The sequence below is a fragment of the Panicum virgatum genome, chromosome 1N (assembly GCF_016808335.1).
Source record: "Panicum virgatum strain AP13 chromosome 1N, P.virgatum_v5, whole genome shotgun sequence".
NCBI lineage: Eukaryota > Viridiplantae > Streptophyta > Magnoliopsida > Poales > Poaceae > Panicum > Panicum virgatum.
The window spans coordinates 5,842,896-5,912,415 of NC_053145.1; the positions used below are offsets into that span (position 1 = coordinate 5,842,896).

At 49.3% G+C, this 69,520-nt stretch overlaps 6 protein-coding genes and 1 long non-coding RNA gene across 9 annotated transcripts in view; 3 read left to right on the plus strand and 4 right to left on the minus strand.

The window, feature by feature from the left end:
• Nucleotides 1-5,711, plus strand: part of LOC120654825 — a 6,357-nt gene extending 646 nt beyond the window's left edge. Inside the window, exons 2-19 of one of the 2 annotated variants that reach the window (XM_039932487.1) lie at nucleotides 93-155; nucleotides 277-330; nucleotides 509-1,162; nucleotides 1,429-1,602; nucleotides 1,726-2,131; nucleotides 2,243-2,349; nucleotides 2,462-2,569; nucleotides 2,681-2,729; nucleotides 2,848-2,919; nucleotides 3,050-3,324; nucleotides 3,419-3,520; nucleotides 3,652-4,028; nucleotides 4,135-4,312; nucleotides 4,406-4,504; nucleotides 4,672-4,803; nucleotides 4,913-5,019; nucleotides 5,142-5,357; nucleotides 5,468-5,711. In XM_039932487.1, coding sequence (XP_039788421.1) covers nucleotides 93-155; nucleotides 277-330; nucleotides 509-1,162; nucleotides 1,429-1,602; nucleotides 1,726-2,131; nucleotides 2,243-2,349; nucleotides 2,462-2,569; nucleotides 2,681-2,729; nucleotides 2,848-2,919; nucleotides 3,050-3,324; nucleotides 3,419-3,520; nucleotides 3,652-4,028; nucleotides 4,135-4,312; nucleotides 4,406-4,504; nucleotides 4,672-4,803; nucleotides 4,913-5,019; nucleotides 5,142-5,322 — 3,138 coding nt within the window. In that variant the 3' untranslated portion in view covers nucleotides 5,323-5,357; nucleotides 5,468-5,711. The remainder of the gene's footprint in view (nucleotides 1-92; nucleotides 156-276; nucleotides 331-508; nucleotides 1,163-1,428; nucleotides 1,603-1,725; nucleotides 2,132-2,242; nucleotides 2,350-2,461; nucleotides 2,570-2,680; nucleotides 2,730-2,847; nucleotides 2,920-3,049; nucleotides 3,325-3,418; nucleotides 3,521-3,651; nucleotides 4,029-4,134; nucleotides 4,313-4,405; nucleotides 4,505-4,671; nucleotides 4,804-4,912; nucleotides 5,020-5,141; nucleotides 5,358-5,467) is intronic. The other variant, XM_039932488.1, reaches the window with a different exon arrangement.
• Nucleotides 5,712-14,521: 8,810 nt separating this feature from the next.
• Nucleotides 14,522-16,399, plus strand: LOC120654826 (zinc finger protein CONSTANS-LIKE 5-like). The gene is made up of 3 exons (XM_039932489.1): nucleotides 14,522-15,274; nucleotides 15,406-15,543; nucleotides 15,650-16,399. Exons 1-3 carry the CDS (start codon nucleotides 14,627-14,629, stop codon nucleotides 16,040-16,042), a joined length of 1,179 nt encoding a protein of 392 aa, XP_039788423.1. The 5' UTR covers nucleotides 14,522-14,626; the 3' UTR covers nucleotides 16,043-16,399.
• A 12,535-nt stretch (nucleotides 16,400-28,934) lies between these two features.
• On the minus strand, nucleotides 28,935-29,984 carry LOC120654827 (protein GLUTAMINE DUMPER 2-like). The gene has a single exon (XM_039932490.1). The coding sequence runs from the start codon at nucleotides 29,691-29,693 to the stop codon at nucleotides 29,127-29,129; it is 567 nt and encodes a 188-aa protein (XP_039788424.1). The 5' UTR covers nucleotides 29,694-29,984; the 3' UTR covers nucleotides 28,935-29,126.
• Nucleotides 29,985-35,476: 5,492 nt separating this feature from the next.
• LOC120654829 (protein transport protein Sec61 subunit gamma) lies at nucleotides 35,477-37,127 on the plus strand. The gene is made up of 3 exons (XM_039932492.1): nucleotides 35,477-35,704; nucleotides 35,795-35,924; nucleotides 36,908-37,127. Exons 1-2 carry the CDS (start codon nucleotides 35,611-35,613, stop codon nucleotides 35,908-35,910), a joined length of 210 nt encoding a protein of 69 aa, XP_039788426.1. The 5' UTR covers nucleotides 35,477-35,610; the 3' UTR covers nucleotides 35,911-35,924; nucleotides 36,908-37,127.
• Nucleotides 37,128-37,617: 490 nt separating this feature from the next.
• LOC120654828 (protein CYPRO4-like) lies at nucleotides 37,618-41,037 on the minus strand. The gene is made up of 2 exons (XM_039932491.1): nucleotides 39,210-41,037; nucleotides 37,618-38,199 (listed from the first exon to the last, which is right to left on the minus strand). Exons 1-2 carry the CDS (start codon nucleotides 40,869-40,871, stop codon nucleotides 37,918-37,920), a joined length of 1,944 nt encoding a protein of 647 aa, XP_039788425.1. The 5' UTR covers nucleotides 40,872-41,037; the 3' UTR covers nucleotides 37,618-37,917.
• Nucleotides 41,038-45,252: 4,215 nt separating this feature from the next.
• LOC120654831 lies at nucleotides 45,253-46,823 on the minus strand. Of its 2 annotated transcripts, none has more exons than XR_005667188.1 (2): nucleotides 46,557-46,823; nucleotides 45,253-45,633 (listed from the first exon to the last, which is right to left on the minus strand). It is a non-coding gene; the product is annotated as an uncharacterized LOC120654831 (long non-coding RNA). The 2 variants fall into 2 exon arrangements; XR_005667187.1 differs by having other exon boundaries at nucleotides 46,036-46,804.
• Nucleotides 46,824-69,423: 22,600 nt separating this feature from the next.
• The window catches only part of LOC120654832 (RING-H2 finger protein ATL56-like), a 4,235-nt gene continuing 4,138 nt past the window's right edge, over nucleotides 69,424-69,520 (minus strand). Inside the window, exon 4 of the transcript XR_005667190.1 lies at nucleotides 69,424-69,520. This exon is cut by the window's right edge and continues 361 nt beyond it. The gene's annotated coding sequence lies outside the window, so the exon portion shown is untranslated.

Genomic DNA, 69,520 nt, shown 5'->3' on the forward strand with positions numbered 1-69,520 from the left:
TATATATTTCTAATTTCCCTTTCATTCCCATTTTTACTTGGTACATGCCTAGTTTCTTATTTTCATGCATTTTTTTAATCTAAATGATTCAGGGATCATCCTCTAGTGATGACCAAGCTTTGCAGCGAAAACTGTACAAGGAAGTTTTAATAGATGTAAGTTTTAAAACTGGACCCCCCCTCGCCCCCTTTTATGTTCTGCATATTGTCCGTCTTTTTTCTATTTGTCTCTTCACTAATGTGCCTGTCAATATTTTTGTTTTTTCACGTTCAACAGTATGAAAGGCTTAAAGAATTGAAAAGGAAACTCAAGTTGTCTGTAACCCTTGAGGTATTTTTTTCATTTTATGTACTCCCTGTTTTTTGCCTTCTCATGTTCTTGTTTTGCTTTATCTATTTTTTAAGCCCCGTTATCATGTTCTTGTTTTGATTACTTCCAATTTTTAAGCCCACTATCATGTCTTTGTTTTGCGTTTTCCTAACTTAAGCCCATTATTATTTTCGTGTAGAACAACAAGTCTAAGCCTGACCACAAACCCAAAGACGCTTTCACCCGATTTTCTGTCACAGCTTTTTCTTCTATTTTGGATTCTCTAAACCCCAGACAGAGAGAAGTCATTGAGAGCTATGGGTTTGGTTCCCTGTTGAATTTTGACAAGTGCTTCGTCCCTAACAAATTTGCAAAGTGGGTAGCTAATGTGGTTGACTACAAGTCGGGAGATATAGTTGTTGATGGCAAAATTATATCATTGACCAAGGAATCTGTTCACTATGTGCTTGGTATCCCTCTTGGCGGCGATCCATTTCCTTCCGACACTGTCTGCGGGAAAGAATTTGTTTTAAACAAGTTCCAAAAGAGTTCTATACCGCCAGTGACTTTCTTTTCTAACAAGCTGGTCAAGGAAGGAGGAACGTTGTCTGATGAGGATCTCTTTGTCTGTTTCATCATTGTTGCTTTAAGTAGTTTTTTGTGTGCAAACTCTTCATCAACCCCAAGCCCTAAGTATTTTGGTATTTTTGGTGATATCAAAAGAGTGAAAGAGTTTGACTGGTGTGGATATGTCTTGGATTGGCTACTTGATGGTGTCAAATTGTTCAAAAAATCTAAACCTTCTAGGGTCAAAGACAATCGCACTCTTGCTGGATGTCTCTACTACCTTGCTGTAAGTTTATTTCTTTAGTAAGTTTATCTTTTTTTATTTTTGTTAATGAGCATATAGTCTAGTGTTTTTGCTTGGGGCACCCTTTTTCTCTCTTAATGCTGCATCATGCTCTCTCTATTTTTTACATGCTATTTCACTACTGTATTACCCAAAATATACAAAACTGTGAATTTTATGCTATCAATACTGCAATTTCATATGACTTCATTTTTTGGCAATGCTTATCCCTCCCAAAAGAACTGTAATTTATACACTCTTTTTTCCAGGTTATGTACTTGGACTTTGTTGACTTTGGCCCTCGCCGTCTACCTAACACATTGCCCCGGATTTGTGTTTGGAAAGGGAACATGTTAAAGACATACTCAGATCTCGACCTGAAGCCCAATGGTTCTTATGGGTTTCGCCCTGTCCTGGATTTCAGTGATACCTGCTACTCTAAGGTTTTCCCCTCTCAATCCTATCGATATCAGTTTTCTTGCTTTATTCTTCTTATTTTTTTGTACTCTTTCTTCTAAATAGTTTTTCTTTTTTCCTTTGTTGCTGATACATCAAAACCTGCCCAGAATCTTCATCTTCATGACACTAGCTCACAGCATGTAGCTCTTAATGTTGAGTTTAGGGACAAACTTGATTCAGTTTCAAGGAACAAGCTGCCCATTGTTTTGAAGAATGATATCTGCAAGGCAATAGAGAATCATTGTTTCAATTCTGGTCTTAGATTGGATCTGGATGTTACTGCTTTGGCCAGCCTACCAGAGCATTTGGTGGTGATGTTCTCTAAGCTGTTGAGACATGCATCTAATATTGATCATAGATCGAAGGAATTAGTTTTGGATGTCATGAAGATAATTGGTGATGCTGATGGCAGCTATGACAGAAATGTTGCTCATGATATATCCACAAATGTGACACCTTCAGCTGCTGATAATAAGGATTCCCCTGCAGGCCATCAAAACATTGATCACCCAGGCAACAATACCTTTTTTCCTACACACATTTCTTTTTGTTCATGTGCCTCAACAGCCCCGATGTTTTTGTGATACATTTTTTTCAAGTGTTCTATTTTCTTTTTTAAAATAGTTCCAGGAGACACACCTGCATTTGATCATTCCGCTGGCAATTCGTTTGGATATTCTCATGATTTTGGCGCCCAGGCAACCCCCCGTAACGTGACTTCTTTGGAAAAGGTTTGCTTCTGTTTTTTCTACATTCAGGTTTCTTTTTATTTTTCTAGATTTTTTGTTTTTGCAACCCAAACCCACCTGGTTATACTTCCTAATATTTTTCTTTCTTTTTTAGATCTCCCCATATAACCACCCATCCAGTGAGAAAGATACAAGGACACATCATTATCATCACACACACAATGACTTGGTTCCATCTTGCTCTAACTACAATTCCTCAGTGGTATGTTATGTTATTACATTTTTTCATATTTTAATTGCAATATTTTTATAGAACTAAAACAATTCTTTTTTGTTCTAATGGTTTTTATTGTGACCTTTTTCATCAAAATAGTTGAATCAGGAACGTGCCAACAGGATTTTGGAAAAGTTGGCCAAAAACAGTATGTGTGTTGTACATGCTTTTTCCATTATTTTTTTGGCTCAAAAATCAATGTTTTTTTTTATCTAGTACTTAATTGTTGGCTCCCCCCTTCTCCTTCTTTTTTCCTCTCCTTGCAGCCCCAATGTCCGCTTCTTCTAAGTTAACTACCAATAAATTTGTATGCCCTCCAAGTGGATACCCCCCAAATCGTGAGCCATCTTTTTTCTCTCCATCATTATATGATTCATGTGAAATAATTTTATATATGTTTTCCTTTTATTACTAATGTTTTTTTGCTGCATGCTTTTTACATATGTATTTTTGTCAAACGTGTTTCAGATCCTTTTATTATGAGTATGAAGGCTAAAACGGGCAGCAATGCAAACCCATCCACCCAGCCTCAACCAGATGCCCCTCACTCTATTAGGAAGCCCTTCGGTGACATTACCAATGTTGATGCTATTGCTGCTGAGCATACACCCAAGTCACCCCCCAGCAGCCGCAGCCGCGATAATCCTACAGATGTCATTATGCTTCAAGACGATGTAGAGTTTGTACCCGATTCATATTCACCTGAGCCGTGCCCTGTCAATCGTAGATCTATTGTTCAGAAGGTTCATCTTCACAAACCGTTTGTTTCATTCACCTTCTTCAGTTTTACTATTTTTAATTTCACTGACACATTCTTTTACCTTTATATGTTTCTAGAAATCTCCACCCAGAGTTACACCAAAGTTGCCCAAGAAGCGTGAAGCCCCAATCTCCAGCCGTAATGTGACCTTTTCAGCAGCAAAAGTACTGGACCTAAGTGTATGCACACCTTTTTGTTTTTGTTGCTGATTTGATTTTATATAAACATCAGTAGCCTTTGTCCTTTTCCTTTTTCCAATAGCCCTTTTTGAACATCACCCTTTTCTTTTCCATGGATCCTTTGTTTGCAGGATTCTCCCGACATTGAAGTTTTGGGCCAAACCAGTTTCTCCCAATCTGCTCTTCAGATGGCAAGACAGTCTGATCTAATTTACAACAAAAGATTTCGCATGTCTGATGCACCTAGTTTGCCCCCACCCAAGCAAGCCGCTACTACTGCTTTCTGTGATCTTGGCTCAGGGAGTTCCTTGTCTATGTTGCCCACCTATCACCAAAGAGATTCTTCCACTGGTGGTAAAATGCCAGTACATGGCCCTAGAAGAGTTGTGAAGCCTGGTTTTCTTTTTAATGGAGATTTCGAAATTGCAAAGCCAAAGATTACTGTTTCCAAATCTGAGATGAAAAATTATCAAGCAATATGTAATTTGGCAACTTCTGAGTATAGCAAGTAAGTTGTATCTCACGGCTCATTAGTATCATGTTCCTTTTAAATACTTCTCTTTATTCAACACATTTCCCCTGGTTATTTTTTAATTTGTTTTTTTATTCTTTAGTGAGGATGTAGTCAGCATTGGTAAAGTTTGTTGCACATTTTGGTCTCTTGGAGAGTCTTTGAAGCCCGGGGGGACAGTTAATCCTTTTGTGATTTCAGCTTTCTGCTATGGCTTGTACATAAAGCCCAATGCGCCACCTGATGTATCAAAGTCACATTATTTCTTTGCTAACACTGGGGTACGCAACAATGATTAAAAATGCATTTTTTATGCAGTTTTATCCACAATTTTATCCAGCGTTTTATATAGAATATATATTTTTCTTACCTAGGAGAATTTGTTAAAGGATATTGATGAAGCTAATCAAGAAGTTTTGGCACGTTCTTTCAAGCGATCATCTAGGAGCAGGCCTCTCAATTATTGCAACAATGTATGTGATTTTTATTGACCAGTGTTTTACACTCTTATTATTCTATTTTTAAATGCTGACCAATACTGTAACTATTATACACACACAACTGTAAAACCGAGTAATGACCACTGTATATTTCTGGGTTTTAATATTGAACCACCCCCTTTTTTGTTGTTTTGGTACAGCTGTTTTTTCCCATTTTCTTCAACGAGCACTGGTTTGTCTTTGTCGTTGACATAAAGGATCGCAAATTTGTTTTCCTGGACTCATTATATCAAAAAGATCATGAGTTTCATGAAATTGTCAGAGACAGACTGGTTAGCTATCTACCTATATTTTCCATTCTTTATTTTGAGGAAACACCATGGTGAATGCTGATTACAGCTGCATAATGTTTTTTTTTCATTTTATCCTTTTATCTTGCAGATCACATCCTTTCAAGTCCATTGGGATAATTATGTGCAGGTTGATATGGGTTTTGGCAAATACGAGCTTTTGTATCCTGATGTCCCTCACCAACCACTGGAAAATAGGCTAGTTACTTTGATGTTTTCAGCCCCCATTTTTTCATAACCTCCTTACTGGTTGTCTTTCAAAAAACTGTATTTTATTTACTGGTACTTTTTTTTATTTTTCCCGTGTGCCCCCCATGCAGTTTTGATTCTGGCATCTACACAATGATGTTCCTTGAGCACTGGAAGTCACCCAGGACAGTGATGCGTAACATATTTGACTCGTCAGATATCAACATCATCAGAGTCAAATTTGCTAATGATCTGCTGTTCCTCCCTGGAAATTCTGGAAACAAAAATCGCGTCATTGAATATAGCAATTGAGGCTTCATCTAACACGATTATTTGGCACATGTCAGGTGTTATTCTGACCACAATCAACCCCCTGTTGTATGCTTTTTCTTACCTTTTTTCCTTTTCTCACACGTGACAAAAATTGCTAATGTTTTTCTTCTTTTTTTGTCTGCAGGCTCCCATTGAAAATATCAAGTTCAAGTTCTGCATATACATAAACCAGAAAGAATGTGTTTTTTTTTCTATGCAAGAGGATATGACATAGTAGTCTACGTATAGTGCTTCTTTATCCGTAGGAAATGATATTGTAATAGTCTGTGCAAGGTTAATACTCTCCCGTGCTATAGAATACTCATGTAATACCAAACAGAACTTATGTCACTTTTTTACATCGTATCTAGTATCTTTGACAAGAATAATGCCTTCATCTTTTCTCTTATTCCCTCCAAGGCCTTTTCAATCTTTCTTCTTTCTCAGCTGGTCACTCTCTTTTTGCAATGAGCTTTTTCTTTCTGCCGCCTAGTGATGTATCTTGCTGTGTTCTTTTTACCTTCTTTTTTGGGTTCCCACTTTGACCTGTAAAAGACAAATTTATAGGCAACATCAGTTTTGTTTTTCTATATATGAGGCGTTATATTATCTTTCTTCCTTATTTTTCCACCTTCTGCCCCATCCGACGCCCTCTCTCTCATGTTCTTCTTGCTTTTATCATCCAAACCTGTCCAACATAATCAGGTTATGATGTATTTAAATGTATACAAAATAGATTTCCTAGCGTTATGTAACTAAATCTTTTTGCGCAACCCCCTACCTGCTGCATTTTTCTTTTTGTTTTGTTTCTTCTTTTCTTCTTTTGCCATTTTCCGTCTTATCTCTTCTATAAGCGGCTTCAGCCTTGTGGGTAATGCTGGTCTGCCTTTTTGCTTCACCCAATCTGGGTCATGGAGGTCTGCAAGTTCAAGTAAGTTTGCTGAGCTACCTTGCCCCACAGTCCCACTGCCTTGCACACTTGATGATCCCACTTCACCCCCTGTATTTGTTGTAGATAGCAACAAATCAAGCATTGTGTCTAATCTGTCAAATTCTTCTTTCAGGTATTCCATCGTTTCCTCCATCTTTGACCCTTTTGAGGTTAACATTGCAGCTTTTCTTGAAAGTATGTTGTATCTTAACATTTCATGCGTCTTGGGAACAATCTCTGGCATTGGTAAGTTCATTTTCCTGTCCTTCTTCCTCCAGCGGTTGATAATATACTTCTCCGGTATCTCACTGATATCTTCCTCAACTATAATTTTCAGTATATGCGAACATAGGATGCCATCCTTATTAAATTTGCCACAAATACAACTGAATTCTTCTTTGCCTTTTGTCAGATCGGTCAGCACAATATATTTCCTCATTCTATATGGTTTATATATTTGGTTATTTTTTGGCCAAACCTCAAAGCATTTGCCTTCCTCTATTTCCTTATACTTCAATCTTTCTGTTTGTTGTAGTTGGTATTGGAATTTTTGAAATATATTCCTGTTATATAACTCAATAGCCTGCTTTTCCACATTGTAACCATACATCAATTCTTTAGGCCGTTTCTCCCTGCTTTGGTTGTCTGCTATATCTTCTTTGATATTTGTCGCATCCACCAGCCTTTGGAATTCCTTTAAGAAACTTATCACACTATAAGTAGGCCCAACATTCTCTTTCACTCTTGCATTTGTCCCCTCACTTCTTGATGTGCTTTGCAGGAAAGGAAAGAAGTCATCCTTGAAGTACACAGGTATGAACCTCTCTCTATTTTCCCACATCTTTGTGAAGTATTTGTTGTTCTCTAGGCCTTTATCTGCAATCATTTTCTGCCAGAGGTGCTCAAATTCATGTATTGTTAAAGAGTAGTTGATTACATCTTCAAACTCTTCTTGCAAACCTTCTTTTGCTGCAAAGCAACGCCCGTTCTTGTTGTAGCACTTGTATTTAATGTGGAAGAAACAATTCTTGTGTCTTGCATCAGGCATCACCTGTTTTATAGCTGCTCGCATAGCTTTATCCTGATCTGTGATTATCGATTTTGGGTGTTTCCCTCCCATTGATTCCAGAAATGTTTCAAAAATCCAGACAAATGTTTCTATCTTCTCATCGGACATGAATGCACACCCAAACATGTAGGTGTGACCATGCCCAGTCACTCCACAAAATGGTGCAAATGGAAGATTATATTTGTTTGTCATATATGTAGTATCAAAACTAACACAATCCCCATACTCTGCATAATATTTCAGTGAAGACCCCTCTCTCCAAAATAAGTTTCTAACCTTCATGTTATCATCAACATCAAATTTGTAGTAGAATGAAGGATCTTCAGATTTTCTATTCCGGAAGTACTCCAAGGCTTTCGTCATGTCATTACCAGTGATCTCTCTGTTAATCTTAGTCCTGAAGTTTGATACATCTTTATTTTTGTATGGCAGCGCAAGTAGCCCTCCCCTTAGATATGATAGTATTGCTATCATTTTCCTGGTTGGTATATTATTGTCATTCAATGTCCTTATCATTGATTTCTCAGCATCTGTCATGTACTTCCTCCCGCCGAATAGTTGATCTCTGTTACCAGGACTAAGTTCATGGTTGTGGTCCAGGTCTAGCCGGATTACTTTCCATATACCTTTAATCTCCTTAACTACCATCACAACTGGGCAATCTGTCCTAACTTGAACATTTGTCTTTCTTTTTGCCCCTTTTTCAGTAGTTGGTTCTTCAACACCCTGCTCCAAATCTTTGATTTGCTGCTTAGGTTCTTTCCCATAGCGGTGGCATTTCATTTCAACTTTGACAATCTCACCATTCCTTTTTTTACTTGTAGTTCTCACAGTGTGTGTTGTCACTACCCCAAACCCAGCAAGGAACCCGTAAAAGCTGAAGAAATGATGTGCATCATTCCTATCCCGGAATTCCATCCCAATCTGCGGTGTGTATTTGCTATCTGTATCTGCATTGTTGCCCTCTGATGCTGCTTGCTGCTCACAGCGAATAAAATCCTCAATTTGACCCTCAGTAAGTTCCTGGCTTCCTATATTGACATCATCATCTGTATGTAATTCTGCGGGTGTTGCAACTTCTGAATATTCCTCTTCAGCAGCGCCTCCAATTGGTTCAATCTGCATTATTATAGCTTCTTCAAATTTTGCACATACATATATACTGGCAGGGCCTCCCCCCTCCCCCCTCAATCAAACTGATATATGTGAATCAATATTTTTTAATACATGTTTTCTATGAGCGGGGTGGAGTGGGGAGAGGGGGGTGGCTTTAGCATTTTTTTTCTGCCCTGCGTACCTGTTGTACCTGCATACCTTGGAATATATCCTCTCTCCAGTTAGTGTGGTCATTGCCTGTTTCATCATCTCCAGACATAACCTGCATTTCCCAAAAGGGGGGAGGGATTATTTGTTATTGTAAAATATTTGGGTCATCTAAAAATATTTTTCATTTTGCGGGATTTAATGTGTCTGACCAATCTTTTTTTGCAACATGCATCATACAGATTATGTATTCTTTTTCATCACATTTCCCATTTTTCAATCTGTTTATTTTTTTACCTTCTTTTGTTGTGCTTCAATATCCACCAGGCAGTTTGCTGAATCTTCAAATATTGCTTCCTCATGTCGCTCAAAGTCATAAGTTTCCGACACAGTACCCTGCAAAAGGTATGTCTTTCTTTTTTAAAAAAAATGTCTGCAAAGATGAATATTTTTTTCATGTCATATATATATTAACCTCTAGGTTTGCGCAATGTTGCTCTGTGTGTGAGCCCACGTTATCTTGACTTTTTTGCCCTCCACTCATTGAACCCATTGAAAAGTTGGTACCAAATTTGGATGGCAATGTTTAGCCGCAAATTCCTGCTCCCAAATTTGGATAACATTAATTAATACCTTTTCTGGACACATACATATAAGCAATAGTTTTTGTGATCTGCAGTATGTAATATTTTTACCTCATAATTATATCCAGCGTTGAGCTTGCCTACCAAACCTGAATCTATCTGTTGTGTCTTCGGTTCGATGTCTTGTTCTTGCGAGTTTTTAATCTGCTCAAACAAAAGCCCTGTGTATGCGCCCTGCAACACAAGTTTTGTGGTTCAATTGGTGCAGTATATACATACATATGTGCATGTGTACGTGCATGTGTATATTTTTTTCATAAGCTCCGTGTGCTGTTAATATCCTTTTTCATTTCTATATTTTTTTCACACTCACCGGGCAGCTGTTAGAAATAATGGTATTGAAGTAATCATTGAATCCAGGCATCCCATCATAATTGATCATCTGTATATCAAAAATTGATTCATCAGTTTTTTTTCGAAAAGACCTCCAGACTTGAGCCTGAATCAATGTGTTTCTATTTTTTGACTATACACCACACAAGTCTATTTTTTGACTATACACCACACAAGTCACCTGTAGAAGTTGATTTGCTGGTAAATTTGACATCTGCAATTGGGTCTGCTGCTCGAGCGATAATTCATATCCCTTTTTCTCTGTCAGGTTTTCCAGTGTTAGCTGATCTTGTCCGCCCTATACAAAAAAGATACTTAAATTATGCTCAGGGATCATAACTTTTTCGTATCTGAATATGGATATACTTATATATCAATCATTATTTTCTTTTCTGGTTTTTACATATGGAATATATTGTATTTACATGACCATCATAGCTGTAAATTCAGATATATCGAACTGTAAAAACACATAACCAGCATATGGATGTTCACTGTGTGATCTGAAGTTGGAAAACACCATCTACAAGTTTTTTTGTACCTCCATATTTTGGATTTTGCAGCTGCATGTACTTTCAGTATGGTTTTTTTCAAAGTTTTGCATTTTCAAAAAGTGGCTGTAGTGGAGTCTCTCTCTTTGGAAAAGATTTTTTGTATGAAACATTCGGTAATCAGAAACGTATGAGCTAATGCATGCATTACAATGAAATATATTGTATTTACAGTTTCATTCCACTTTTTTTACATGACTGACTCCACTGTAATTTGTGCTAAGTCTACTGTAATTTTTGGCCACTGTAATTTTGTGCTAAAGTCTACTGTATTTTCAGCATAATTGAACTGTGAAGTATGCAACTTAAGATGTCTTTTTGTCTAGTCTACAATATGCCCATCCTAGAATGCATGTTTGTACCAGATTTAATAGTCTATGCCCCCCACTACAGAAATTAGCATCTCGAAATATCAATTATGCTGGGGATTTTTCAATGCTGCTATTTTGTTGGCGTGCATATTCAAAGTTTTCTTTGATCTAATCTTGTGCATGTGTGGTACGATATGAAAACTTTTTGTCTGTATACTAATCTTGCAGCGCCCTTCACAGGATGATCACGAAATTTGCAATCTGAAAAGAGCAATCAAGTGTTTCACCTGGAAATTTGTTGATGCACCCCCACACTGTTGATTGTTGGTATGTACTCTTCCCCAGCTATCCTCCACTCGGTTATTCTCCATTGGGTTTTTTTGCGCCCCTGCCCTCGAGGTGTTCTTCCCCCGATCTATTCCATCGGCTTCGAGGTGATCTGGCTTTGAGCTTTCTTGCACGCCAAGTTGGGAAGTCTGCCTAGTGCCTTTTTCCACTTTTTGTGCATCACTTCTCTTTTTTTATGGGCTGCCATTTTTTTGGGCCTGGGTTTTTGTTTTTTATGGGCCTTAAACCCCTGCCTTAGTTCCCACACCTCCCCTATTTCGTGGTTGCCTCCGTTTTGAGGATGGGCGGATGTTTTCACTGTTCATTTGGGCCTCAGCATCTATTCATTTACTGTTTTACACTTGTTTACACCCAATTTTACATGGCAAAGGCTACTGTGATTTTTTCAGTATCAAATTGTAATTTTCTTTTTTGAGGTTAATCTGTAATATATGTTTTATTTTGATACATGCTTTTTTGTTCCATTTTTTTGTAATGGATATATGATGTGTTTTTTAAGAGCCGTTAATCTCTAATCGGGTGGTTTATATATTCAAGTGATTGATTTGGGTCCATCACTCGAATTTTCTGGAAACCAAATTCAGGTGCTGGGGTACAACATATTGCCCGAGTGATGGTGAGTCTTAAATTGCACGAGTTACAGGTAGACAGATCCTTTTTTTTTACTTTAGTAAATTTAACTTCACCGAAACCGTTTGAGAGATGCCCTCCTAAGACCAAGAGCAATGATACATGTCGCTTACCCGCGAAATACTACTTCAGCGTGGATTCCAATTAATATGGCAGCTGCATCCATACCTTTGGAGCAACACATGCAACAAATAAGTAGGGAACGCAACAGTAGATAAGCCAACAAATAAGAGGGCTCTACGCGCGTATGTGACCGCTTGAAGTCGTCGTTTCGGGAGACGTCTGCTCGGCGCTTTCTCTCCGCCAGCGGTGATTCAGCCGGCTTACAACCAGCCATAATACTTGATCTAAACAACCAAATCAGAAGTACATCAAGGAACTGGTCCACATGCACATTGCACTCGAATAGTACGATTCCAACTCGAGCTCATAATTCCCTAAAAAAACAAATGCAGCTCAAAATTAGTAGGAACTACACTAGTATGATTGGCTTTGCGATGCCGATGCGATCAACGCGTAGGTAGGTCCAAAGGGGAAACACGCTCGTTTATCTGCGTCCGGGACACGGAATCTCAAATCATTAAGACAATGCCGTTTAACTAACAAAATCCGAAACGACCGATCCGAACTTTGAATTTAAAATGTTTGTTGGCTACAGAAGCGTCGGAGATCATTTGGCCGCACTGGCTAATGGTGTGCCCCCCCGTGGAGTGGAGATGGAGATGCTCGCCTCGCAGAAGCGGCTACCAACTAGAACAGCAGCTGCAGCCAAGACGCAGCTGGACATGCTCGATTCGGCAAAGCGACACGGCCACATGCCCGCACCGGATCGCCGCGCCGCTGTCGCCGTCAAACCCCGCGGGATATGACGGCATCCCGTTCGTCACCCGCGCCCGGATGACCGTCCTGCCCCTGCCCCTCCCCCAAGTCCCCGTCCCGGCTGCCCTCGGCGGCAGGTCACGCGACGCCGCCCCGCGCCGCGCACGCCGGCCGCGTCGTCGTCAACTACTCAACTTGCGCGCGCGCTCGATCGGCTCCGGCCGCCAGCCCGGCGGCGCCGCGCGGCCTCAGCGCCGGGTGATTCCAGAGATCGGTGTCGCCGCCGGCCGGCCTGGTCGGGCGGCGGGCGTCCCTCGCGCTAGGGACGAGGCAGCCTGTCGGCCACGGCGGCTTGCGCGGCAGCATCGAATCCTTTTCGTCTGTTCGAGGGAGATTTTTTTCCCACGGATGGACAAGTTTTGGGCGGTTTGTCTTTCGTGCGGCACGAAGCGTACGTTAGATCGCCGACCCGGTCGACGTACGGTGCCGGCTACTCAACTACACGCGATCGCGGGGTATTACTATTATGGCTTGACGTGTCTGCAATGCAAAACTGTTTTCGTCTCTTCTCGAAAGTTCATTCGTGGGTTGAATTTTTCATACTACGATATGGGATAAGAAATGGCTAATTAGTAGTAGTAGGTTATTATTCGAAAAAAGTAGTAATATATTTTTTTTCAAGAAGAGGTGCTGGAGCTTTCCCGCGAAAAAAAAAGATGCTGGAGCTCACATACTTGCACACTGATCTTATGAACACGTTACTTCTATAGTCATATTAATATCTTCGAAACATCGTATCACCTTAACTTGAGATGAAGCAACTACATGCATCTCGTTGTAATTTCTACATTAAATCTTGAAAATAAAGATATATGCCCAGCAAATCTACTTGGCTATAATTGTACTACACCACCCGCTTTTGCACATTTGTGGCTTAAATTACATGCAAAACGTTCGAGAGTGAGTCCATCTCCGAACCCATCGTCGTTGACGTCAGCATTTGGCTTTTAAACCCACGGGGTAGATGTATATTCCTTCCATCCTAAAAAAAAATATAAATCTCGTTTTCCGAGAAGTCAAATAATTTTAATTTTGATCGAATTTATACAAAATAGTACTAATATATATATTACAACATAAGTATTTTTAGATTAATCATGTAATATATTTCTATACTACATCAATTGGGAGACACAAATATTAGTAATTTTTTTGTATAAACTTAATCGAAATTAAAAGTGTTTGACTTCTCGAGAAGCGAGATTTACATTCCTTTTGTGACAGGGGGAGTATATACACGCCGGAGCAATTAAGCACGAGGCGCCGTGGACTAGGAAAAGTTGATGCAGCAAGGATGATTTAGACGCGCCGAGGCTATTCCTGACATTTCGCGCGCTGCACCTGCACGTCGCCGCAGCTAGCGCCGCTGGTGGTCTCCGAAGCGAGAAGGCAAGGCCAGCGAGACGGACGTGGATCGGCAGCGACGTGCGCTATCTCGTCACGCGTTAATGACGAGCGCGAGATGTGGTTAATCGGGTGCTAGCGCATTCATTAAGGCCAACTTTTAAAACTAATTACTTTTGACTGCCCGGGCCACGGTGGCAACGTCAAACCGCTCCCGCCATAAAGCTCATTCTTGTCTCTTGCGGAACCCGTGACCGGGAGGCGGTAATACTACTATCTCCCTGCCCGAACTCATCGTGCACTTATTAGAAAGATCACAGCCGCTTATCACTCGAGCAGGTTACTTAGCTTGGGAAATCACTGTGATCTTTCAGCTAGGTTAGCTTGAGCGTTAAGGTTAAGCCAGGCTCTACCGTGCCGGGAAAATAAAGTAGGAAATTTAATTATCATAAGCAAAAAGTCATCGAGCTGGTCTGGCATGTACACGCGGCGATAAGCAGAGCAGGGATGCTCATGATTTAGTAATAGCTTCTCCGTACAGGGATTATCAGAACTTTGCCTGTCAAATGACCTAATCCCCGGCGGCCATGACTAGTGATCACACCCGCTTCTCTTTGTGCTCCGAGATGACCGTGCGCGGGCCCCACGGCTCACATGACCCGGCGTCGGCACGTGGGCCCCCACCTCCCGAAAAATCCACGAGATCAACATTTCCCGCATTTTCGCTTGGCCCGCGGCGGCCCACGTGTCCCCGCAGCCCACGTCACCGCCGCCGCCCCCTGGCCCACCACCACCTCTACCCGAGACCATCCCATCCGCCTAGACAAACGCGCCCGCCCCCACCCGCGAGGAGATCCCCCACCATCCCCTATAAAGCAAGGAATAGTCGCGGCCTGCTCGGAGCTTCGCTAAGCTTGCAGCTAAATCCTACCATAGTGCCATTAGTGGTAAGCAATTAAGCAGCGTCGCGGCCTCTTGGGTGAGAGAGAGGAGGGACTGGGATGGAGGCGGGGCTGGCGGCGGGGTACTGGGGCGTGGGCAGGCTGCGGTGCGGGGCGTGCGGGGGCTCGCCGGCGGCGGTGCACTGCCGGACGTGCCCCGGCGGCGCGTACCTGTGCGCGGGGTGCGACGCGGGGCACGCACGGGCGGGCCACGAGAGGGTCTGGGTCTGCGAGGTGTGCGAGCGCGCGCCGGCCGCGGTCACGTGCCGGGCCGACGCCGCGGCGCTCTGCGCCGCGTGCGACGCCGACATCCACGACGCCAACCCGCTGGCGCGCCGCCACGAGCGCGTGCCCGTGCAGCCCATCGGGGCGGCCGCGCCCGCCGCGGACCCGCTGCTGTTCGGCTTCGGCGCCGCCGCAGCGGAAGAGAAGGATGACGCCGCGGCGGCCGCCGGGATGCTTGCCGGTGGCGCGATCGGCGGCGGCGCTAATAGTAAGGTCGACGGGAAGCTGGACTTCCTGTTCGCGGACGTCATGGACCCGTTCCTCGGCCAGGACTTCGCGAGGTTCCCGCTCGCCGACAGCGTCGTGCCTAACCATGGATCATGCGGCGGCGCGCTGGACATTGACTTCGGCGGCGCCGCCGCCGCAGCAGTCGCCGCCAAGCCGTCCTACAGCTCCTACACGGCGGCGTCGCTCGGCAACAGCGTAAGTACTTAGTTGATTAGTGATTACCTTGCCCCTCTCTGATTGTTTGTTATCATCTCTTCCACCTCGTGGGCACGTCTTCCTAGTAGCAATAGCTAATCGGTCTTGGCTTTGGGCCTTTGGTCGAGCAGGGCTCGTCGTCGGAGGTCGGCCTGGTCCCGGACGCGATCTGCGGCCGCGGCGGGAGCGTGACCGGCGGCGTGATCAAGCTCGACTTCGCGCAGTCCAAGGCGGCCTACCTGCCGTACGCCGCAACTCCTACCCACAGTGTAAGACCATAATGCAAGACGAACATGGAGCACGCGTGCGTGCTAGCTATCGGGTCGATCATCGATGCGCCGCCGATCTTATTAACTTGGGTTTTGGCACGAGCAGGTGTCGTCTTTGGACGCGGGGGCGACGCCGGATCGCAGCGACGGCGGCGTCATGGCCGGCAGGGTCGCCGCGACGGCGCCGGCGGCCGTGGAGAGCCGGGAGGCGCGGCTGATGCGGTACCGCGAGAAGCGCAAGAACCGGCGGTTCGAGAAGACGATCCGCTACGCGTCCCGCAAGGCCTACGCCGAGTCGCGGCCGCGCTTCAAGGGGCGCTTCGCCAAGCGCGCCGACGACAACGACGCCGACGCCGACGCCGACGCCGAGGCGGCCGGCTTCCCGACCGCGGCCGCCGCCGCGCCGCCGCCGAAGCAGCCGCAGGCGCCGCAGCCAGCCGCTTACCACCCCTACGTGCTCGACTTCGCCGCCGGCTACGGCGTCGTGCCCACCTTCTGATCGACGCGCCGCTGGCGTCGTGTGTGATTGCTGCGCCGCGTGCCACGTTTTTGAGCCGGCCGATCGATCGATCCGCGCCGGCGTAACGCACGCATCGGTGTTCGACGCGCGTGCCGTCGTGCTGCATGCGCGCGTGTTTGCTAGAACGGTGAAGCTCTAGTTGGCGATCACCGGTTTTGGGCTGGCCTCGATCGGTTAAATTAGCAGGCTAGGGCGTACTTCCTAGTTCCTACTACGTGTTTGCTGGAAACGGCAAGTTTCCACTTTCCAGTTCTGTAATTTTGGATCAGGGAGATGCTTAGCATCTGACGAAGCTCTTTGAATGATTCGCTATGCTAGTATTTGTTTGGAACGCCATGGATCTCTTTTGCAAGGTTGCAAGGCTAGCCACGGGCAGCTTGTGAGGCTGGCAGGCGGTCCAACTTATCAATCCCTGCCATCAAATTGTTTGTCCCTGACGACGTCTCCGTTCCTGAGAATTTAGATGAAGATCAACAGCCACAGTCTTCATAAGAAGAACTCGTAACTCGTTCACATCGCAGTCATCATCAAGTTAATTTGACTTGTTTCCAGCAGAAAATTGCCATCGGGACGGATTGACATAAACATGGGTATAGTTTGTTAGATATATATTCGAATTTCAGCGTATTTTAATTTCGAATATTACTACTGATCCATGACGTTGAAGAGTGATCTTGTGATGACAAAGCAAGTGCTTGTGTTCATGTTAATTTCACTAAATAACATGAAATCAGAGATGGTTTAGAATTTACCCTAAGGTGGGACTGATGCCAGTGAAACCGGTTGTGCCATTTCCATGAATAGACATTATGTCGGGCAGGGCTATTCAATAGTCGAACCGAGTCGATGCCGTGCAGACGGCTGTTGGGAAGTAGTCAAGACGATTTTGACAACTACGTCCAACAGGAAATAGTCATACAGTTTGAGGTCGAAGTAGTCGTTCATGCCTCCGAGATGTAGACGAAGTAGTTGGATGCGAGAAGTTGTGTGTAGACACTTCCCGAAAACCTGATTGCCCATGATCCCGCACTGGATCTTCAGCGTGCAAGGTTTCGCAGGCTTTGCTGCTTGCTAGAACTGCGCAGCGATAGAGATACTAACAATAGAAAATAAAGGGAGAAAGAAAGAGGTCTTCTAGATACGAGTACCAAAGTGTAAGAGATGTATTTGAATGTGGAGGCTGTCTCCTTATATAGGTGATAGGAGGGAAACTTGGACACAATTCCCATCAAGGCGCACCATTAACTAGCTATCAATTCTCCATTTTACTTCAGTTACAACCAAATCATTACTCTCCTCAATTATCCACGCGGTATTAAGAGCAACTCTAAGAGACTCTCTATATCCATCCTAATTGTTAGAAATAGAGATTTTGATGAAAAAATAGCCTCCAAGAGCTTCTCTAAGTGGTTATCCAAATATAGTCATCATCTATTCCGAATTTCTCTCTAGCCAAAGATTAGATAACGAAAATAGCTCTCTAGAGTGTAAATAAGATACAGAAAAAGTGTTGGAAAGTAAAGATGTATAGAAAGCGATTTTATGCACATGCCTCTCCAAATGATGAATTAAATAGTGAAATTGGAGATGCTGTAACCATCTCATAACTTCCCAGCATTAACTCATGGTCCTTTTAATTTTTAATTTATTATTCGAATAAATAGGCCTAGTCCCAATATTCAAACACAGTTTGCAGATGCAGTAGGTTCCAGCACAACCTAGAGAGAGAAGGTGTTCCAGTGTTCTACAGTTCTCCTGATGCCGAAACGGCAAGAGAAGAAACAGTTTGAGGTGCCGTCCGTGCAATCCAACTGGTCGCGCATTGGCGGAGTGCTCGGCAAGGCCGTAGGCGAGTAGGCCTTGTGATTGGTCGCTGATCTCGTCCCATCGCTTTGCCTTCGCTTCAAGCTTTTTGCTGGCATCTTCCTTCCGGTCTCAGTCGGTCACGCCTACCATCGGTAGCAGTAGCACGTAGCAATTCAGCACGTGTTTCCACTTCCGTTTTCGTAAGGAGGCAAGGCAACAACCTTTAATTGCTGTGCTACTGCTACGTTTCGAGGAGGGCCGCCGGAGGCGATTTTTTCTTTTTTATATTTAAAAAAATCAAAATTTCGAAAATATATGTCCGTTTCGAAAAATTTCGAAAATATATCCCGATCGCCCCCTGGGGGCGACAGGCCCTAAATGTAATTTATTTTACTTCAAATTTGCAACGAGATCCCTGGTCGGGGGCGCGCGGAGACAGGGTCCAGTCGCCCCCCCCCCCCCCCCCCGCGACAGAGGGCCTGTCGCCCCCCCCCCCTCGGGCGACCGGATCTTGACCCCCTGTATAAGCATTCTACCCCCATTCCCTCCTCATTTGAACCCAAAAATTCCACCAAAAATCTAGAAAAAAAGAGAGGGGTGAGGAGAAGGGAAGCGGCGAAGTCCTGCCGGATTGCGCACTTGTGATCTGCAGGTTAGTACATTTAGCTTATGTATTTTTCTATTGGTATTGTAGAGTAATTTAATTTAATTAGTGCTATAGTAGAACCATTTAAGTAGGAGTTTAATGATACTTTAGTTACGTAGTAGTAAATTAGTTTAGAAAATTAGTACTACGCGTTTATTATTACAATTGCAGTACTATTAGAGATGTGTTTATAAATTAATTACGATTTAGAATAGAATTTCGCATATGCAATATAGAATTTGAGTGTCATCACGTAGTTATGAATACTTATATGTTGTAGTTGAAATCCATACTTAGTTTTTACGGATTATTGAATAAGGTAGTGAAGTAAAGAGTATAACTCGATAAGTATTCTGTGATATACAGATATGTCGAGTAAGATGCAGTTTCAAGTATTTTTTGCTGACTACAATGTTTTGTATGGTCCAAATGGAGTAGACCTTTCTGCCTTTAAGTGCACATCTAGCGCCATAGATAAACCTCTGGAGAGGAGTTTTGATTACATATGTAAGTGGCTGCACCGTGGGTTCCGTGTTGATCAGGAGACACATGTGATGACCGTCCAGTCTTTTATTAATTGGGAGGTAGAAAGTGATTTATGGGAATTGATGATGATACACAGCACTGATGACTGGTAGAAGTACATGCAAGCAGCTCTAGAGCCTGGGTGGCCTCTGGCCATTCTTGTTCAAATCCAGGAGAAGACACAAAATAAAATCCAACATTGCAGATCAAGCAACTCCGAGTATTCGAAGAGAGACCAACTATGTTGAGCAAGATGAGTCGGAAGAGATAGAGAACCAAAACATCGGACCACATAGCCTTGCTAATGAGGGAGAGAGGATACATAGCATTGTGGACGAATTAGAGGAAGAAGACCAAACCGCAATGGAGATGGAAGAATGTGAGGGCTCATCTGATGACGAGCAGTACTCATTGCCAAAAGAGTGGAAGGAGCATGGTTTTGGCAATCATGTCGCAGAAGACGTACAAAATCAGGAGTGAGAGTACAGAGGGAATGAGGTAGTGCAAGGTGCAACATATCCAAACATTGAAGCCGTAAAATATGCTGTGAGACTATGGGCAATATCATTGAAACGAGAATTTAGAGTCGTAAAGTCTGACAGTAAAGAATGAGGTGAAGTGTGTGAATGATGGATGTCCATGGCGAGTACATGCATTCAAGGGAAAATGGAAGTCGAACTGGAAATGTTCTATTGTGACATAGCACACTTATTTGCTGTCAGAAGTTCTTCCCTCGCATCGCAATATATCATGCGACTTTGTTGCAAAGCAAATATATGGGTTGATTATGGGCAACCTAAATTATGAGCCAAAAATAATTGTTCGACACATTGAGCAGACTTACCAGTACACCATTAGTTATTTGAAGGCATGGCGGGCTAAACAAAGGGTGTTCGAGATGCGGTTCGGCACATACGAGGCATCATATGATAACCTACCTCGTATGTTATCCCAGGTTACTGCTAGAAATCCTGTAAGCTTTTATGACACATATCTCGTACCAACCGTGACTAGGGGGCAAAGCATTCTGCAACGAGCATTCTTTTGTCTAGGTGCCTGTGGTAGGGTATTTCAGTGTTGTCTTCCGGTGATCTGCATTGATGGCACATTTCTGACTGGAAGGTATAAAGTCAGATACTCACCGCAATCGGGGTAGATTGCAACAACCAAATAGTTCCGCTCGCATTTGCATTTGTTGAGAATGAGAACTTAGACAGTTGGTATTGGTTCCTTGAATGAGTCAAGGTTCACGTTGTTGCTGCACGTCCAGATGTGTGCCTTATTAGTGATAGGCATATAGGTTTGTTACAATCAATACTGAAATTGCAACGTGGAACTGCGACAACGCCTCCATTGTGGTCCGATATCCAAAACAGGTGGTGCATTAGACATATGGGTGCAAACTTCTATGACCACTTCAAGAACAAGGATCTTAAGAACATGTTTAAGAGGTTATGCACCCAAAATCAACAGAGAAAATTCAATGCATTATGGCAGATGCTTGATCAATTGACTGCAGAGCTAGTGAAGGTAAGGGCATCAGGAACAAGCACGAGTCAGGCTGCAGAGGCTAGGGATTCAATTGAGAAGCCATTTTCACACTGGATTCGAGGTGCACCTAAGGAGAAATGGTCATTCCTTTATGATACCAACGAAATACGGTATGGTATTCAGACAACGAACCATGCAGAGTGTTTCAATATGATTATGCGTTCTTGTCGTGCCTTTCCTCTTGTGGGAATTGTTGAGTTCATCATGTATGGGTGCATGAAGTATTTCAGAGAGCGTTACATGGCTGCAAACATAAACATCAGCAACCCCAAATTCAGTTTTGCACAAGAGTGACACAATATATGCAACAGAAGATTGAAAAGACCAAACTGTACCGCGTCATATCAACAGGTACAATGGAGCACAGATTTGAGGTTCTATGCAAGGATAGAACTGGTCGTGGTATCCGTAGAGATAGGGTGGTACATGAGAGTTTGATTACAGTAGATGGCAAAGGCTTATGCTCTTGCATGAAGCCTAAGTTATTGCATTTGCCATGCTCGCATCTCATTGCGGCATGTGCAGAGTCTGGGTTGCAGCCAGGAGTATTTGTTTCACCTTACTTCAGCAAGGAAGCAGCTGTATCCACCTGGGGACATGAGGTATACGGGATTGGAATAGTGGGACCTTTCATTCAGGATAATGAGGATAAGATGTTTATTCCTGATCCAGCCACTAAGAAAGGCAAAGGCCGCCGTCAGACACGTCGTATTCGGAATGGTATGGACGAGTCCGAAGCAAGCAAGGCACAAAAGCGTTGCAGCCAATGTGGAGCATTGGGTCACAACTACAAGAAGTGTCCTCAGAATGAACTTCACGATACTGCTGACGTCGGTCCTTCCGGAAATCCCAGAGATGGAGCACCTCCTACGTTCAAACGACCATCGGCGAGAATTGCTCGTGGAAGGCACTCGGTGTCATGATCCAGCAGTGTGCAGTTTGTACCTATATACTAACCGTGCGTGGAGTTTGTATCGAACATATCTGTAATATGTAGTAATCGTGTATCCAGTTTGTATGGAACATATCTGTAATATATAAATATCGTGCGTGAAGTTTGTATCGAACCTATTTGTAATATGTAGTAATCGTGTGTGGAGTTTGTATCAAACCTATCTGTAATGTATAAATATCGTGCGTCCAGTTTGTATGTAATATATATGTACCTATATGTTCTCATATATTTTTGAATGCAGATATGGAGATGGACTCCTTGTTAGACCCAGTTATCAATTCGAGCCACAGGTCTTTCTTTGCAGCAGTTGAGCACCGAGCCTTAGAGGTGCTACGTCCTCGTCCACCTGGGGAGGCGATCTCTATACACCACGATTGGGTTGACAGGTATGTAATGAAATATTATTGTTTATCACTTATGTATTCATCGATATTCCTTTGTTTCGACAATTTTATTTATTGCAGGTTACATGAGTTCGGTCTACTGACTCTGGGCCGTCTTGTCGAGGGTGGGCCTATTCAGCTCGACCGATCCCTCCTGACGGCGCTCGTTGACAGATGGAGGCTGGAGACACACACGTTCCACCTCCCGTGTGGGGAGATGACTCCTACGCTGCAGGACGTGGCCTAACTCCTCGGCCTCCCTATCATCGGGGAGGCTGTAGGTCTGTGTGTGGTGGCGGCCTCGTGGAAGGATGACCTGGAGGCCCGTTTTGCCCTGGTTGACCGCGTGGAAGAAGCAGGTCCGATCAACCCGCACCCGCGAGCAGCAGGTCCTTCGAAGACCTGGTTCCTACAGTTTACAGTACGTATTCATTGCATATTTAAGTTTAATTGTTACAATTCACATGTTGCATTGTCAGTTCAAACCATTAATCTCAATTGTTTATGCAGCCTACCCTGTTGGCTGCAGATGCTGACGAGTACAGTGTGACCAGATCGCTGGAGGCGTACCTACTTTGGTTGTTTGGTTACATCATGTTCAACAACACTCATGGCAACTCGGTGGATAGGATTCTCCTTCCGTATGCACGGGAGATTGCGGATGGGGACGAGGACGTACCACCCTACAGCTGGGGTGAGGCGGTACTTGCAGCCACTTACCGTGGACTCTGCGACGGCTGCATGAAGACACATGGGAACGCTATCCTCGCGGGGTGCCCACTACTGCTACAACTTTGGTCGTACGAGAGGCTAGCCGTTGGTCGGCCCATCGTCAGCCACGAGCCTTACCACGAGGCCATGTATGGCGACGAGGAGGACGACAGGCCCACTATGGGAACTCTCTGGATCTGGCGTCAGGTACGTTCGCAACAAATCTAATTTTGTTATTCATTGTTACATGATGCATTAGCGCACTTTTAATTTTACTTATTCGGACTGCAGAGGTCCTGGGCGCATGCGCAGGTTAGACGCGCATATCCTGAGTTTGTTTCGGAGCTCGACATGCTGACGCCCGAGGACGTTGTCTGGGAGCCTTACAGCCCTGAGGCTGTGGCTACCCGTGCACCAGCAGGCCTGTCTTCGCACTATTCCGCGAATGCGAGCCTGTGGTTTACTACAGCCGTCCTGGTTTACGATATCGCGGTTGAGGCATATTGCCCCTGGAGAGTCAGGAAACAGTTTGGGCAGCGCCAGGAGTTTCCGGTGCCCACCGCGTTGGAGCGTGTCAGTCGCCAGGACCACAGGTAATTATGAATGAACTTGGCTCATACATTCTGTCGAATCTAACGATTCTTCGTGGTCCACTTTTGTAGGTTGTCAAGGAGTGGATTGCCGTGCTCTGATGATTGGCTCACCAAGATGCAGCCGTGGGTGGACCAATGGGAACATGCAGACGAGCACTTGGTCCATCCAACAGGACCACACACAGACAGCTCCTTTAGGGCTTACCTCACCTGGTACTTACCCCGGACTCGGGCTCGTCTGGTTTATGTTGACACTCACCCACAGCCACACCAGGCGAGGCCTCAGGATGGCTATGCCCGGCACCACGTGGAGGCACTAGCTGGCGCGGTGAGTCTCTTGATCATATTTGCATATATATATTAATATTCATAAGATAATTCATGTGTTTCTAACTGTTCCTTTACTGAATGGATGCAGTTTCGCCTTTGCAACATGATGGAGACGGACTGCTCGACTTACCTGACGAGGGTACGTGCCGGATCCCCAATGACCTAGTTTGAGCAGACAGAGGCATGGTCGAGGCAGCGTGACCAGTTACGTTCAGTACTGCACAACTTGGGAAGCCGTGTGCAGTACGAAGACAGCCAAGGGTCGTCCCAGGCCTTGTCGTCGTTCCCGTGTCCGGCGACCGTGCACGGGCCGACGTCGCAGTACTACACAACTGCAGGTAACATAGATATCTCTTTAAAATTAGATCAAGTGTTGCTACATATTTACTAATATCACAAACAAGATACGATTCAGCTACTGCGTTCGGCCATACTGGAATGTTTAGAGGGGCACCACCAGTTGGCGGACCGTATCCAGGGATGGTACCGGGGCCACAGATACCGGCCTACACAGGTTAGTTTATGTTTTGTATTTTGGTTTCTACATGTCATGACGAAAGACACGAGCGTACGCTAACATCCGCATTTTATGCGTATGATTTTACCCCGATGCGGGTGCCGGACCTTGTTCCTCCTTTCGACCTGGTACAAAACACCCTATCAATACACTCACTAATTTACCACACAACATATATTGGTTTACATTTATATGTTACGCAGGGTTTGTTTCGAGTACGTTCATTCCAGATAACGAGGGCGTCACCTTAGACGAACTCGACAGCTTGACTCCAGACTCACCTGGCGCGCACGGTGACCCCGATGTCTTGGGGTATTCACAGCTAGGAGGAGCACCACTTGGGATCTCTCAGCAGCAGACACTGCAGCCCCTTTTGCGTCCTGAGCGACAGGTGAGGTCTCCGGATCGTCACACCTACTCCGAGGGCCATGTCCGTGCCCAGCAGAGGGCTAAGAGGGTCCGACGCCCTAGGGGTGGTTAGATATATCCGATGTTTGTATCTCTGATATTTATTTGTAATGAGATAGCTGTGGACCGTTTATTTGTACACTTCAATGTTCGTCTCTGATCACTCTCGTATTTTCCATCATATACGATAGATGGTATGTTTATGCTTTGCTGCTCCATTAGGACTAACTACGATTCAAACTCGACATTATATACATGTTAAGTGAATGCAAGTTAGGTACGAGACATACATACAAGCATAATACAACATTACCAATACTAAAAGCGAATACATCTTGAACCAATGATCATCATATGTTATAGATCATGGTATGAAATCATCTAGGTCGTCATCCCAGTTGACAGATGGTGGTGCTGCAGGTGGTGTAGTATGGCTCGACGAACCCCTTGCCTTTTCCTTTCTCTTTTTTCTGGATCTACGTTCATGTACAGGGGGAGGAACATCATGTCTTGTAGGCCATGGTTTGTGGGGCATAAAGTCATCCATGTCGTCATCCCAATTAACACAAGTTGGTGGTTGAGGTGCTGCAGCATGACTTGACGAACCTCTTCCCTTTTCCTTTCTCTCTTTTCTGGATCTAGGTTCATGTACAGGGGGAGGAACATCATGTGTTGGAGGCTATGGTTTGGGGGGGCATGAAGTCATCCATGTCGTCATCCCAGTTAACACAAGTTGGTGCTTGAGGTGCTGCAGCATGACTTGATGAACCTCCGGTCATCTGTTCTTGTGGAGGCCAAGTACTATCACCCGAAGATCTTCTCCACCTCCTTCGCCTAATTTGCGGCATAATTCCACCGAAGATACATACTAATTTACGGAAATTTGGTATCGATTTGTTAATCAACTCCGTGTCCTCGGGGTAATCCTAGCATATAATTAAACAACAATGTTATTGTTTCAAACATATGGATTCCAAATGACGGACGAGATTAGAACTGAATGAGAGTTACCTTAATGTGCATCTCACACACCTCTGGCCGCATCCATATCTTACAAGAACTTTGTAAAAATCCAATGATATTAGGATGATTCGCTAGTTCACATACTCTCATGTATATCTTCCAACGTTCTAGCAGGTGTCCCTTTACATCTTGCATTGTAATACCTCGAAATAATGTGAAATCTTTAAACTCTACTACTTTGGACAACACCATCTCTATCGTACCATCCGCTAACGGATCCAACTTCTTACTGATAACAAGATGGGTCATGATATCAAGTATTATATTAGATTTTTCTTCGGTCCATGAAAATCCTCCACAATTGGAGGTAGCCATTGCCTTATGCTGCAATATCAATAAGGTACTGTCATAATTCTATTCTAATTTATAATTAATTTAAAAACAAGTCTGTAATAGTACTGAAATTATAATACTAAACGAGTGTTCTAAAGCACCAAATCTAATTCAGCTAATTCGCTAATTATATTAAATTGTTATACAATATCAACAAATTCATACGAAAGTTACCGGTAGATCACAAGTGCGGAATTCGGCAGAGCTTCGCCGCTTTTCTTCTCCTCACCCCTCTCTTTTTTTTCTGAATTTTTGGTGCAATTTTTGGGCTCAAATGAGAAGAGAATGGAGGCCAGGGCTTATATAGGGTGGGAGACCCCCTGTCGCCCGTGGGGGGGGCCTGTCGCCCATTGGGGGGCGACAGGGCCCTGTTGCCCGTGGGGGGGGGGGCGACAGGCCCCCCACCCCCGGCCAGGGACCTCTTTGCAAATTCAAAAAAATAAATTATATTGAGGTCCTGTCGCCCGTTGCTTGGGCGACAGGACCCCTGTCGCCCCTGGGCTGGGCGACCGGGGGCCATTTTCGAAATTTTTCAAAACGAACATATATTGTTGAATTTTTTTTAAATATAAAAAAGAAAAAGACGCGCCGCCGGAGGGGGGCTCCCTATATCCCTTCCGGAAGATGGATAAAAGATGTACCTATAAAGCCCATGTTACATGGCCCATCAGAAACTCACAGCGCAGCGCGATCCTCCGCCCCACCGCAGCAGGGTGCTGGTGCCCCGTCCTGTTCGTTGAATCGTGCAAGCATCTGCAAATGTCACCAGGAAGGTGCTGGTGATGGCAGCTGTTTTTTTTCCTTCCTCAAGTTGCATCAACAATTAATATTTTTACTAAACTACAGTCAGCATTTTAAAATACAAAATTCAACATTTCTTCAAAGTTAATGCAACATTTCTTGTAAACTAGTTAAACATTTTATATAAAATATTGAAACTGTATATACAAAATGTTGAGCATGTATTCTCAAATGCTGCAATAGTATATTCTGAATGTTGATTTTTTTAAAAAAAATAAAAATAATTAAAATATATGCATATGTGATCTTATTTTGTTGCATTAATTCTAAATAGTATCATGGTTCAAACGGAATCCAAAAAGCAATTACGGTTTGAGAGAAAAATAAAATTAAAATTTCTAATCTAAACGGAATCTTCGCCTCCACCCATACCCAACGTCAACCCACGTGCACAGTGTTGCTGTCCGCTCCAATCCCATCCGCTTGATTCAGTCCGCACGAATCTCAAACACTAGAAGTTCAATAGCGTTTTCATCTTCTAGAAGATGTATAGGACAGCAGGCCTCCTCCATCTGCGGTTGCCTGATAGACCCGGACCAATGTATTGGTGCGGCCCATGGGCTTCATGGCCTGGAAGCGGCTACCTCCTCCTCTCTGGAATTCGACGAAGCCCATGGAGAAATTGATTCCGACTGGCCCAAGCATTGAAATTAAACGCTGTAAATTCTGAAGAAGTTTTGGTGGAAACACACACAGAGAGAGAGACAGACAGAGAGATGACGAGCATTGTGCACTTCCGAAGGAAAATTGACCTGTCAACCATCAAGAATATATACACTCCGGCGCGAGTTGACAGGCCACGGGGGCATCCAATTCTAATCCATGCTGTCCGTGTACTAAGCTAAGCATGAATGAATGAATTCTTGACGTTTTCAGGTGCCCTTCCACCCAAATCTGGTTCTCTTATTAGGACCCATTTGGAACAATCACAGTTTATTTTATTTTTAAAAAAAATTCTCTCTCATTTTGCTTGAGCCATCTACAGATATTTGCCCGAGTTGACGCGCCACGGGGGCATCTAATCCATGCTGTCGGTCTACTAAGCATGCATGAATGGCTTGACGTTTCAGGTGCCCTCCCACTGAATCGAACAGGGACGCAGTACGACAGTGCGTGGTTGCCGAACATCTGGTTCTCTTAGGGCCCATTTGGAACCAGCACAGTTTATTTTTCAATTTTTGTCTCTAATTTTGCGAGAGCTATCCACCGAAATTTCGATAGTTTTCACGCTGTTTGATTTTTTTTTGGTGAAGCGGAATTCCAATTCTGAACGACCTTTTTACGAGCTGCTCGTTCAGGTTAAAAACCTCTACCAGAACAAACTTTTTCTCCTTTCATGTGACCCGACCCGACATGACGCCTGACGGCCGCCCAATGCACTGTGGCGGCCGACGGGTCGATGACAAACTGCACCTGACGGCTCGCCCCCAAGGCCAGAACGAAGTTGCCGCAGGCCAGTCAGAGCACACTGTCCCTGATCGTGTCGTAGCACAAGTAAGCACAAAAATTTTGACCAATAATTAGAAGTACTAAATAAAATCAATTTACAAAACTAACTCCACAATTCTGCGCTACTTCGCGAGACGAACCTAATGAGGCCTTTGACCGCACGATTAGAGGATGATTACTGTAGCATCACCCATCCGTGAAAAGGTTTTGCAAATAAACTTTGTTTAGTACTTCATGCATGTGAGATTTTTTTCTCGAAAATTGTGTGCGCTACTCGTGCTACCTAAGCTGTCCATGCCCTTTCTCCTTTAGTTGTAAAAATCAAAATTCCAAAACTATCATATTGAAAATGAATTTTACATACATGAAGTATTAAATGTAGATGAAATAAAAAACAAATTACATAGTTTATTTGTAAATTGCGAGACGAATCTAATGAGCCTAATTAGTCTATGATTAGACACTAAATTGCTACAGTAACCGCTACAGTACATATGTGCTAATGATGAATTAATTAGTCTTAATAAATTTTTCCCGTGGTTTACAGACGAATTCTGTAATTAGTTTTATAATTAGTCTATGTTTAATATTTTAAATGTGTAAAGATTCTATTTTAGAAACTTTACCGCTGCATCTAAACGAGGCCATGATGGTGTAGTACACGTCCGTGGCCACCTCTTTGGCTCTGCTTGGAATTCACTGAGAACATTTTGAGCTTCAGTAAGAATATTTTAAGGACATGGGATTCAGTAATTTCGATTGTGAATTTGTGACTGTTCATCTCTAGAGCTTAACTGATTCATGTGAAATTCAACTTTTTTCAAACTTCAAGCTGCCATGTGTGTCAAAGATAGATCATCCATGATCCATCTCACTTGTTAGTTTGTTACACTTCTCGGTTCCTTGTTCCAACTTCCAACACTTTGGAGTTTGAATCATTTGGAGCATCCGGCTGATTTTTACAAAAAAAGTAGACGCAATCGCGGAACAAAAGAATATGCAAGAACAGGAGCTAGCTCCTCTTACGACCTTTCATCTCTCACTGATTACAAAACTACCACTATAATCACTCTGCTCGCTTCGGATCATCAGCTCGTCGCCGGCCGGCCGCGATCTGTCCCCGCACTCCACGCACCGCCCCTCCTCGGAGCCGCCACCGCAGCCCACGCCCAAGGCCAGGTCGTCGGCGTCCAGGGCCCGGACCGAAGACGACGCCGGCGTGGCGAGGAACGTCGGCCTCTCGTCGCCGGCCATGATGACCACCACGTGCTCCCGCCAGCGATCCCCGGCGGGCCCGGCCTCGCCGGCCGCCGCGGCCTTCCCGTCGCCACGCCGGCTCCCCGCGCCGCCATGCCGCGCGGCGCCTTCCGACTCCCCATCGGCGAGGAGGCTGCCGGAGAGCTTCCAGTAGGAGCAGGCCAGGGCTAGCAGCGCCAGCGCGATGAGCCCCAGCATCGCGGCCAGCCCGCCGAAGAGGAACGGCACCGGGGACTGCCACGGCGAGTGCGGCGCCTGCAGCGTCGCGCTCGAGCTCGGCGACGCCGCCGCCGCGGGGACGTAGCCCATGGCCATGGGGTGCTCGCCGCCTGCAGGCCACATGGTCTTGTACTCTTGTTGATCTTCTAGCGCATGCCAGTGGCACGAGGCTCAGTCCTCAGTGTCTCTGTTGCTGCTTGTGTTTTTGCTGTCTGAGAGAGAGAGAGAGAGAGAGAGAGAGAGAGAGAGAGAGAGATGGTGAAGTGTTATTTGGGGTTAGTGAAATGGCAATAGGAGGCAGTGGCTGTACTTGCTTAGTAGGCCTCTACATATAGAGTTTCATTAAGGTACAAATATGGTAATAAGTTGGTAACAAATCAAGGAGAAAAGGATTTAGTCTATTACCGATTTACCGTAAAATTGAAGAATGAAAAATGAAATGGAGAGAGGTAATTAGATTTTGCACTCATATACTTTGTATCGATAAATCGGATTTTTTATCGGGTTATTTGTAAAGCAGAATTATTTGATTCCTTTGCAAAAGTACATTATGATCTGCCCCCGATCCTACGGCAAAGATATTCCAAGCAGGGCACCTTGGATTGCTTCACTGGCTTGTTAGCCTGATAACTTTTTTCAATAGCTGCTTAGTGATCCATCAGCGAGAAAAGCAGCCACTGTTTCACTTTTCTTGGTACTATAGCATATCTGTGGGCATTATCACTTGTTTGCAACTCTCACAAACTGAAGCCATGCATGTTCTTATCCAAGAGCAACTAACATGAATGTTATCTCCATAAGTGGCTCCAGCATTATATGGCTTTTTGCAGACGTGTGCGCACTGTGGCTTGCAATTTGCCCATTTTGTAAGTTGAAAGAATTCCACAAAAGGATTGAATAGATTGACCACTAACAGATCTCTTTTTTTAGCTTACCTACACGCTGCAAACACCTGTAAAAAGCAACGAGTAATTAAACCATGTTATTTTTCTTTGGAATGACAAGCCAGCCGAACAGAGCGATACATCCTCATTATCTAGAATAAATAAAGTACCTCGCTTTATTCTTTTTTTAGTGGTGGGATAACCAAAAGTTTAGATCAAACATCAATTTGAACATGGAAATACGCTGAATCTACGACAACGAATTTAAGTGGCAGCATGCTGATCGTAAAAAATACGGTTTCAAAAATCTTATATAGAAATGGATTAGATGGCTCTGCCTATGCTCATTTCAGGATAAGCAACTGCAGACCTCACCGCAATAATTGAGCACTACAGAGAAATTCAACTTTTGCAGTGGTAGAGTTTCAGTTTATTTTGTAAACGTCCGTACCACTCAAAAGACGAAAACTACATGACAAGTATGAAGGATTCATATGCAACGTTTACAAAAGCTACAGAAAGCTGCCCAATCCTCTTAAAAGAAACTGACCACTGGAAACTATTTTAGTATTTATTCATAAACGGAGAACGCTTTAATAATTGTGTGACTTCCTCTGTTCTACTTCTCCGTTCTCCCTACTCCAGTACTTTGTGTTAAAGGCGGCGACAGAGCTATCATTTTTGGGAGAAAGGCAATAACTTTTCATTTTTAACGTTTTCGAGCTGTGGTATTTGGACACATGCACACAACAACCAGAGTCTGACTCTTGCCAGTAGAAGTCTATTTGCAAAACCTTTTTAGAGATGAGTGTAACTTTTCGAGACGAATCTAATGACAATAATTAATTAATAATTTGCTATAGTGATGCTACAGTACCATCCTCTAATTGTGCGGTCAAATGTCTCATTAGATTGGTCTCGCGAATTTACCAGGGGTCCTGCAGGTGGTTTTGTAATTAGACTTTATCTAATACTCTCAATTAGTTGTCAAAGGTGCAAAAAAATTTCGCGAAATTTTTTTTAGCCCAAGCCAAACCCGGTCAGAAGTGCGTTTGGCTTGGGCACTGTTGATGACGACACTTGAAAATCACATGCACGCAAAAACGATTAGGATGGGAGAAACCCCTTGTTTCCGTGACGACACTTGATCATGTTGCATTTTGTGTGTGGAAAAAAGAGTTACTAAAGTTGAAGAAGAATCTATCTGCATGGATGCCCCAATCCCCATCGATGGGCTCCATACCTTTGCCACCTTTCTCAGAAGGACACGGCTGAATTCAGGACAGCCCGGCGGCCACTTGGTTGCGCGATCGCAATCAACCTTGTCTTTCATGCATGTATAGTTCAGACGGAATTAATTGAGAGCTTAATCTGATCGGTCCCCTTTGATTACCTGGTTTCGGGCCGATCGAGTCTCATGAAGGCAGCTCTTTTGGGTTGGTTGGCACAGCGTACCAGTGCCGCGATCCCCACCGAGCGTGTCACGCTCTGATCGGATCGCCGTTAATATCAGGTTAATCTCCTTCCTCACGTAGTTTTTTTAAGAGTAAAATATATGGACGGTCCTCGAACTTGTTTTGAGGTGTTATCTAGATCTTAAATTCTCAAAATGCATTTTTATATCCCTAAACTAGTCTGGAGGTGTCATTCGGGTCTTTAGACTCTTGAAGATGTATCTTCAGATCCGAAACTTGTCTCGGTGTGTCATTTCGATCCATAAACTCTCATGATGAATTTTCATATCTTTGAAAATTTTCCCTAAAAAAAATTCTAAAAATTGTCATTAGTTAGTTGTATTCAAAATGGACTGATTATTAAACTATTTTTTCAGCCGATTCATTTAGAAATCTTATCACTAAGACAATTTTAATTCTAAATTAGCTGCTTATTAACCATACATTATGGGTTAATATAGATCATTTGATGTCAATAGTGGATTTGTAGTTTTCTCGTTTAATATGGAGATATCAATACTAACCCTGAATATTTCCTACTATCTATTTATATTTTGCACGCGCTTTGCATTGTATAAATTGATTAATATAATTTATTTTCATTCTCAATAAAAATCAAATAAGAAAATTTATTAAATTTAAAGTAGAAAATGAATATTTCTAGTAGCAAAAAAAATATTAAATTAAAAATAGCATCTTGAGAGTTTAGGGACATGCATGACATCGTGAGATAAGTTTGTAGACCTAAAAATGCATTTTGAGATATTAGGGACCTGTGTGACACTTTGGAACAAGTTCAGAGATATGAAAAATGCATTTCTAGAGTTTACGGACCTAGATGATACATCAGAACAAGATTAGGGACCGATGGTGTATTTTACCTTTTTTTAATAACTTCCTCTCATGTACTTTGACCATGGAAATACAAATACTGTCTTGCCTTTCAGGTTAATCTCAGGTTGTTTTAGTGTTTTTTTTGGGGTACCTGAATCAGCGTCTTATCTGTACTAGCATGCAATGTGATGCTGGCAGCTGCTTTTAGTTGCTGACTGTTGTTAGCTTTGCTATTTTGGTGTGTTCTTGTTGTCGTTGTCTTCGTTGCTCGATCCGTTGGGGGTTGTTGTACCGTTCAGTGTGGTACTCTTCTTCCATTTTCTTTTAGCGTACAATCGGCAACTCAGGAAAAGAAAAATGACGCTGATAGGGCGCTTCGATGTTGCTTCATCAGTCGGTTGAGAGTTTGAGACCCTGGTCCAGTAATCATCCAATGATTAACCATTATGCTTATTATGCAGAGCATAGAGAGCTCCGAGCTGCTCAGCAGCAGCTGCGGCGGCTCGATCAGCTCGCCTGGCGCAGTTTCCCACTGGCAAATGAGTGTGCCGGCCACCGGAGCGAGCCGGCAGCAGAGGCCTACCCGCCTGCGCTGCCGCTCTGGGATAAGCTCGGAGCCCGAAAGGCAGAGAGGAGAAGATGCCCAATCCAAAAGGAAGATTTTTTTTTTGGGGGGGGGGGGGGGGGGGGCAGCCGGAAAGGAGCTCATATCCGATGCTCGATTAGCTTTGCTCGCCGACGAGGCGCGCGCTGTAGCGTTGCTGCGACCGGAATGACGCCGAAGAGACGGGACGCTGGAGCACCCAGCCGCTCAGAGATGATCCTGATCGCAGCAACTAGATGGCATTGGAATTTTGCAGGAAACGGAGTGGTTTTCATTTCTGATTAGAAGCAGTCTCCAGTTAATCAGTTACAGTGTGCTGTCAGGGGAAGAACCTTGCACTGCGATGCGTGGAAGCAGCTGGATGAGTGACGAGCAGGTCTCCATGCAAGTCCCAATTGAACGGCAGTTACAGTTACAAGCAGAGTGAACTGGATCTGCAACCACATGCGAATCAGTGCTGACAGGAAGGAGTTCAGCATTTCGGCCTCGGGGCTGTAGGCTATCGTCAGCCTCTGCGCTGCCGTCGACGGATTATGCTCAGCATGCAGGTTGGTCTGGATGCTCATGCTCAACAACAGTGTACATCTGTGGAACTGCTGTGCCCAGGTGCTAACGCACGGCAGGTGGCAGCTGCTGCCGAATTTGGGCATTTGTGCAGTCTCTGAAGAAAGACAGGAGGAATCTAGCTGATATGTTCATGTACTTCCCTATTTGTTGTTACCTCTTTTCGTGCTTCTTGGAAAGCTCTTGGTGAATAAAATAGTTGCAGGATCTGATGCTGCTGCGAGACATCAATCAATCTTAATCACTGTTTGATAAAACACAAGTCTGAAAGCAGTAAAATTCCATCTGCCAGGGTCTTCCCTTGAACCAACATTCAGTGCACACGGGAATTAATTCAGCATCCGAGCTGTAGGCTCTAGGTCAGCCGTCAGCAGTCAGACTGTGTGCTGCCGCTAAGGAGTTGCACATTGTAAAGTTTTTGAAAAAACATATTTTTATATTTGAAGTACTAAATATAGACTAATCACAAAATAAATTATAAAATTCGTCTGTAAATCGCGAGATGAATCTAATGAGCCTAATTAATCCGCATTAGAGGTTGTTTACTATAGCATTACTGTAGCAATTTAGCATCTAATTATAGCCTATTTAGGTTCATTAGATTCGTCTCGCGATTTACAGGCAAACTGTACAATGCGTTTTTTATTTTGTCTAGATTTAAATCTCCATACAAGTGCCGGAATTTTTTTTAGAATTTTGAACTTTGCAACTAAACAAGGATTGCTCGACATGCGTGTTGGCCTGGATGCTCAAGAACAATAGTGCACACCTATGGGAAGTGCAGTGCTCAGGTACTATGCATGAGCAGTTGGGAACCTTTTGCTGAAAACTGCAGTCTCTGAAGAAAGGCATGAGGATCCTTACCTCTTTATATATATATATATATATATATATATATATATATATATACACCTTTGTTGTTACCTCTTTGTGTGCTTCTTGGCAACCTCTTGGTGAATAAAATAGTTGCAGGATCTGATGCCGCCGCGAGACATCAATCAATCCCATCACTATTTCATAAACCACAAGTCAAAAATCTAATCTCTGCAAAAAATTCCCGAATTACAAACATTTCTTTAGAAATTGGCAAACATTTGGAATCAAGCAGTGTCAAAAGTGATTCCACCGCATGAACCAATAGGATTTACAGTTCTTGCCAAGCGTCTCCGCGGAGAGACTAGGGCAATTGGTTTTTACAGGTTCAGAGAATCACGGCGCGCGGGGGCCACTGCAGAGTGCAGACTGCAGACTGCACAGTCATCGTCTTCCAAACAATCCAGTCCACCGTCAAAGGCGCTTCAGCACAAGAACTTTCAGAGTGTCAGGCCAAGCTTTCTCGTATAATCAAACGGAAATGGTGCTTGTGAGTGAGCTTGACCTTTGTTTTTTGTTTTTTTAGCTTGTCCTTTGTGGCGAGTGGGGGAGGGAGAGGGATGAAGGGAAGCAGAGCAATCCAAAGCCAGCTGCTTGCAACAGTCTGCCTAGGGCCCGATGGATTGCTTAGGGCCCAATAACCTGGGCCTAACGGTATCCTAAAAGAGGCCCACTTCCAGTCCGTCCCAGTCATCCAATCCAACTACCATCAGTATTGGACGCTTTCACCTCGAGAAGGCAAATCACGCGCAAAGCCACCTCCGCGTCATCGTCGTCGTCTCCTCTCCAAGCAAGCGAAGCGGCCTCGAGATCTTCTCCGCGCCGCCATGGACGCCGTGGACTCGGTGGTCGACCCGCTCCGGGAGTTCGCCAAGGACAGCATCCGCCTCGTCAAGCGCTGCCACAAGCCCGACCGCAAGGGTAATTGCCAAGCCCCAGATCCCCGACCCCCGTACGTTTCTGGCTGCGAAATCTCGCCGGATCTGATGGGCTGCCTTTTGATGCGCGCAGAATTCACCAAGGTGGCGGCGCGGACGGCGATCGGCTTCGTCGTCATGGGCTTCGTCGGCTTCTTCGTCAAGCTCATCTTCATCCCCATCAACAACATCATCGTCGGGTCAGGCTGATCCGGTCCCAGCAGGTATATATTTTGCGCCTCACGCCTCTCCTCGATCTGGTTTCCAGCCGCATTCAGTCAATTTTTTTGTGCCCCATATGTGCAATTCAATGGATCTCTTAGATCGTTCGAAATCTGCTTAGAACGATTTCAATTTCATATCGAGTCATGTGATTTGAGCCCGCAGTGGTCGAGTAAGGCTTGTGCTTATGCGTTCACCTGATTGGCTCTTGTGCTATGCAGTATGATTAGTTTTTATACTACTATAGTAGCTTGGTCTGGAAGCCATTTTTTAGTCTCGAATCAGTACCTGTGTGGCCTTAAAATTCTCTCGTGATGTTCACTTGGTATCTGCTAAATTGGACGAGTTAACCTGATTTTTTACTATGGTTGTGTTCTGGCTCCAGAAAAAGATAAGCAGTGATGATTCAGTCAAGCCAGATTTTGGAAGTTTTGATGTTAAATATGTAGCTGATGGTGACAAACCAAATGCTGTTTCTTGTAACATCCTGCAAATTCTTCAGTTGTACTTCCAAAACACAGCAATCAAATGTTGAGTACTTGAGTGTGCAATTCAAACTCTTAGACAGCTGCTTTTAGCTAGACCATGTCAGCTGTAAGCTCAACAAGATGATCCTGCAAGTCTATGGTCTGGCTTGTAATGGTGATTTGCTTAACATTAGTTGTGTGTACAATAACCAAATTGACCAGACTATTAGGTACCTCCTTCATAGATATGGGATTTTAGGAATCACGGGCTGCTCAGTAGCTTGACCATTCGTAAAAGATATTGTTTCCCACTTTTAGATCAACTGATGATATTTGTGTTATAGTGATTGATGCTTTGTGCTATTACCTCCTAGCAAACATAATGAAATGACAATCCATGGATTGACCTCATGTTATCTCACCCAAATTTCTTTTGCACTTGGGCTTTAGATGAACATACTGTGTCCAATTGAGCATCATGACCAGTTCTAATGGTTATTTTGTTGCCTCTGCTGCAGGTGAGGGGCCGCAGGACTGGACAATGGCAACAATACCTTGGAAGCAGTTTTCAGCCCTATATCATAAAGAATCATTTAGGTTTTCTTTTTGTTAAGGACTGCTCCTCCTGTTTTGTCTCGAAAGATTTGGTACACTTGAAACTCTTTTTGTAACCTGATACTGATTAGGCATGCGTGAGCTAACAGGTAACAAAATCCAATGGTGACAGTTTCCGCACCCGTTTACCTTGTCTTCTGGGATATGTTGTGGTTTGGCTCCGTTCCTGATTCCTATTTCCTTACAGGCAGACGTTGTCTTTTCAGTAGTAGCTACCGTAGCATGGTTAGTTTATCCAGGACAGGTTTAGATTTGTGAATTGCTAGCAGGTCTCTGACCTTAAGGTGTTGTTTGGTTGGCAAATCGCTGTGTTAATGCAAATGGTTACAATGCTGAATGCGGAAAAATTGAGTGCCGCTGGAAAGGTACGTAATGGGATGTGATACACCTCGTTTTTGGGGTAATTTGTATTGGACTGTAATCGCTTACCATGGTATCTGATCACATAACATCCATACCAAACAAAATCTAACAAGAATGAATCACGGTGTAAACGGATAGCACCCGTTTTGTACCCAACCAAACAGTACCCAAGTGGTACCATGGTAGGTTTAAAGGGTTCTGTTAGTGAATGTGTTCGTACATCTGAGCCCAAGGGCCACAAGGCTGCATATCACGACCGAATGAATCAGCAGATTTTACTCAGAGCCACATGAAAAAACAATTCGTCAGCATACATAGAATTCTAAATCTTCCAACAGACCATGAAAGATAGTCACCAAGCTTAACAGCCAAGTGAATCAAGAAAACGGATCGAACACAGATTAGATGGTCACCGAGCTCAACAGTTAAGTCTACCAAAAACAAACGAAATGAAAACAGATTATCTGTTGGTGCGAGTTACACGAAACAACATGCCAACCAATCTACCGGCCCCTAAGAGGCGACGACAAGGTGGAACAGCAGCACGGAGCTAGTGCCTGCTGGATATGCTGAAGGAAGAGACCTTCATGGGTGTGGCCACCACCAGTGGCGCCTCGGGAGAGTCGCTGATGGCGTACTTGTCATGCATGAAACGACTGGCCACGATGGACTCATCCTTCGGGATCACCTTGTAACAGTAACAGCTTTTGAGACCCTCCTGGTACTGGTAGCACTCGTGGTGGCTGTTCTTCACCTGCAGAAAGTTCCACACCACGCTGTACTTCCCCACCGTGGCCACAAGGTGCCGCTCCTGCCTCCCATTCTCCGTCACCTGCGCGTCATTGGACACAGGATGAGGGCTAGTCTCAATAGTAAACAAATGCACACCACCACTCGTGGTCGTGGTCAATGGGTTTTCATCAATCAGAAAACAAAATTTGGGATATTTCTAGTCTAGGAAATACATTAACCATTTGATTATAGTCTCTGCAGACAGTGGCATGGAGATCACAGCAGGTGATTCAATATGTACCAGACACAGCAATGTGTCACCAGCATACATTCAAGTTCATATCATACTAATAGTTTTAAAGCAGCTGAAACAAAATGATCCACTGAACTGCATTCAAATGGTACGAGGAAGCATAGAAGGTGGCTTATTAACAATACATGCATCATAAGCACATGCAGGTTATCAGCTCCAGATCTGGATCCTAGATACTCCGCAGTGAACTCAATCAAGAAACATTTTTAGCAAACACCAGGCATGAAAAGGTAAATAAATTTGTGGTAGTTACATTGCTCTGCTAGTTTGACAATGCTGATGAATGTCATCCAACCTATACTAAATTGAAACTGAATTGACTGTCTTTAACAGTATGATACAACGTCACACTAATTTTCCAGCATACTCCATTTCCACGACAAGTGAAAATTGGTAACTCATAACTAAAAGGCAACATCCAACTAACATGCATCTGTCACAACATCCTTATAGTATGAAATATTTAACATAACAAATGAGTGGCATACACAACTATAAAACCGCAAAAGACATGTATTGAATGTCAGGGGTGTGATTAAACAAGGGAAAAAGCCCAAGTATTATAAGCAAAGGCCACATAACAGAACCTAACACCAATGTAAAGCTGAAGACTTTCTACATGATCTATACTCTTATAAATTGATAATTACGGGTCACTGAATATATCAGTACAACCTACTGTTAGTTTTGATCATGCGCAATATCAGAATGCTACCCAAGAAGTGCAATGACTATTTGTATAGTCAGTGGTAATCTGAACATAATTTCATAGTAAGAAAGTGGCAAGATATACTCACCCAAGAGAACCTTCCCTCCCGGAATCTGTTGTTTGCACCTGCGAGATGAGAGTCTAGTGGGTTGAGCTTCAACAGCCTTGGAGCTGCAATTCTGTTCCCCATTCTCCCACTGAATCCGGTCTTCTCCTTTCCATCCTTGTCAATGAAAATGGTGCATATCAGAATCAGGTATGTATCGGTTGTCCCCAAAATCCATTTTCCGTCGTAAGTCACATCTACATGAGTAATTGGCGAACCCAGCCCTGGGAAGGCTGTCTTCGCCATCCTCATAGAGCTCTTCGAATACAATCTGATCTTCCCATCTAATGATCCAACAACGATGGACCCATCACCAGTAGAAGCAAAACATTGAAAGTTTGTTCCCCGGGAAAACTGATGGCCCTGGGTCCATTGCAATACTGGTGATTCAGCTGCACTTGCAAGGTTCTGCACAATACCCCTCCGGTCCCTCATATCCCACCGGCACAACCGATTGTCATCCAGTCCCAAGAAGGTGGATTCCGACGGATCCATCTGAGCACCTTTGCTATCATTCGTAATATCCCTCATATTAATATCAGCTCCATCTTTCTCAAATTTCCATTCCGACACCACCTTCCCAGTCTCAATGTCAAGCTGATGCACCCCCTTGGCATGAGGCTTCCCATCAGTGGCGGGGCTCATCAAGAGCATGTTAGTCTCCGCCCGCATCAGAAGTGCCTTCTTAGGAGTTGAGAAGTTCGTGTTCCCCCCAGAAAACTTCACAGACATCCCCTTGCCATGTATCCCATGTTCGAAATTCCTCACAACCTGAATGCCCGAATCTCCAACAAGGAAGCTGTTATCCAGCGCGCCAAGTGCAAGACTCTGAATCCCACTGCCTTCCTCAACCGGCTCCTCGAACTCCCTCAGATCCTCCATCAGGGGCTTCAGTGTGGGTGTCCGTGGCGGCATCGGGCTGCCCTTGGGCCCTGGAGAAAACCCGTCGGTGGCATCCTCCCAAATGGACTCGTCACCATCCTCCGGGCGCGCCCACGCCGCGAAGTCCTTCCCGAACACCTTGGCGCGGCCCTCATCGTTGGCGGCGACGCCGTAGCTGTTCTCAAACAGGCAACTGTGGTACTTGGCGCAGAAATCGCCGAAGCCGTCAGCGTGGAGGAACTTAAGGGCCCAGACGCCGTCGGCGACGAAGTCCACCCGGCGCTGCGCGGGGAAGGTCTTGAGCTGCAGCTCGGGCCCGACCCTGGCCCGGATCTTCGACCCCACGACGAGGCACCAGGGGCCGGTGGCGGGCGCGTCGTCGTCCTCGTCGTCGCCGGTGCGGACGAAGGATGCGGCGGCGAGGCGGTCGGAGACGATCCACTTGGCGGACGGGGAGGAGCCGCCGATGTGGAGGTACAGCTTGACGGCGTTGAGGGCCGCCGGGTTGGCGGTGGGGGCGAGGCCGGGGCTAGGGTTGGGGGAGATGGGCTCGTTGTACTTGAGGCGGAGGCTGCGGAGTTGGCGGTCGATGGCGTCGACGGAGGCGGGGGTGGCCGCCCCCGCGCCGCCTGCCGCCTTGGACGAGGCGGAGGCCGGGGGCGGCGTGCCGTAGTCGGAGGAGTTGTCGGAGGCCCGGGACTCCGCGTCCTCCGAGTCGGAGTCGGAGAGGTCCAGGTCCTCGCGGCTGTGTGAACCCCCCATGGCGGCGGCGGCGGCGGCGAGCGGCTAGGGTTTCGGCGAGGAGGTGGATGGGGGGAGCGGAGGAGGAGCGTTCGGGAATTTGAAATTTGGGGGCGGAGAGGGGAGGCGAACTGGCGAAGGAAGGTGGAGGTGGGGGTTTGCGTTGCAAGTGGGGAAGGAGATCTGGGAGATGAAAAGAATAGGCGAATTGGCTTCAGAACTACGTAGGAGTGAATACCAAACGGTACGCAATTCAAACTGAGATCCGTAGGGCCGTGACAGTGACTCCCAAGTGCTTGATCTGAACTCGGTGATTCAAAGTTTCAAAGTGAATATGCAGCTCGAATTCATAACACGAACAATAGTTTCCCAGATTTTTTAGCTGAGAATGGAAATTGAAAATCGACGAACAGCACCACGAGGAAAAAAGAGAACGTTTACTGTTTGGAGTTGGGTTCAGTACTTCGGTGGCCTGGATAGAGATTCAGAGATATTGTCACGGTGACATTGCGTGACATTGAGTTAACATGAGGCCCAAGTCATTCGAGTCCATGTAAGTCCTACACATCAGTGATTCAATGACACGGGAATGTCACCGTGGTAATATCGCTGAATCTGCGTTCCAGTGGCCTACCTTGGTCTCGGCCAAAAGCTGAAACTGAACTATAGCATGCAGGATTGTTGGTGTCATTGTCGCACAATAATGGAAAGCTCTTACCAAAAAGCTGCAAATCTCATTATCTTCTGAGATTATTAGTTGTTTTGCTATTTTAGGATACATGTCTTTTCTATATATCTAGATATAAGATATGTCTAGATACACACTGGCGGAGCTTAGTGCATTTGAAAGGGGGCCATGCCCCCCCCTCCGACTTCTGAAAATCTACACTAAATGAACAGTAAACCAGCTACTATTTATTGATTTTTAAGATAAAGTACCATAGCTGGCCCCCTAATTACTCACTCAAACTCAGATACATACTACATATCAAAATTTTGAAACGGAGAGAGTAGGGGTAAAGGACTGTAACCTTCATATAACGAATCGCAGGGTTCTTTCATACTACTGAACTTGCCTGGATGGGAACTGCAATATGCAATCGAGAGTGATACTTTTTACAACAGTATAAAAGGCTGCAAAAATCAATGGTTGTGTACTTGTGTCTGAAGACGACTGTTAATCATTAGTTGCCCAAATGCCCCAAAAGTAAAAAAAATAAAAATCGATGTGTTCGGGGATATATGGAGAGACCCTTTTGAAGGTCTTCAGGTTGAAAACATCTGATAGTTGGTCATCAGCTCTGCAAGTGCTGAAAAGTGGCTAGTAATCTCCTTTCTTAGCGAGGCGGTCTGAAATGTCTTGAGACGGAGTGAAAAGAGGTTGCTGCATCTGCCCTGACCCGCTGATCAAAAGGCAACATAAATGGTGCCGGATTGTTTTTAGAAAGACAGGTAATCAATGTTTTGGTGCCGGATTTATCAGAATAATAAGGGCATCTCCAACCCACAAACAGCTGCCGTCTGCAAGTTTTGGGAATTAGTAACACAGACAGCTCAGCAGACAGCTTCTCCAACCCACAGACAGCTACTGTCTATTTGATTTGATTGTTTAATGCTTGGAATGTAGCCTATGATCAACTATGAATATTGCTGTGTAGACCATTGTGTGGCTATGTACCATATGAATAAGAAAGCATTCGAACTCTCAATATTTAACCACTTCGAAAAATAACAACTATTTCAATGGAGCATAAACTACACTTGCATACATACGAATGACACAGTACACATGCATCCATAAAAATGCAAGCCCACAATTGGCAACTAACGATTTAAAGTATGCATCCATGAATATTGAGACGCCATGGTTGAGCTCAGAGTAGGGGGGGGGGGGGGGGGGATCTTGCGCTACAGCCGGCGGGGATCCGGCCATTGTTGGACGATGGGGCAGCAGGGAAACGGCCACCAGTGTAACTTGGGGCAGTGGGGAACGCCGACGAAGCTTCAACGGAGATGGGCATCGCCGGTGATGCGCCGCTGCGCCCCAGCCCGCCGGGACACCTTTCCGGCCTGCCGTTGCTGCCTGCCGCGGGAGCGCCATGCTCTTCCTCTACCGTGCAGCAGCTTCCTCCTTCCGTGGCATGGCAGCCCGATCTACCTTCTGAGCGATTTGTGGATGAAGAGGCAGCGGGGATTGGAATATGAGGGGCGATGGAGGCACGGATTTGAGGAGAAAGCGTGCGCGGTTGCGGGGAGAGAGCGCGCGCTGGGAGTGGGATTTTGCTGCGATGCGCGCCAAAATCGCTGCTGCCGTAGCCGATCCATCCCGCCGGCGATTTGGTTCCCCAACGCAAGCGCTGGTGTCTACTTGATCTTGGAGCACGCGCTTTTGCCGTCGTGGGAGGAGGCGACGGCAAAACGGCTCGCTCGGCGAAACTGCATCGGTAAGTACGTCCACACAGTTGCTGTCTATTTATCACAAAATGACCGCTTATACAACGAGTTGTCTATTTAACTGTCTGCTAGGTATTTAATTCACTTTTTGGTGATCTAGTGCATAATATGATCTTTGTAGCCATTATGTTGCATACATAGGAGAAAACACAATATATCAAATAATTCGAATGGCTCTTAAAATAATTATGTATATAATATATATTTATATGGATAGCAATACATGACATGATATAATAATAAAGTCATCGCCCTCATGGGACATACTGCTCTAATTTTCTCTTCGCCCATAACAATGCCATATGTGCTCTAATTGACATAGATATGCAGTAACACAAATGCAGATAACATTCATAGGTTCAAAATGAGTTCCTCCGAGTCATCTTTCCAAGAGTTTCCCTCATCAGAGCCGAGTGGTTCTATAGATAGATAACAAATAGACTGATCAATTGACTACAAAACTGCATCCTTTAAGGAAGGGGAAAATTCCTTGCACGGCCCTAGAACAAATAGCACTCCCTTGTATGGCCCTGGAAAAATGAAAATTCCTTGTATGACCTCCGTTTTATTTTCTATGCCTTCTATGGCCTTCCCGTCAGCTCCCATTGGGAATTCCGTCAACATCACACGAGCCCCGCCGCCGTCCGCTCCACATCCCCGCCCCGCGATGCAGGTCCCCGCGCGAGCCCCGCCGCCGTCCGCTCCACATCCCCGCCCCGCGATGCAGGTCCCCACGCCGTTCGCCACACTGCGCCCCCGTTGACCTGCTGGAGGCACCGCCACTGCCCCCGGTGAAGGCACTGACGCCCTCCGCCCGCCCGCCCACCCGCCTGCCCCGCCGCGCATGCCATGGATGCCCCGCGTCAGCCGCTGGCGGCCCTGCTCGTCACCGCGGCCGCGGCTGCCTCCTTCGCCGCGTGCGCGTGGACATGACAGGGCCGCGGCTCAAGCTCTCCCTCGCCACGCGCGCCATGACAGGCAGCATCAGCACTGCCGGGCGCACCCATTTGGGGCCCTATGCTGCTCCTGGCCTGCCGCAGGCGGCCGGCGGGCTTGGCCACCGTGGCCATGGCGATCACAATGGCGCCTACGGCGTTCCGGTGAGCGGAGCGGCGCATGCGGGTGACTAGAGGGAGCTTGAGCATCTACGGCTCATGGAGAACGCACCCATGTGGTTGGTCGGTAGAGAGGAGGCCGGGAAGGTGGGTCTCACCGGCTAGGCGGTGCGACGGCGGCACTGGCAGCTCGGGCGTGCCGGCGAGAGGGCTCGAGGGCGCGCAGCGGGCTGGGGTGATGGGTGGGGAGTTCGGTGAGAGGGCAAGGAAGCTCCACGTGCGGGGAATCGAGGTAGGACGGCTCGTGCTCGGCGAATCGAGCCAGCGACGAGAAGGAGGTCGCGGTGGTGTTGAAGCTCGGGCGGCCGCGAGATTTGAAATCCCGCGCCGTGGAGCGGCAGGAGCTCGTGGGGAAGAGCCTGGGGAAGAAGCTAGGGAGGCGACCGAGTTAGCCAAGGGAAGAAGCTAGGGAGGTGGGGAGTTCGGCGAGGGCACGAAGAAGCTAGGGAATAAGCTAGGGAGGCGCCGGGGCCTGTATCGCGGGAGCGGAGGATGTGGAGCGGACGGCGGCGGGGTCTGTGTGATGTTGACGGAATTTCCAACGGGAGGTGACAGGAAGGCCATAGAAAGGATAGAAAATAAAACAGAGGTCATACAAAGAATTTTCATTTCTCCAGGGCCATGCAAGGGAGTGCTATTTGTTCTAGGGCCATGCAAGGAATTTTCCCTTAAGAGTTCCTTCACATATGAATCTTCCCCATCAGATAGTTTAGGAGTCTTTTCTGCATCCTTCTCCGTGATAGCATATGCCATTTGGACAGATCCACCACCAAGATTGACAACTCCAACTGTGTCTGCATAAGTCTTTCCCAAATTTCCCAAGAGATAGTTGATAGTGAGAGAGAAGAGTTATACTTGTTTCTGACTTTCCATAGTAAAGTCTGAATTTAAAAGGAAGTACACAAGTTTACTATGTTATCCTCAACTGGTTGTACAGCTCCATCTCATCTGAAATTCTTGATATTGTGATGCAGAAAGCTCAACAACCAAGACCATTTAGTTTGGATCAACATCAAGATTCCAAAATCTCTACCAAGACAATAAGAAAAGTTGATTCAGACTAAACTGAACGAACACAGTCAAAATTCCATATGGAAGTTGCTGTATCCAGGACATTTTTTCGCAGCCCTTATCATGTACTACCGACTAAGCAAGCATGCTAGTTTCTTGCAGAGTAGCATGTCTCTTTTGGGCAAAGGTACACCATTCTCTCACTGCACACAGAAAAACGAATGCAACGCATCATGCATGCCCGCATTTGTATTCAAGTCAGTGCAGTAAACGCTGACATATTACTGAACCTTCAGAACAACATATCTGAAAGAACCAAAGTGGCAGCCTGAACAAACTGAAGTCAGCGATAACCGTGTACGATGTCACATTACAGCCTACCAATTGAAGCAATCATATAAAAAGGATGACAAATCATCTCATGCCATAATGGAAATTATCTCAACTGCTTTACAGCCTAACCAAAATTTAGGGTATGGGTATTTGTCCGAAATTCGGACTGCATTGTTCTGTTCAGAATATTCAGTTTTATACTAGATTGAATCAACACAGTCAAAATTCTCGACAGAAGTTGCTCGATTTAGTGAAAGTTCAGACTAGCGTACCAGTATTGTTCAGCTAAACCTGCACTCCAGTATTGTAGGCGCCTGTGGTTTCGTTTTGCCGTTGAAGCCTAGGCGCTCATGAAGGCGGCCGTCTCCGGCGGCGGCCAGATCCACACCATGGCCGGAGTTGGGGAGCCGTTGAAGTCTGGGTGCAGGATGCTCGTCCACTACGCGCTCGTGATGGGGGCGACAGTCTCCGGCGGCGGGGACGCGCTGTGCGGGTCAGCGGCGGCCAGATCCGCCCTGGCCGGAGCTGGGGGAAGGGGAGGATCTCCGGCGGCGGGGGGGCGCTGTGCGGGTCGGCCGCGGCCAGATCCCCCGTTGCCGGAGCTGGGGAGAGGGAGAGCCGGAAGCGCGTGCATATTGCGGCCTACTGCCTCCGTTGCAGGCCGTGGGAGAAGCAACACAGTAGTGGACGGTGGTGGCGCGGCGAGGACGGGGCAGCGCGGGACAGGGACGGGGACGGGGACGGGGACGGGGCGGTGCACGGCGAGGATTTTTCAGGGGAAGATGGCACGCACCTTTGGCGCCAAACGATTCCCCGCGTGCTCACCGGATCCTCGCCGCCGTCGCCGAGCCGCAGCGCTCCGTACAACCCTCGTGCTCCTCGTCGACTCGTCTCGGACCACGCGCGCAAGCCGCCGACGAACGAGCCGACGACCCTGCTCTCTCTCCTCAATAATTGCCAGTCACGAGGGGGGTTTTCGCAAAAAAAATCTGCATGTCGACGGAGTCGACTGTCCGTTGTACATGCCCTAAACCGACGGCGTAATTACTCGCTAACTCGCGTTGCTGCCGTCCGCTCGTCCTGCACGGCTGCACCACCGTGCCGGGCGCGGTGAAGAAGTGCGCATGCTGTGGTTGATGCCGACGTTTGCAGGGAAGGGAAGGCTCCGGGTCCGAGGTAGCCAGGTAGGCACGGCACGCCACGCGATGACAAGCTAGCTAGCCCATCACTTCCCCATCAGCGCGCTGGTTTTTCCACCGGCATCGCCTGTTCGGCTGCTGGTATTTTGGCTGGATGGAGGGGGCTGGCTGGAATTTCAGAAGGCTGGAAGGACTGACTGGAATTTGGACAAATTTGTCCAGGGACACCGTTAGAATGTAGACCTCGCTCTGTGTGCTGTTCAAGTCTCCCGCGGTGTGTCGTCGTCCTCGCCGAAGAAGTACGCCTCGCCGCTGCCGGCCCCGGAGCTAAGCAAGTAGTATCCTCCCAGTCTCACGCTCCCGAACCTCAAGACTGACGACAGCTTCAAGGTGAAGCCCTGCCGTTCGCGAGCAGCGCTTGGGATGGTTTTACCGAGGAAGAGAAGATAAGGCAGCGGGGGTAGAATTGTCATTTATTGTTGCTCTGCTATTAAATCAATTAAGATATTGTTGTCGATGTCTTTCAGCAAATGGGTTCTGTCGGCTACCATAATTATGGACACCCTAATCGTGATACTAAGATCGCTTTAAAACGCAAACACATGTTAAGGCAACTGGGCCCACGAAGGCCCACGGCATCCTTCCGATCTGAAAGAAAGAAAAGGACTCAACGAAGCCCAGCATGCGGCCCATTCGCACCCCTCTCGGGCCCGCGGGACGATCTCCGCCTCGCTCGAGGGCTTCTATCGAGACCCTCGACTGCACCCCGCATCTCCGCCTCGCTCGAGGGTAGCGGAACTACCCTCGAGCAAGCAATGCACCTCCGCCTCGCTCGAGGCCACCCCTCGGCATAAGGACAAACGGCCCCACCACTCAACCGCTTGCCGTACGGGGGAATTAAAAGCCGACCACTCCTCCACGGCGCCCAGGACAGACGGTGTCAGACCGCCATTCCTCATGATGGCTGCGACCGGAGTCCCATCCGTTGACTTCGGTCACTGCTCCGCCATCCCGGACGCTGTGGCGGCACTGTGGAACCTGCGATGCGGGACAAGATGTGCTCAGCACAGTCCCCGTTACTATTCTGCCAACTCCGGTTGACCGGACTCCACCTCATCATACGCATGGCCCCGGACCCGCCTCCTGCCTGGGAAAAGGACCCGGCGATGCCACGTACCCCTCCTCGAGGGATGCTCAGCACACGCAGCTGAAGTCCCGGACCTCCCACCTCGAGGGGTCCGGGGCCTCCACGCAACCCCCGGACCTCCTTAGTACGCACACCGGTACTTTGTCCAGAGGGGTCCGGGACCGTCGCGTGCCTCGCCACCACTGGGGTACGCAGGACCCTGACCTGCAAGGCCCACGGAACGCCATATCTGGAGGCCCGTACACCCTACAGTGACGACCACGCTGCCTGCAGGGGCTGGCAGGACGCCGGCGCGATCTCCGCAGGACCAAGGATGATATCCAGGACGACTGCCACGCCTGACGCCATGCCCCACAGTGTACTTCCTACAGTGTTCGGTCACTGTACCCCCGCGATTCAGGGGAAAACTACGACTTCTACGCCCCCACCCATGTACACCGCCCCTCCTTGTGACTATAAAAGGAGGAGGCGGGCTTCCTTTAAGGGGGCGGACGAACTGGCTGACTCCCTTTTTTGGACGCTTCTGGACATCAGCTACCGCGGTCACCTACATTCACGATCATCGCCATACCCGACTCCTCTTCTAGCAGAGACCCGGGAGCTTCCCTCCCTCTCTCGCCTCGCTTGTACCCCTACTACAAGCACTCCGGGTGCAAGATAATACAGTGCCTTCGCACACCCCCTTTGCTGGACGTACGGCCCCGCGGCCGGAACCAAGATAAATTGTGCGTTACTGTGTTGCCTCTTGCATCATCATCTGGGACGAGGAAACACGCATCATTTACTAGTTGGGATCCAGACCCCCGGGTCGGGACACCGACAGTTGGCGCGCCAGGTAGGGGACGCTGCGTGACATTTTCTCTCTTGTTCCCATTTGATCTCCAGGGATGGCGGGCAGATCCAACCCATACCCTATGGGTGTCTCGGATCCGCTCCCAGCTGGACACATGATCTGGTTCGGGAGTCTCGAGTTCAGAGCAACCGGCAACGGTTACCTCATGCAGCTCCTCTCGCCCAGATGCAACCTCGTCGCTCCGACACCACCAGCCCAGCGCAACAGGCGTTCGGGCCACCGTTCGCGACAAGCACGCGCGGAGCGGCGCCGTGCGGCACGCCATAGCTCCCCCACGTGGGTTGAGGCTGGCATGTCGCAACTCAGCATCGCGGCCAACGGTGCCATCGCCTCGTCACCACGTGCCTCGGCGTCATCTGCGCCGGCATCATCATCTGCTACAGCACCTGTGCTTCCCAGGGGAGCTCGACCTCGCCGTCGCCTTTTCCCTTCGGGATGCGCAACGCTGCCACCTACGCCTCTTCAATCAGTACCATCTTCGCCGAGTATGAGGGTCTATCGGGTCATCATCTTCTGTCGATCCGCAGCCTCATCGCTTCATCTCCTGACGAATCCTACCCCCAAACGGCGAGCTCAATCGCCGACGACATCAACTTCTTCATGAACAACTTCACGGCCGAGGAGGCCGAGGACTACTCCGGGGTCCATGACCCCAACACTTTCCGCTCGTTCCAGCTGGCAACGGCTTACTGCCTCACCTGCTCCGAAGACTCCAGCGAGGGGGATTACGATCCCGCCCGGGAGTGCTTCATGGTCCTGCTGGCGGACGAGCAAGACGACAATGCTCCGGGTGATGACAGGAATGGCGGGGCGAACGCGCAGGCGAACCAGCCGGTGGAGCCACCTGCAGCCCCTTTTTCTTCGTCAAGCTCGGCGGCGCGGCAAGCTCAGCTGGCGTAGCTCAAGGAGCTTCAAGCCAAGCTTGACGAGCAGCGTCGGCAGACCCAGGATCTGCGCACCGCACTCGAGCAGCAGCGCACCGCGCGTGGTGCACGTGCCCATTCGGCGGCACACGTCGCTAGGGAGCGCATCCTAGCCGACGATGACGTCGACAAACCCCCAGAACTGAAGACGGCCGTCGAAAAACTCATCGCTGCGGCCTACCTACTTCAAGCCATGCCCGAGCCTCGATGCCTTCGGGCCGCAACTTGCGCCGCGAGGCACAGGTGCTCATCGAGCAAGCTGCCGTGCAGCAGGCCGAGAGCTCTGCGTCTCGTATGCGCTCGAAGGCCCCGGAGCATCCCGGTGGGACTGCATGCCATGACCACGAGGGTTCGGTGCACACTCCGCCGGCAGGGAAAGGCAAGGCAGCCGTAGCGCCTGGTGCGAAGGCACCCTCGGTGCACGACCGCATCGGAAGGCCACCCGCGAGGGAGCGACTCCACGACACGCGCGGGCACACCGGCGACGGCGACGCCCGCTATATCATCGACGGCAGGAAGTACACCCCTCGACGGGGTGGACGCTTCGACCCCGAGCACGACAGGGGTGTGTCGCCGGAGCCTCCGGCACCCGGGTGTTCACCCGGGAGATCCGAACTGCTTCTTTTCCCCCACGCTTTCGATAACCCACCACCCTCATCAAGTACTCGGGCGAGACAGATCCCGTAGTCTGGCTCAACGATTATCGCCTAGCGTGCCAGCTAGGCGGCGCGACGAAGGACGCGGTCATCATCCGCAACCTTCCTCTTCACCTTGCTGACGCCACACGAACGTGGCTCGAGCATTTGCCCACGGATCAGATCCACAACTGGGCCGACTTGGTCCAGCTCTTCGTGGGCAATTTCCAGGGCACATACGTGTGCCCTGGGAACTCCTGGGACCTCAAAGGGTGTCGTCAGAAGCCCAATGAGTCCCTGCGCGACTACGTGCGGCGCTTCTCCAAGCAATGCACCGAGCTCCCTAGCGTCACCCACGTCGAGGTCATCAACGCCTTCCTCGAGGGTACGACGTGCAGGAACTTGGTGCACGAGCTTGCGAGAAGCCGACCCGCCAACACCAATGAGTTGTTCAACGCCGCAACCAACTACGCCGCCGGCGAGGAGGCTGTTGGTGCCATCTTCGATGATAAGTCGAGCAAGCGCAAGGACGATGCGCCCGCGGAGGGCAGCAACCCCAAGTTCAACGCCCCCGCCAAGAAACAGAAGCGGGGGAGGAAGGGAAAGAAGCCGGTCCCACCGAACCAGCGCGGGTCGGGGCGGGCAGAGGACTCCGAGGAGGCCTTCGCTGCCGCCCCAGACCGCAAAGGACCTCGAGGCCCCCCTCGAGGCGGTGGTGGCCAGTTCGACGACATGCTTAAGAAGTCGTGCCCTTACCATAAGGGCCCGGTCAATCATACCCTCGAGCAGTGCGAAATGCTCAAGAAATACTACAACCGCGTCACGCATCGCGACAAAGACAAGAAGAAGGATGCGGGCGACAAAGGTGGAGATGACGAGTTCCCCCCAATGGAGAACGCCTTCTTCATCTTTGGAGGAGCAACGACGAACATGACTTCTCGGCAGCGCAAGCGCGAGCGCCGGGAAGTTTTCTCCGTCACCAAGGCCACGCCATCCTACCTCGACTGGTCGAAGGACACCATTTCCTTTGGCCGCGAGGACCACCCCGACTACGTCCCGCTCCCGGGACGATATCCGCTCGTTGTCGATCCCATCATCGGCAACACCCGTTTTCTCCAAGGTGCCCATGGACGGAGGCAGCAGCCTAAACATCATGTACGCCCACACCTTGGAGCTCATGGGGATTGGACTGGACAAGCTTCGCCCCAGCAATTCGCCATTTCATGGTGTTGCGCCGGGGAAGCACGTCCAACCCCTCGGCCAGATCGATCTGCCTGTCTGCTTCGGCACGGCAGCTAACTTCCGCAAGGAAGTACTCGCCTTTGAGGTGGTGGGGTTCCGGAGATCCTATCACGCCATACTTGGTCGTCCCTGCTATGCCAAGTTCATGACCATCCCCAACTACACCTACCTCAAGCTGAAGATGCCGGGTCCAAAGGGCGTCATCACCATCGGCTCTTCGTTCGAGCACGCCTACGAGTACGACGTTGAGTGCGTTGAGCGCGTTGAGCGCGTGGAGGCTCAAGCGGAGGACGAGGCCCTCGCAGCCACCCTCGACAAAATGGCAAGTGAGGCCTTGGACTCCATGCACCGACACGCCGGGAGCTTCGAACCCGATGAGGGTATCAAGAAGGTGCCCCTTGACCCGAGCCACCCCCACAACAAGGCGTTGCAGATCAGCGCCACCCTCGACAGCAAATAGGAAGTGGTGCTCGTCGATTTTCTCCGCGCCAACGCTGACATCTTCGCGTGGAGCCCCTCGGACATTCCTGGCATACCGAGGAAGGTCGCCGAGCACTCCCTTGATGTCCGACCCAACTCCAAGCCGGTGAAGCAGCGCCTGCGACGCTTCGACGAGCTCAAACGCCGAGCGATCGGCGAGGAGTTGCAGAAACTTCTGGCGGCCGGATTCATCAAGGAGGTATTCCATCCCGAATGGCTAGCTAATCCCGTATTAGTGAAGAAAAAAAATGGAAACTGGAGGATGTGCGTAGATTATACTAGTTTAAATAAGACATGTCCGAAGGTTCCCTTTCCTTTGCCACGAATTGATCAGATTGTAGATTCTACTGCGGGGTGCGAACTTTTATCCTTTCATGATGCTTACTCCGGTTACCACCAAATCAAGATGAAAGAGGCCGACCAGCTCGCGACTTCTTTAATCACACCTTTCGGCATGTACTGCTACGTTACGATGCCCTTTGGCCTCAGAAATGCCGGAGCCACATACCAGCGGTGTATGCTCCACGTTTTCGGAGGCCATCTCGGGCGGAACGTAGAGGCATATGTCGACGATATCGTTGTAAAAACCAGGAAGGCGGACGACCTGGTTGCCGATCTCAGGATCACATTCGATTGCCTACGGGCCAAAGGGGTAAGACTCAACCCCGAGAAATGCGTGTTCGGGGTGCCTCGAGGCATGCTCTTGGGTTTCATTGTCTCCCAGCGGGGTATCGAACCCAACCCTGACAAAGTCTCGGCCATCACTCGGATGGGACCGATCCGAGACCTAAAGGGGGTACAAAGGGTTATGGGATGCCTAGCATCTCTTAGCCGATTCATCTCGAAGCGAGAAAGGCTTCCCCCTGTATCGACTCTTGAGGAAAACCGAGTGTTTCACATGGACCCCCGAAGCCCAAGAAGCCCTCGAAAGGATGAAGGCATCGCTCACTCACGCTCCCATTCTCACACCACCCACGGACGGCGAGCCCCTCTATCTGTACATAGCTGCGATGACCCAAGTGATCAGCGCGGTGATCGTGGTCAAAAGACAAGAGGAGGGCCATGCTCTGCCCGTCCAACGGCCGGTGTACTACATCAGCGAAGTGTTGTCTGAAACTAAGACACTCTATCCGCAGATTCAGAAGTTGCTCTACGAATTGGTTCTGGCTCGGGGCAAGCTGCGCCACTACTTCGAGGCCCATCCCGTCACCGTGGTCTCATCTTTTCCTTTGGGAGAGATAGCCCGCAACCGGGAAGCCGAGGGTAGAATTGCCAAATGGTCTGTGGAGCTGATGGGAGAGACTCTCACCTACGCCCCCAGCAAAGTGATCAAGTCCCAAATCTTGGCTGACTTCGTGGCTGAATGGACGGACATTCAGCTACCCCACCGCAAATCCAGGCCAAATGCTGGACTATGTACTTCGACAGGTCGGTGATGAAGACCGGCGCCGGTGCCGGCCTCCTCTTCGTCTCACCCCTCGGAGAACACATGCGATACGTGATACGTTTGCATTTCCCTGCATCTAATAATATGGCGGAATACGAGGCCCTCCTCAGTGGCCTCCGCATCGCCATCGAGCTCGGCGTTAAACGCCTCGATGCGCGCGGTGACTCTCAACTCATCATCGACCAAGTAATGAAGGAGTCTAGCTGTCTCGACCCGAAGATGGAGGCATACTACAATGCAGTGCGCCGCCTCGAAGACAAGTTCGATGGCCTAGAGCTCAATCATGTCCCGCGCAAGTACAACGAGGACGCCGACGAGCTAGCCAAGATCGCGTCGGGGCGAACCACCGTTCCCCCGAACATCTTTGCTCGCGACATCACCAAGCCCTCCGCCGAATTCAAGGATCCGACGGAGTCAGGCCCCTCGTCCGCCGGGCCCTCCAGCGGGAACCCCCCGGCGGACGAGGCTGAAACCATGGACATTGACTTCGGGACTACCTCCGCGGACGAGGCCGAAGCAATGGAAGTCGACGAGGCCCCCACTTCGCAAGATTGGCGCGTCCAGTACCTTGACTAGATGATTCCAGGGGTCCTAGCCTCGAACCGTGCTCAGGTGCGGCGCCTGGCCAGGCAGGCCAAGTCCTTCACCCTAATCGACAGAGAGCTATACAAACGCAGTCCCTCGGGAGTCTTGCAGCGATGCATCCCCATCCCCGAGGGCAAGGAGCTGATCCGCGATATCCATGCAGGTGTCTGCGGCCACCATGCCGCGCCGCGAACCCTCTTGGGTAATGCGTTTCGCCAAGGTTTCTACTGGCCCACCGCGGTCGCCGACGCCAACGACGTCGTGCGGACCTGCGAGGGTTGCCAGTTCGATGCTCGAAAAACTCTTCTCCCGGCCCATGCTCTGCAGACCATCCCCATCACGTGGATGTTTGCCGTGTGGGAACTGGACCTCGTCGGTCCGCTGCAGAAGGCGCCCGGGGGCTTCACCCACTTGCTGGTAGCGGTCGACAAATTCTCCAAGTGGATCTAGGCTCGACCCATCGGCAAGATCAAATCTGAGCAAGCGGTTTTATTCTTCAGCAACATCGTCTTCAGGTTCGGGGTCCCGAATTCGATCATCACCGACAACGGCACCAAGTTCACAGGCAAGAAGTTCTTGGCGTTCTGCGATAGTTTCCACATACGCGTGGACTGGTCGGCTGTGGCACACCCACAGACGAATGGGCAAGTGGAGCATGCCAATGGCATGATCCTCCAAGGACTGAAGCCGAGAATCTTCAACAAGCTGAACAAATTTGGCCGAAGATGGCTCTCAGAGCTACCCTCGGTCATTTGGAGCCTGAGGACGACCCCAAGCAGAGCCATGGGCTTTACCCCGTTCTTCCTCGTCTATGGCGCCGAGGCCATACTCCCCACTGACCTGGAGTACGGGTCGCCAAGGCTCAAGGCATACCAAGAGCAACAAAACCAGCGAGCTCGCGAAGACTCGCTGGATCAAGTGGACGAGGCTCGAGACGTGGCACTCCTACACTCTGCGCGCTACCAGCAGTCCCTACGAAGATATCAAGCGCAGAGGGTCCGGCACCGAGACCTCAACGAAGGGGACTTGGTGCTGAGGCTTCGACAGGACAGCGGGGCCGCCACAAGCTCTGACCGCCATGGGAAGGACCGTACATAATCGCCGAGGTGCTCAAACCCGGAAGGTACAAGATGGCAAACGACAAAGGCGAAGTCCTCACCAACGCTTGGAACATACAACAGCTACGTCGCTTCTATCCTTAGAATTTCGAGCTATTTGTACATCATTTGTACTCGCGTTTTCAATTTCCCGAAATAATAAAGAAGTACACATTACTTGTTTATTTTTGGGAACCTTCCAGACCCTCGAAGGCTCGGATGCGCACGAACACTGAGGTACGCCTGGCTTTACCCTCGTCAAAGCCAAGCCTTCCTCGGGGGCTACTACGGGGGGAACCCCCGAACGTCCCCAAAAAATCGCCAACATTTTTCCGAAATATTTCTGTCTCGCCCCTAAGCTTCTCGTATCCTTGGAAAAAACGGACACGAGGCATAAACAACTACGGTACGGGGCCGGCCGAGTTGTGGGGCCGCCTACGCCTCCGGTATATGGCACCCCCTCACCATCCCACGCCTACGTTGCTTATGGACGCGAATTTCCTCGCAGAAGTTTATCTAAGTCGCATACGAGAACACGGAAATAAAGTAAAGAAAACGAATGCTCGATCACACAAGGTCTCGATTGGCCACACAGTCGTTTTAACAAAAATGAATTTCTTATATTCATAAGATACGATTACAAAGTGTGATTACAACGAATACTAATCTATTACATGGGCTTCGAGGCCCAGATTTCCTATAGGCTTCCATCCCCCCTTGCGGGTCTTCAGTGGCGTCGAATTCGGCAATGGGAGGGATGTCTGCTTTGAGCTTCTCGGCGAGGATTGTGGCAAACTCCTCCGCGGCAGCGTCTGCATCGTCCATGATGACCGACGCGGCATCCGCATCAGCATCATCAGGAACGACATACCATGATGACACCCTCTGGAGATCCATGAGGTAGTGTGTCGAGGCCACGGCGAGGGCCCGTAGGACACCGAGGCGGAAGGTGCTCTTGGCATGCTCGGCAATCCGACCGCCTAGCGCGCGCAGGCGACTGATCACCGAACTGCCCGAGATGGCACTCTCCCCCTCGAGCTCTTGGCACATGCTCACGGCGGTTTGCTCCAGCTCGGCAAACTCCGCCTGCGCTGCCGTGAGTGCTGTGTGGACCGCTTCCTTTGCCGCGGACTCGTCCGCCACCTTCTGCCTCAGCTCTGAGCAAAGGAAATCAATGTAAACTACGAAAAGAAACAAACCAACGAAAATTCGAAGGTACTCACCCATGATACTTTTCTGCGCCTCTTTCCTCTGGACTCGGGCGGCCTCTTCGAGCGAGGACAAGGAGTTTTCCTTCTCCTTGAGGACGGTCCCCACGTTCTGGAGGGCCACCTCCTTCTCCTCGAGGGCCTCGCCCTTTTCCCGGACGGTCTCGGTGAGCGCGACCACGGTCACCTCCTTGTGGAGGAGCTCGGTCTCCTGCTGCTCGAGCGATGTCCTGAAGCGCCGTAGCTCGACGCTCTGTGCCTCGGCTTCCCGAGCCTTCTCCTCGAGCGCTGTCCGGAGGCGTTGCAGCTCGGCAGCCTGCGCTTCGGCCTCCGAGCCTTATGCTCCGCCGCGGCCCTATGGGCATCCCACTCACCGGTAGCCCGCGCCAGATCTTCCTCCAGCGCCTGATGACGGGCTCCCAGATCCGCCATTTTGGTGTTGGCTTCGATATTCTTGAGCACTAGCTTGGCGTTGTGCTGCCCAAGCTGGCTCATCTGGGAGTACATCCGGGTCATCTCGGCGCTCTTCTCGCGCGAGATTTCCCTCAGCCGCTGCTAGAGGAAAGGCGTGGGTAAAGACACGTTAAAGTCAAACCGAATCCGAGCAATTTTCGGGGGGAAGTATTTACCTGGCTGACCTGGTAATCCGTATTCTGATGGAGCTAGAAGGCGTGGTCGAGGGCTTGCAAGATCTCACGACCGACATTGAGCTACGCATTCCAGGCCACCACCTCCTCCTCTTGCTCCTTGCGGAGAAACTCCGAGGGGAGCCCAGACGGGACGATCGCCCCGTGATGGGGCCCCTCGAACGCCCCCGCCTCGAGCACATCTGCGCCGGCCGATGCGAACTCGGCGATGTGCGCGGCGGCGCTTGCCGCAGCAGCGGGGTCGACGTCCATTGAGTCTCCGTATTCCTCGCTGCTGTCCGACAGCTCCACCACCGCCACCACGCTCCCTTGCGCCATTGACACCGGCACCACCGCGACGGTACCCTCGTCCCGGGCCTCGGTGGGCTCCGAGACGGGGGCTCCTTCCACCCCCCGGCGCCCCTTGCGCCGTCTCTTCCTCTGCGACGCCCTCAACCTCAGCCCTCAGGGGCTCAAGGACGAGGGCCTCCTCCTCCACATGGTCGGCGGGGCGCTCCTGCGCCCCCCACCAGCTTCTGCTTCTATAACCGGCCGGGCGGTGCTAGCCGCGCCGCCCCGGCCGGCATCAACTTCAATGACTGCCCGGGCGGCGCCGTCCACGCCGCCCCGGCCGGTCTCCTCGGCATCGTCAGCCTAAGCGGCTGCTTCAGCACCGTTCTGGCCGGCGTCGCCCTCCTCCCCCTGTGCCCGAGCTTGCTGGGCCGCCTGGGCCCCTCGAGCCATCGCCTCCCATAGCTTTGCGGCCGCCGCCACGAGGTCCACGGCAGGCAAGGGCTACGGCGCCGTGTGCGGTGTGCTGCGTGCCCCGATCTTGAGGTCTTTAGCTGGGGCAAGCTGCACCGCATCCTTGCCAACGGCCCCGGGGCTGGAAATCGAGCAACAGAGGTTGAGGACAACGGGATCGAAAAATCGATCAAACATGCAACAGAAACAAAACCCAAAGTTTACTTACCCGTATCGAGCACTCATGCTCCGCTTCCTCGTGGCACTTTTTCGGGCCCGCGGCACCGCGCCGCCCCTCGAAGACTGTCCCGAGGGCGCCCCCCTCGTGTCGGCCTGGTGGACGACTCCGCGCCCGCCGCAGCCTCGTCACCACGGATCAGCACCTGGGGCGCGGGCGTCTCCTCACCGGCTGCCGGAGGGGATGACTCCCGCTCCGCACCCTCGAGGGATGGGCGCGCCGATGACTCCGCCACGGCCCTTGTCTCTTCCGGCGCCACCGGCGCCCCCTCGTCATCCTCCCACTGGTAGGTCGGCGGGGGGCTCGCACCCGCTGCCGTCCCGTCGCCCCCCAGAGCGTGGTCCTCGGCATCCGAGGTGTAACACCCCGGGTGTTTACACAGTAATTTAATTAGGTGTCTGCACAGTAATTATGTATATTTACTATGCATCATGTGCTTGAAATGCTTAAAAATGATCTTTTTGTAATTATGCAAGGTTATATATGTAATTATGATTTTATGCAAGGTCCTTTCTTTAGTTAATTCTGAATATAGTTTTTGTAGAGGGTGTTTTTGCAAAATTTCAGTGCATTTATTGCATGGCATCCAATTTTGCTTGAAGGTCTACATTTGAAGTGAAATTGCTTTGAAAAAGACAAATTTCCTGGAATTCAAAATCCGTTCAATGATTTTAATTTTAGCTCTTGAATCTTTGGTCAAATAAATTTTTGCACAACATCAAAGTTGTAGATCTTGAAAAGTTGAACAACTTTCATGTTGGGCACTTTTCCATTTGAGCTTTGGTTTAAAAGTTATCGCTGTTTTACAGTGGGATCCCTGGAATTTTTGGAAATTGCAAAACTACCCTTGTCTTCCACCTCCACCCCCCTGCTCTGTTTTGCGCCGCCGCCCACCGACGGCACCGACGCCGGCGCCGTGGAGAGGCTTCCCGGCCTTCCCGGCCATTAATTCGTCGTGCTCTGTCGCCCACGCGTCGCGCGGACCTTCTCCACCGCTCTTTGGCTTCGCGCTGGCCCTCTCCAGCCCGTGCCACGCGCCCAGAACCTCCTCGCGGCTGCCACCGCGACGCCGCCGTGGCGAGCTCGCCGCAGAGCCCCAGGACCCTTTCCAGCGCGCGCACGAGCACCTCAACGACCCCAGCGACCTATTCCTCTCCTTCTTTTGCTCTCTCCTCGCTCCCACGCTATAGAACGCCGCCGCCACTCCACCCCGTACTCCGGCAAGCTTGACGCCGCCGCGGAGCCGCCTCACCGCCGCTCCTCCGCCCTCTCTGACCCCCTAGCTAGCACCGCCTCGCCCCCGCGCAGCTCGCCCACCCTTTCTTCCCGCCAATCCCTCACCGGAGCGCCGCCTCCGCTGTTCTCCTCCGCCGCCGACCGCCTGCTCGCGTCGCGCCGCCACCCCAGGCCACCCCGACCTCGATTTCGGGCATCTACCGGTGCGCCGTGGTCCCCTCTAGCTCCCTGACCTCTCCCTTCACGCCGCCGACGCCTCCCTTCGCCGGTAAAGGCCGGTCAAACCCCGCGCCCCTCTCTGACCTGGACTGAGGACCCCGTGTTAGAATTTGGAAAAGCCCAGCGGGCTGTCTGCAAACCCAAGACACATATGAATAGTGCCTTCAGGGACTTGTTTGCTAGGATTTGCTGTAAACTTTGAAATTCAGTATAAATTCGTAGAAAATTCGTAAAATAGAAAATCTGGATGTTTTGGAATCCTCTTGAAGAGCTCTATGCATTAGAACCATAATATGTTAGGCTTTAGTTGCAAGTTTTTGTTGTAGATTTCGATTTGTGTTACTAGGTTTATAAATACTAGTTATTTAATCTTTTTCTTATCTGATGCTTGAAAGCTGATATTGCTCTGAAATTTTGGTGGTAGTTTACTCTTGTTACACTAGCTTTGCTATAAAAATTTCATGATCAGTTCTTTGTTGTAGCTATTTATTTGGTTTAATCTTTGTTTAGTATACTTTATTTATGATAAATAGTTTCTGTCAGTGTTAAATCCTGAAAATATTCCTGAGTGTTCATATGGAGTATATTAGCTTGATCAGGAAGATTGAGCTTTAGTTCATGAATAGAACAGGAGATAAAATTTAATCTTGCTAAACTGATGTCTGTTTTTTTTATTTTCTCAGAATTAATCCTGTGTAGATAAAATCATGAAAAATTCACAGTAGCTAGATCATCCCTGTGTAGATCTCCTGTTAAATTTTGAGCTTCTGTTTTGCTCTAGTTTGATCTATATAATTCAAGCTTGTGCTAGGTGTTGCCTGCATAAATGATTTGTTGTGATTAAATGGTTACATGTCTTGGCATGATTTTAGCAGGGTAGCTTAGTATGTTAATGTTCTGTTTAGGGTAATTTTGGTAGAATTTATTACTCTTTGTACTCTAATTTGTTGATTTATTTACAAACCATGACTTAGTGGTATAGTAAATCACCACCACTCATTTTATGAAGTTAGTTAACTTCTTTTGTGCTGTTGATCATGATGCCTTGTGTAGTTAAGTGTGTTATTTAACTACTCTATAAACGATTGCCCATGTTTGTTTATAATGTTGTTCTTGCATTACATATAGACACGACTGCCTTATCGGACGGGACGTACGAGCTGATCCCGGAATCTGACGGAGGTGATCTAGAAGCTCAAGTAAACACTGCAGAACTAACTGAAGCCCCGAACCAAAGTTCGGAAGAGCCTAGCGCTGAAATAGTTAGCAATTACCGAGAAGGCAAGCCCCGGACATAACCTATATTTCAAATTATTATCATTTACTGTTATTCCTTACTTGTGCATTTACAGTTCTTAGGCTTTGGATTGAAACCCTAGATGCATGATCCTAGGAACCTATGTACTGAATACTAGACTTGAGTTCAAGTAATTGCTAAGCTTATAGGAACGGTAAAAGTCGAGTGATTGCCTGTCACTCGCGAGCTTTATAGGAATTGCTTGTTTACTTTCTGTTATCAATATAAGGACGACGGACGGGGTTGTGTTCGAGATCATGTCCTATGTGAGACCCCGTCTGTGTTGATGAACTTGCTAAGGTCGCGGTGTGTGGTAGTGCTGGTTAAGTTTTTGAAAGTACTAGTCACATGCCGTAAATATGGTACGCGGCAAGCCTAGTAGCCGATTGGACCGGGGAGTGGATATACCTCCCACTCTCTCAGTAGGGATAGGTTTTATTATATGTTGCGCAACACTACGACTTCTAGGGACAAGGTTCGGCCTTGGAGCCCTGTAGTCGGGGAGAGTGGCACTATCCACAAGCCGGAAAGAAAGGTTAACGGTTGTTTGGGAATGACCCGACGGTATTCCAGACGTGTGTGCTAGGTTACCCTTGCAAGGTTGAATTTCGATTCAGAATCGTCCGCCTCTCACGATGAAATGAGACTGCTTGATCTCTTTGCCACACAGAGTAATAAGAGCAACAATATTCTTATTAATCTTGATGTTTGCTTAGAAGTTCCACCATGATTGGATAGTAGATGCTTACATAGAATGGTTAATCAACTAGAATCTTGAAGCTAAAACTTGAAAGTAAGGACCTACTCTTTATTGCTTTTCGGCAAAGGAAAACCAGAGCCTTACAAAGCCTTGCATAGTCTAGCTAATGTGGGCTACTCATACCCGTTGTCGGTTAAGTCTTGCTGAGTATTAGAATACTCAGCCTTGCTGTTGAAACTCTTTTTCAGGTATGAGTTTTGAGGATCAGATCGCTAGCTTGACCTATCCTTGCACATTGCCTCCTGGCTGGTCCGTAGAATGGGATACGTCTTCGGCCGGCAATGACTATAACGAGTGATACCAGGCTTGGGCTAGCTTGGTATACTTTTGGCGACGTGTTGTAGTCATCGTGTTTCATCTTCCGCTGTTTAGACTCTGAACTTATAATCATAGCTTGTATAACTGTTTTATTTAAGTTGGCCTTGTATTAATGTTTTCAACTGGTTTGTAATCATTACTATGCCTGTGTTGTAAAAATTGTGGTTGTAACATCTCTGGACTCGCCTTCGTGCGGGGTATGCTTGTTCGATCCGAGAATCGGTGGTTGCATCGGGACGTTACCCGACAGACCAAAAATTGTTCCGTTTGAAGTGCGTTTAAGCGAATGTTGCCTTTATGGTGATAGCCTGCGCACTTGAGCCGGGATAATTTAGGCGGTTCTGCCACACGAGGCCTCCTCCTCCTCGTCGTCCATGGACTCAGGCGTGGCAGGCCGCGGCTTCCCCTCCGAGCGTGCAATCTTACACGCCTTGTCATGCCTCGCCTTCCGCTTCCTCTTCCTCTCGACCTTTGCCTCCGCCGCGTCCTTCCGCCTTTTCATCTTCTCCGCGTGGAGGTGGTTGATTTGGCGTTCTTCCGGGACCGGGGGCTTCGAGGTGCCGCACCACAACCCCTGCGAAGCATGCCCGAGTTGGAGTCAGGAAAAGGGGCTACACAAGACACAGCGGATTCGAAATCAAAACTTACCAATGAAATGTACCCCGCCTCGGGGCGCATCTTGATTCTCCAAAGATCGTCAGGATCGTGGGGGAAAGCAGCTTGTACGACGTCCTCGAGCCTTCAACCTGGCTCCTGCGGGTGAGCTGGATGATCGGCAGGGCCCTTTCCACGAGAGGGATCACCCTCTGCTGGTGGAAGTTTGCGATGACGGCCGCTGCCGTCAACCCCTTCCTCGCCAGATGCGCCAGCGTGTCGGTGAGGACTTCGAGCTTCGCTTGTTGTGCTGGGGGCGATACCCCCCAGTCCCACTTCGGCGGTCGCTCCCGGAGAACTCTGTTGGTGAACGCCGGGAGCGCGCCACGGTAGTTCCGAAGGTAGAACCACCCTCGGCTCCACCCGGCGTTGTTCGTCGTCATCTTGCTCGGGATGTAGAAGTTCTTCCGGGAGTGACGCACGTGGAACGTCAAGCCACCAGCTCGCGCGAACCGCCTCGGTTGGCCCCGCACGCTCTCGATGAAGAGTTCGCCGCGGAACAGGTGGATCCAGAGATCCCAGTGCACTTCTATCCCAAGGTACCCCTCGCAGACGGCCATGAAGACCGCCGCCTGCGATATGGAGTTGGGGCTGAAGTTGTGCAGCTCCGCTCCATAATAATCGCACATCTACCGCATAAACCTGCAGACGGGGACGCCGAAGCCCTCTCGTGAAGGCGCACGAAGCTCATGATGTAGCCTTGCGGGGGCTTCGGCTCGGTCTCGTCCGGATGCGGGGAAATCCACGCCGGCGCCCCCGAGTCAGAGTTCCGCGGCAGCAGCCGGTCGGCGACCAACTGCTCCAGAACCGCCACGGTGGCAGAGGACTTGCCCCACGGCAAAGGCTCCTAGACGTCAGACATCTCTTCGAGTCGAGGGGGTGCGCAGGAGTGAAGGTTTCGGGATGGCTAAGGTATGTGCTATGTCTTTCTCTCTCCTTCCTCTTCCTCCTTTCGCTCTTGGCTGCGGGCTCAGGATGCAGGGGAGCGCGGAGAAGGCAAAGTGAGACGAAGGCAAACAGCCAGGTGAGCCCAAACAACCCCCTTCTCTTCATTTTTATTCACCACGACGAGCGGATCCGCAGTCGCAGCCCGAATCTACCGCATTGAATGCGATAGATTTCGCTGTCGCTGACGGCTGGGCCCCACGGCCGCGGAGCCTCCCACGCGCGCACGCAGCAGGAACAGCGGCACAGTAACCGGCGGGCGCGGCGCGACTGTTGCGCTATCCCATCCGTCAGCCGCCGCCCGCGCCGCTTCGTCTGCCCGAGGCTGCCGCCTGAAAAGGCGCGCCCGCACTGCACCGCACGAATCGGGCCGCGTCGCCCACCACCAGCGGAAGACCCGCACGTGTGACTCGCGACACTGCGTCGTTTTTTAATCAAGACGGAATATTCCTTCAGGGGTCCCTTTACCCTCGAAAGAATCGCATTTCGAGGCCTTACTGATCAGGGGTTCGAAGCCTGGCCCTTCGAAGGTTCGACAGGTGCCCCAGATCACCAGAGTCAGGGACTGCAGGGATGTGCCGTACAATCCACCCTCAAATGCGGAGTTCGAGACATCCTACGCAGTGTTCAAGGCCAGTCGAGGGTGCCTAGAAGGGGGATCCCATCAAGGGAGAGCGTCGAGCCCTCAGACCCTATCGAACGGGTCCGAGCCCCGCCTAGCGAACCTTCGCAAGCGCTTTATGTGACGTGTCTATGGACCACGAGCCGATCCTTATCGAATGGGGGCACGGACGTCCGCTTGAACAACCCGCTAACAGCTCACCGAAGCAGCCATAGCTCGCGGCCCGGGCATGGGTAGCATGGTGCGCTTCACCCCTCTTCCTTGCGGAAGGGCGACGAGGGTCGTAATCAAAGTCGAGAGTTCCCCTGAACGCCTTCCCACGGGCCTAGGATCGGGGGCTCCTCGCACACCACGGTTCAAAACCGCACCCTCGAATAAGTCGACGACCATCAATTGTGAAGCTCCACGTGTATAACCAAATCCCCCGCTGTTAACGTATGCTCCCCTGATGGTTAAGCTGAGCGCCAGGTCGCTGTTCCAGCACGGGAATGCCGAGGGCGGCTGAAAGAGTGCCGTTGCCGGCTGAAAAAGACGCTGGACAGCCACCCCGGTGAGGCAACCCAGTGGGACAACGTTTATAGCCCTTGGACGAGCACAAACTCTCCTCCAAGGCCTCGGGGGCTACACCCGCAGGTGCGCTGACGCGCCCCCGCGAAGGAGACTTCACACATATTTGAGGGCTGTAACACTCTGTACATCCCTATACCCTCGATCATCCTCCCTGGAAGGGAGAAAGGGAACTTTATTGCTCGATGCAAACAAAGATTACAAAGGGTTACCAGCGCGAAGCCATTGAAAGATACAAACACGTTGCCACCTACGCGGCAATTTTCCCTGTCTTGGGGAGGAGCGAGTGACGAAGAAAGGCACCGATCCCCTGGCTGAAGCAACTGCCAGGTTGCTAGGGATGCGAGGAGCAGCCCCCAGGCCGTACGGGTCCAGCGGGATGCTCTCCTCGCAAGCTTTCTTCTAGCGTCTCCTCCACCAAAGACCACACGGGGGGTCGAGCTGGCGGACAGCGCCCTCCGCACCGTCTCCCCGAGAGCAACCTTGTTGACGGGGGGGGGATGCGAAGAACAGCCGCCAGACCTGGCGCCAGCGCCACGGTCAGGCGTCTCCATCCCCCTTCAGGCTAGGGGACATCGCAGGAGCAGGACCCCATGGGCCCGATGCTCTTCTGCGGATCCCACTTAAGCTGAGGGATGGTGCACACGCCCTCTCCGGTCTTCCCCCGCCGCTCGCAAGCATTCTTCTAGCGCCAAAGCCTAAAAAAGCCAGGCCACCCCATCTGGGGGCCGGACACAAGAGGCAAAGTAAAACATTACAAAATTTGGGCAATGCTAGAAGAAAGAGCAGTGAGGTTGGAGAAGAAAGGGAACCCCACGACCCCTATTTATAGCTGCGTCGGGCTCCAAGCTTCAGGCCTGTCAAAGGGCAAGGGCTTGGATTGCCTGTGACGACACGAGCCTCCACGAAAGAAAGATGCCTTCGGTCACCGCGCCGAGACGCGACCGAACGAAATAAAGCGGCGCTGAGCCCCTGGACGCTAAGCGGTGCAGCATCGGCTCAGGCCGACTGCCCTCGAACAGCGCGCCGCAAAGCAACCAGGAAAGCCGGGGCCAAGGCCCTACGCGCGGGACAGCGCGATGAAAGCACCAGCTGCCAAGCAGCGGGCTCCATCGTTGCCCTGGCGCCCCTCAGCGCGCGGACATGTCTTGTCCTTGAAACAAACAAACAAAGAGGTGCGCGCCTCGAAGTACTCCTCCCGCGGGCGCACTACCCCGACCGACGTGTTGTCACATCCGCCGGACCGGCGCTCAGGCGCGTCTGGCGGGTGCGCGGCATTGACTGATCACGTCAAAGGGGAAATCGCCGAATCACCCTTTGGCCGAATCCTTTGACTCGACCAAAGCCTCGGGGGCTACTGTCGGGTACCACAATTAGGGACACCCTAATCGTGGTACTAAGATCGCTTTAAAACGCAAACACATGTTAAGGCAACTGGGCCCACGAAGGCCCACGGCCTCCTTCCGATCTGAAAGAAAGGAAATGACTCAACAAAGCCCAGCATGCGTCCCATTCGCACCCCTCTCGGGCCCGCGGGACGATCTCCGCCTCGCTCGAGGGCTCCTATCGAGACCCTCGACTGCGACCCGCATCTCCGCCTCGCTCGAGGGTAGCGGAACTACCCTCGAGCAAGCAACGCACCTCCGCCTCGCTCGAGGGTAGCGGAACTACCCTCGACCAAGCAACGCACCTCCGCCTCGCTCGAGGCCACCCCTCGGCATATGGACAAACAGCCCCGCTGCTTGCCGTACGAGGGAATTAAAAGCCGACCACTCCTCCACGGCGCCCAGGACAGACGGTGTCAGACCACCATTCCTCATGATGGCTGCGACCGGAGTCCCATCCGCCGACTTCGGCCACTGCTCCGCCATCCCGGACGCTGTGGCGGCACTGTGGAACTTGCGACGCGCTCAGCACAGTCCCCGTTACTATTCTGCTAACTCCGGTTGACCGGACTCCACCTCATCATACGCATGGCCCCGGACCTGCCTCCTGCCTGGGAAAGGACCCGGCGATGCCACGTACCCCTCCTCGAGGGATGCTCAGCACACGCAGCTGAAGTCCCGGACCTCCCACCTCGAGGGGTCCGGGGCCTCCACGCAACCCCCGGACCTCCTTAGTACGCACACCGGTACTTTGTCCAGAGGGGTCCGGGACCGCCGCGTGCCTCGCCACCGCTGGGGGCACGCAGGACCCTGACCTGCAGGGCCCACGGAACGCCATATCTGGAGGCCCGTACACCCTACGGTGACGACCACGCCGCCTGTAGGGGCTGGCAGGACGCCGGCGCGATCTCCGCAGGACCAATGACGATATCCAAGACGACTGCCACGCCTGACGCCATGCCCCACGGTGTACTTCCTACAGTGTTCGGTCATTGTACCCCCGCGATTTAGGGGAAAACTACGACTTCTACGCCCCCACTCATGTACACCGCCCCTCCTTGTGACTATAAAAGGAGGAGGCGGGCTTCCTTTAAGGGGGCGGACGAACTGGCTGACTCCCTTTTTCGGACGCTTCTGGACATCAGCTACCACGGTCACCTACATTCACGATCATCGCCATACCCGACTCCTCTTCTAGCAGAGACCTGGGAGCTTCCCTCCCTCTCTCGCCTCGCTTGTACCCCCTACTACAAGCACTCCGGGTGCAAGATAATACAGTACCTTCGCACACCCCCTTTGCTGGACGTACGGCCCCGCGGCCGGAACCAAGATAAACTATGCGTTACTGTGTTGCCTCTTGCATCATCATCTGGGACGAGGAAACACGCATCATTTACTAGTTGGGATCCAGACCCCCGGGTCGGGACACCGACAGTTGGCGCGCCAGGAAGCGGACGCTGCGTGACATTTTCTCTCTTTGATCTCCAGGGATGGCGGGCAGATCCAACCCATACCCTATGGGTGTCTCGGATCCACTCCCAGCTGGACACATGATCTGGTTCGGGAGTCTCGAGTTCAGAGCAACCGGCAACGGTTACCTCATGCAGCTCCTCTCGCCCAGATGCAACCTCGTCGCTCCGACACCACCAGCCCAGCGCAACAGGCGTTCGGGCCACCGTTCGCGACAAGCACGCACGGAGCGGCGCCGTGCGGCACGCCATAGCTCCCCCACGTGGGTTGAGGCTGGCATGTCGCAACTCAGCATCGCGGCCAACGGGGCCATCGCCTCGTCACCACGTGCCTCGGCGTCATTTGCGCCGGCATCATCATCTGCTGCAGCACCTGTGCTTCCCAGGGGGGCTCGACCTCGCCGTCGCCTTTTCCCTTCGGGATGCGCAACACTGCCACCTATGCCTCTTCAATCAGCACCATCTTCGCCGAGTATGAGGGTCTACCGGGTCATCATCTTCTGTCGATCCGCAGCCTCATCGCTTTGTCTCCTGACGAATCCTAACCCCAAATGGCGAGCTCAATCGCCGACGACATCAACTTCTTCATGAACAACTTCACGGCCGAGGAGGCCGAGGACTACTCCGGGGTCCATGACCCCATCACTTTCCGCTCGTTCCAGCTGGCAACGGCTTACTGCCTCACCTGCTCCGAAGACTCCAGCGAGGGGGATTATGATCCCGCCCGGGAGTGCTTCATGGTCCAGCTGGCGGACGAGCAAGACGACAACGCTCCGGGTGATGCCGGGAATGGCGGGGCGAACGCGCAGGTGAACCAGCCGGTGGAGCCACCTGCAGCCCCTTTTTCTTCGTCAAGCTCGGCGGCGCGGCAAGCTCAGCTGGCGCAGCTCAAGGAGCTTCAAGCCAAGCTCGACGAGCAGCGTCGGCAGACCCAGGATCTACGCACCGCACTCGAGCAGCAGCGCACCGTGCGTGGTGCACGTGCCCAGGCGGCGGCGCGCGTCGCTAGGGAGCGCATCCTAGCCGACGACGACGTCGATAAACCCCCAGAACTGAAGACGGCCGGCGAAAAACTCATCGCTGCGGCCTACCTACTTCAAGCCATGCCCGAGCCTCGACGCCTTCGGGCCGCAACTTGCGCCGCGAGGCACAGGTGCTCATCGAGCAAGCTGCCGTGCAGCAGGCCGAGAGCTCTGCGTCTCGTATGCCCCCATTCATGTACACCACCCCTCCTTGTGACTATAAAACAATGTTTTAAATAGCGGGCTAAGTCATTTAGCTATCGATGTCCAAAAACGAGCTATAGCCAGCTATAGCGGGCTATAGCGGTAGCTAAGAGCTAAATTGTACGTGAAAAACTTAGCTAAATTTCTCTCAAACAGCTATAGCCGGAAATAGCGGAAGCTATAGCCGGAGATTTAAAACCTTGCTATAAAAGGAGGAGGCGGGCTTCCTTTAAGGGGGCGGACGAACTGGCTGACTCCCTTTTTCGGACGCTTCTGGACATCAGCTACCGCGGTCACCTACATTCACGATCATCGCCATACCCGACTCCTCTTCTAGCAGAGACCCGGGAGCTTCCCTCCCTCTCTCGCCTCGCTTGTACCCCCTACTACAAGCACTCCGGGTGCAAGATAATACAGTGCCCTCGCACACCCCCTTTGCTGGACGTACGGCCCCGCGGCCGGAACCAGGATAAACCGTGCGTTACTGTGTTGCCTCTTGCATCATCATCTGGGACGAGAAAACACGCAGCATTTACTAGTTGTGATCCAGACCCCCGGGTCGGGACACCGACAGGTTCAGTTGAACGATGTCTTTCAGCATAGATGCGATTGTATAGTGGCTTTTGGCAAAGCTCGCGTTCCAACGGTGTCTCAGGGCAAATTTTGCCCTGGAATACTCTTTTAGGAGGCTGGAA

Excerpts from the sequence above, each read along its gene's own strand:
- LOC120654828 (XM_039932491.1), bottom strand. The coding sequence starts at position 40,871 with ATGGGGGGTTCACACAGCCGCGAGGACCTGGACCTCTCCGACTCCGAC. Across the intron at positions 38,200-39,209 it reads GGGAGGGAAGGTTCTCTTGG|GTGACGGAGAATGGGAGGCA; the intron begins GTGAGTATATCT and ends AATGACGCGCAG.
- LOC120654827 (XM_039932490.1), bottom strand. The coding sequence starts at position 29,693 with ATGTGGCCTGCAGGCGGCGAGCACCCCATGGCCATGGGCTACGTCCCC.
- LOC120654826 (XM_039932489.1), top strand. The coding sequence starts at position 14,627 with ATGGAGGCGGGGCTGGCGGCGGGGTACTGGGGCGTGGGCAGGCTGCGG. Across the intron at positions 15,275-15,405 it reads CGGCGTCGCTCGGCAACAGC|GGCTCGTCGTCGGAGGTCGG; the intron begins GTAAGTACTTAG and ends TTGGTCGAGCAG. Across the intron at positions 15,544-15,649 it reads CCGCAACTCCTACCCACAGT|GTGTCGTCTTTGGACGCGGG; the intron begins GTAAGACCATAA and ends TGGCACGAGCAG.
- LOC120654829 (XM_039932492.1), top strand. The coding sequence starts at position 35,611 with ATGGACGCCGTGGACTCGGTGGTCGACCCGCTCCGGGAGTTCGCCAAG. Across the intron at positions 35,705-35,794 it reads CCACAAGCCCGACCGCAAGG|AATTCACCAAGGTGGCGGCG; the intron begins GTAATTGCCAAG and ends TGATGCGCGCAG.